This window comes from Microcaecilia unicolor, unplaced genomic scaffold, assembly GCF_901765095.1.
Source record: "Microcaecilia unicolor unplaced genomic scaffold, aMicUni1.1, whole genome shotgun sequence".
Lineage (NCBI taxonomy): Eukaryota > Metazoa > Chordata > Amphibia > Gymnophiona > Siphonopidae > Microcaecilia > Microcaecilia unicolor.
In genome coordinates, this window is record NW_021963284.1 from 9285 (window position 1) to 81373 (window position 72089).

General features: G+C 45.8%; 1 pseudogene; it reads left to right on the forward strand.

The window, feature by feature from the left end:
• The first annotated feature begins 23845 nt into the window (after nt 1–23845).
• Nucleotides 23846–36038, forward strand: LOC115459146 (annotated as a pseudogene).
• Nucleotides 36039–72089: the final 36051 nt, after the last annotated feature.

Below are 72089 nucleotides of genomic sequence, written 5' to 3' on the forward strand. Positions count from 1 at the left end.
AAATTTCATCTATATAACACCACATAGGAGCCAACTTTTGAGAATGATTGGGGGTGCTGGAAAATTTTTTTTTTTTAATAGGTGGTGCATTCCCCCTCCTCCATTGATATCCAGCAATTCTCCTCTCTCCCCTGTGCTCTCTTCCATGTCCAACGATTTCTCCTCCCTCCCCTCTCCTGCATGTCCAGTAACTCGCCCCAAACACCACCAGCCCCTTTTCAGCCCCCCTCCCGTCCTCCGATTTCCAGACCCTCCTCCCTCCCTTCAAGTTCCAGCCCTCCTTCCCTCCGTTCCAGGCCCCCCTCCTTTCTCCCTCTTCTCCGAGTTCCAGGCCCTCTCCCTCTGAGTTCCAGGCCCTCCTCCCTCCCTCCGAGTTCCAGCCCTCCCTCCCTCCATTCCAGGCCCCCCTCTTTCCTCCCTCAGAGTTCTAGGCCCCCTCCCTCTCCCTCGAGTTCCAGGCCCCCCCCCCTCTCCTCTGAGTGCCAGCCCGACCTCTTCTCCCTCAAGTTAACAGTCCTCCGCCCTCGCCTTCCTGCTTGCCGCCCAGAATTTAAAACTCATCTTGCCTCGGGGTTCCGGCCGCAGCAGTGAAAGTCGAGCAGGCTCGGCACTGCAGCCTTCCCTTCTCTCTCGTCTCTGCTCTGGTCCCGTGTTTGCGGAAACAGGAAATGAGGGCGGGAACAGAGCTGAGACGAGAGAGAAGGCTGAAGCGCCGAGCCTGCTCGCCTTTCACTGCTGCCGCTGGGACCCCGAGGTAGGATGAGTTTTAAATTCTGGGTGGCACACAGGAAGGCGAGGGCGGAGGACTGTTAACTTGAGGGAGAAGAGGGCGGCCACCGGGCAGGTCGGGCTGGCTGGTAAGGGAACTTCCAGCTGGTCAAAATATTGGGGGTGCTCGAGCACCCACGGAGTCGGCGCCTATGTAACACCACAATATCTCTCATATAATGACAATACATACTTTCATCAGAGTAAAGTTCTGTGAAGTGCATAGTTTAAATTTTTATTTTTTTGAATTTTTTGAAAAAAAGGGGAGAAAGCCTCTGAAAAGCCCAATCACCAACCCAAAAAGTAATTAATGAACACAAGGGTTGAGGACAATCGAAACATGACTCCAAAGATCCAATAATCTTAGAGCTCTGTCCTCCAGGATAGAAAATTACCCACTGGACAAGAGAAGGAAAAAGAGGAGGAGGCAAAGCAATAATCTATAAATCTCAATTCACAGTCACAACAACAGCAGAATCTATTCTTCCCCAACTCGAAATAGCCTCAGTTAAAATCAACCACCCCAACCTATGTGATCACCTGAATCTAATCCTATTCTACAGACCCCCGGGCAATTGGCAAGATTCACAAACACACTTTATGGATTTCATATTGAATACCTGCGTTTCCACCCAGGACTTTCTTATAGCAGGAGACATCAACCTTCACCTTGAAGATACTAACTCAAGCAATGTACGTGAATGTAAGGACTTCCTCCAACTATGGCAGCTCCACTGGCCAAATATGCAACCTACCCATAACAAAGGACACACACTAGATATCACCCACAAATTCTCATCAGTACCTACTCTCACACTTATAGACACAAAATGGACAGCCACACCATGGTCCGATCACTACAAAGCAAACCTTTCCCTCCGCTGGAGAACAAAAAAGACACAACAAAAGCAAGAGAAAAAAACCTATACTACGAGAGGCAAAATAGACCCACCAACATTCTGGCAGCAATTCTATACCGACGAATGGACAACATCTACAGACTCGCCCCAATTTCTCCAAGATTGGGACAAGAGATGCAAAACAGTACTTGACAACATAGCACCAATTCAAGGACACACACAAACTCTTCTCACTCGTAAACAAACTCCTAAATACTACACCGGTCACCTCTAATAATACAGACACCCCATCTGCAACCACTCTCGCAAACTGCTTCAATGAAAAAATTATAAAGCTACGTCTCAAGATACCTACTATCAGTAATGAGTACACAAACATCCTTGAATGCCTAGACCCAAAACCCGGGGAATGCCCAGCAGATCGTTCATGGACCAACGTTAGTACATTATCGTCAGATGAAATCTCACAATGGCTCGGAAAATACGCCAAGTCACAATGCAAATTAGACATTTGCCCCACAAGCCTAATAAGATCAGCCCCCAAACAATTCAAAAAAGAACTCACGAATCATGTAAACAAGGGCTTCAGTATGGTCTCTTTCCCACGGATAAAGGGAACATCTTACTTCGCTGCCAAAAGATGCTAAGAGGAGCACAATGGACCTAACCAATTATCGCCCAGTAGCTTCGATTCTGCTCATAACCAAACTCATGGAGGGCATAGTGACAAAACAATTCACTGAATACCTAAATAAACAATTCTACATGAGTCTCAATCAGGATTTCGGTCAAATCACAGCACCGAAACTGTACTAGTGTCCGCAATGAACTCATTCAAACAAGCAATTGCAACTGGTAATAACATACTCCTCCTACAATTTGACATGTCCAGCGCCTTCGACATGGTTAGTCATGAAATACTATTACATATACTAGAATACTTCAGAATAGGAGGCACAGTTTTCAAATGGCTCAAAGGATTCCTGACCACAAGATCATACCAAGTTACAACGAATGCTGACATATCACCCCCATGGTTACCTGTATGTGGAGTTCCCCAAGGATCTCCCAAGGAGGGAGTGCTGCATGGTCGGCCACGCACGGGATCGCGGGCCCGAGACAGACGGAAAGACGAGAACTCGAGAGAAGTGCCCGGGGAGTTGTGTTGCTATCGAGCTGCTTGCGACCTGCTGCTTGTGTGCAATCACAATGCATACCATTCTATTCCCTCGCTTTGGGTGCTCTGGGATGAGGGCTACGCGGGGACCTGAAGGAAACAATCGCTGCTAGGCTACCGACGAAGTTTGCCGCTGATGAGACCCTGCATGGGCACTGCTCCAGCGACCCAGAACACACTTGCACTTTGTCTGTTCTGTCTATTTACCTGTTTGGTATGCTTGCTCTACCTGAATGCCATGTCAGATCACAGTGATAGATTGCTGCTGATAAGTGATAGATTACTGCTGCTGCTGCTGAAGATTGCTGATGATGAGACCCTGCTTGGGCACTGCTTTAGCGACTCAGAGCACACTGCAGTTTGTCTGCTATGTCTATTTACCTATTTGCATGCTTGCTCTGCTTGAATGCCATATAAGATCACAGTGATAGGTGAAGTCCATATTCTTATTTATCCAATCTTTGACCTAGTTATTACTTATCACTGCTCTGCCCTCTAACTATAGGACACTGCTTTATTTGTGGGGCACTACCTCAGCGACCCAGAGCACATTTGCAATCTATTTGTCTATATAAGTATATAAGTAATGCCATACTGGGAAAAGACCAAGGGTCCATCGAGCCCAGCATCTTGTCCACGACAGCGGCCAATCCAGGCCAAGGGCACCTGGCAAGCTTCCCAAACGTACAAACATTCTATACATGTTATTCCTGGGATTTGGGATTTTTCCAAGTCCGTTTAGTAGCGTTTTATGGACTTGTCCTTTAGGAAACCGTCCAACCCCTTTTTAAACTCTGCTAAGCTAACCGCCTTCACCACATTTTCCGGCAATGAAATCCAGAGTTTAATTACACGTTGGGTGAAGAAAAATTTTCTCCGATTTGTTTTAAATTTACTACACTGTAGTTTCATCGCATGCCCCCTAGTCCTAGTATTTTTGGAAAGCGTGAACAGACGCTTCACATCCACCTGTTCCACTCCACTCATTATTTTATATACCTCTATCATGTCTCCCCTCAGCCGTCTCTTCTCCAAGCTGAATAGCCCTAGCCTCCTTAGTCTTTCTTCATAGGGAAGTCGTCCCATCCCCGCTATCATTTTAGTCGCCCTTCGCTGCACCTTTTCCAATTCCACTATATCTTTCTTGAGATGCGGCAACCAGAATTGAACACAATACTCAAGGTGCGGTCGCACCATGGAGCGATACAACGGCATTATAACATCCTCACACCTGTTTTCCATACCTTTCCTAATAATACCCAACATTCTATTCGCTTTCCTAGCCGCAGCAGCACACTGAGCAGAAGGTTTCAGTGTGTTATCGACGACGACACCCAGATCCCTTTCTTGGTCCGTAACTCCTAACGTGGAACCTTGCATGACGTAGCTATAATTCGGGTTCTTTTTTCCCACATGCATCACCTTGTCTATATGCCGTCTAGCATCCCTGCTCTACCTGATCTAATTATCACTATATGCCCATTGCACGCCCATGCTATACTAATTAGTGCTGCAGCAAAACAAGAACTAGCTTGATCTGCCTGAGGACATTAATCACAATACAAAAGACTCTAACTGTCTGCCTAATTGCTAGATCTGCTTGCTACTCTGCCTGAGTGTAAAGTAAAGCTCACATTATTAGTTATTGTTATATTTCTACATGTCTCAACTGCATTGCTTTTAGCGTCTACTTATAATTGTTTCTAAATGTATTGCTTTTAATTCCTGATTATAACTGTCTCTAAGTGCATTGCATTATAAATATGAACACTAACAAATTACTGATAATAATCTACCTCATTCCTATAATCTACCACGCATGGACCACCCCCAGCATCAACGACAACCCAACCACAACTCACCAACTCTGTACAACCTAACAACAACTCACCAACTCTATGTACAACCTAACAACAACTCACCAGACCAAAAACACAATAACCAACCTAAAGGAAAATCCCCCGCATACGAATACCACCAACAGAGAGAGGAAAAAAAAAACAAGAACAACGACAAATTCAACCGCCGAGAAAACAGACAACTAATAAAGATAAACACATCTAACCTCCCTACAGAACCATACCGCTCAATCCGAATAGGATACATCAACGCGAGATCAGCAGTAAGCAACTCAGTAGACATACTAGACTGGATCACCACAGATAATCTAGACCTTTTATTCATCACGGAAACATGGTTCCACAGCCCTACAGACCCCGCCATCATAGAGACATGCCCACCAGAATACAAAATCACCCACTGGACAAGAAATGGAAAAAGAGGTGGCGGAATAGCCATAATTTATAAATCCGAGTTCACCATCACAACCACTGGCGAATCCACCTCACCACAACTCGAAATCGCCTGGACAAAAATCACTCATCTGAATCTACAAGGACACCTCAGCGCAATCCTATTCTACAGACTGCCAGGAAAATGGAAAGACTCCCAAACACAACTCATGGACTTCATCTCGAATACATGTGTCTCTGCCTCAAACATCCTCATAATAGGAGATATCAACTTACACCTCGAAGACGACACCTCAACAGGCACACAAGAATGCAAAGAATTCTTAAAACTCTGGGATTTACACGCACCTAATACTCAACCAACGCACGTTAAGGGACACACATTAGACATCATCACACACAAATTCGACTCAGACTCAACTCTCCAACTTACAGACACAAGATGGACACCCGCACTGTGGACAGACCACCATAAAGCATATGTCCCCCTCCACTGGCGAAAAATACACAAAAACGCAATCAACAAACATGAACAAACAATATACACCACAAGAGGAAACATAGACCCCACAACATTCTGGCAACAGGTCTACCAAAATGAATGGTCAACAAATACAGACACCATCCAATTCCTCCAAGAATGGGATGACATATGCAAAACAACATTGGACACAATTGCCCCAATCCAAACCAGAACATCACGTAGGAAAAAATCAAATCCATGGTTCACCGAAGAGCTGAAAAAACACAAGTCAGAAAGCTAGAACGCGCATGGAACAAAAAGAAAGATGAACACACACTAAATGCCTGGAAATCACTTCGGAGGAAATACAAATATACCATAAAACAGACTAAAAGACTACACTACAAAACAATAATCGGACCAAACTATAAAGACACACACAAGCTCTTCTACCTTGTAAATAAATTGCTAGACACTGCACCGGTTACAAACAATAGCAAAGATACACCAGGGGTCGACGACCTTGCGAAATACTTCAAGGAAACAAATTATACAAATACGACTTAAAATACCCACCAGCCCTACTGAATACGCCACACTCCTAGACTGTCTAGACCCAGAAGATGGAATATACCCAGGAGACAGGATCTGGACCGAATTCGAACTACTGTCAGAGGACCTCATCTCTAAAACGCTCAAAAGATTCGCCAAATCCCATTGCAAACTAGATATCTGCCCAAACAACATCATGAAATCAGCTCCTCAACAATTCATAATAGACCTAATGAACCACGTGAATTTCATGCTACAAAACGGACTTTTCCCAAAGGAAAAAGGAAAAAATTTTCTTTCCCCAATATCCAAAGACACAAAGAAAAACGCAAGCGAAATAACTACAGACCAGTAGCATCTATTCCACTAATAACCAAAATAACTGAAGGGATGGTAACCAAACAACTCACAAATTATCTCAACAAGTTCTCAATACTGCATGATGCGCAATCAGGATTCCAGTCAAATCACAGCACAGAAACAGTACTAATCACTCTTATGACCAAATTCAAACAAATGATTGCTACAGGCACCAACATACTCCTCCTACAATTTGACATGTCAAGTGCCTTTGATATGGTTGACCACGGAATTCTATTACACATACTTGAATATTTTGGCATCGGAGGCAATGTCCTAAACTGGTTCAAGGGATTCCTAACCTTGCGCTCATATCAAGTCACATCAAATTCAACTATGTCTGCTGCATGGACACATGAATGTGGAGTACCGCAAGGATCCCCCCTCTCACCAACTATTTTCAACCTAATGATGATTCCCTTGGCAAAACTTCTATCAAATCACAACCTTCACCCTTACATATACGCAGCTGATGTAACGATATATATTCCTTTCAAACAAGACATCAACGAAATCTCCAACAAAATCAACCAGAGTTTACACATCATGAATACCTGGGCAGATGAATTCCGATTGAAACTAAATGCAGAAAAAACTCAATGCCTCATACTTACCTCCCAATACAACACGAATAAATATACCGAAATCAACACACCTAAACTACAACTGCCAATCTCTGAAACTTTAAAAATCCTAGGAGTCACAATCGACCGCCACCTAACACTTGAGACTCACGCAAACAACACAACCAAAAAGATGTTCTACTCCATGTGGAAACTGAAAAGAATAAGACCATTCTTTCCGAGATCCATCTTCCGCAGCCTAGTGCAATCACTCGTACTCAGTCATCTGGACTACTGTAACTCATTATACGGAGGCTGCAAAGAACAAATACTGAGAAAACTTCAAACAGCCCAGAATACAGCAGCCAGACTCATCTTCGGAAAACCAAAATACGAAAGTGCAAAACCCTTACGTGAGAAGCTGCACTGGCTCCCACTCAAGGAACGTATCACCTTTAAAGTATGCACCTTAGTCCACAAAGTCATCCACGGTGAAGCCCCTGCATACATGTCTGATTTAATAGACCTACCACCCAGAAACGCTAAAAGATCATCCCGAACTTTCCTCAATCTCCACTTCCCTAACTGCAAAGGCATAAAATACAAAGTACTACATGCATCAACCTTCTCTTATATGAGCACGCAACTCTGGAACACACTACCACGCAACCTGAAAACGATCTACGAACTAACCGACTTCCGCAAACGATTAAAGACTTATCTCTTTGAGAAAATTTATTGCAAGGATCAAAACACATGAAGTCCATACACACTAACAGAAATGCACCAATACACTTTCTTCTAAATTCTCTTACCCTGAACACTCCACCCACATATAAAGTTGTTATACCTTAAGGTTTTCGTGCTATTGTTCTATCGCCCTATCTTTTCCCCATTGTAACATTCCATATTTTCTACGCTCCAAATGTTATTTTGACTTGACTTTGTCTTCCCACAACTCCTCATAATGTAACCCATAATTGTACTTTAACACATTGTATTTCCATCATTCACAATGTATTGTAAGCCACACTGAGCCCGCAAATAGGTGGGAAAATGTGGGATACAAATGCAATAAAATAAATAAATAAAATCCCCTCTCTCACCAACTCTCTTCAACCTAATGATGATACCTTTAGCCAAACTCCTAGCCAATCAAAACCTCAACCCCTACATATACGCAGATGATGTCATGATTTACATACCGTTCAAACAAGATCTAAACGAAATCAACTATAGCCTGCAAATCATGCACTCCTGGGCGGATGCATTCCAGTTAAAACTCAACACAGAAAAAAAACACAATGTCTTGTACACACCTCACAACACAAACAAATACTCCACCATAACCACACCATACTGCTCTCTTCCCATCTCACAAAATCTAAAAATTCTTGGAGTTACCATTGATCGAAACCTCACACTCGATACCCACATGAAGAATACAATGAAAAAGATGTTCTACTCCAAGTGGAAACTCAAAAGAGTAAAACCTTTCTTCTCGAGACACATCTCGAGAAGAATCAATGGTAATAAGTCACCTGGACTATTGCAACGCACTATACACGGGCTGCAAAGAACAGACTATCAAAAAGCTCCAAACAGCCCAGAACACCGCCGCCAGACTTATATTTGGAAAAATTAAATATGAAAGTGCAAAACCCCTAAGAGAGAAACTTCACTGGCTCCCACTCAAGGAACGTATTGCTTTCAAGATCTGCACATTGGTACACAAAATCATTCAGGCAGATGCCCCAATCTACATGCTAAATCTTGTGGACCTACCTCCCAGAAACGCCATAAGATCATCTGGCAAATTTCTCAATCTGCACTTCCCCAGCTGTAAAGGACTAAAATACAAGCTGATACACTCTACCACCTCTTACATGAGCACACAGTTGTGGAATGCACTACCCACAACCCTGAAAACTACCGACGAAATAACTGACTTTCACAAATCTTTAAAGACACATCTCTTCAACAAAGCCTACAAAGAGAACCCATAGCCTTACAAAACTACCCCATTAACCTACCCAGCTATGGCAATTCCCTGTATGTTTAAATTTTTTTTTATTCAAAAGATCAACACGTATAATGCAAGACAACAGAAGGTATTTTCTAACATAAACAGCTAACTTTATCAAACCCCCTCCCCCCCACTCACTCCCTTAACAGCCTCTCCCCCCCCTCCCTCTACAAACCTCCCCCCTCCCGCCCCGCACAGGATTTTCAGCTGCATGTGTGAGCAATGACAAAGTCCAGTGATCCATTAATTTAAAATTCTGCTCCTAGCTGTGGGTTGCAGTGTGTCCCAAAAGTTCGCCCATGTCTTTTGAAGATGCTTCCCTTCCCTAGAGGACATGTCTGAAATTCCCTGTCTTTCCAGTTTCAGTAACTCGATCATCTGAGTTCTCCATGCTCCCACCGAAGGGCACTTAGTATCCCGCAAATGCAACAATATAGTTCTCTTTCCCATCAGCGTGGCTCTCTGTACGAATGCGCAAAAACCAGGCAGAGCCGGTCGTATATAATTGTATTCCCCAAATAACATTAATGGCCGTTGTTTAATTGTGCAGCCCCAGTACCGCTGTAATTCACCCAGAACCTGGGCCCAAAATAGTCCAATGCGTGAGCAGGACCAAAACATATGTCCTAATGTAGCTGGGGCTTGGTCGCACCACGGGCAAGCATCTGAGTCACCAAAGCCTCCTTATATGCTCGTGCTGGTGAGATGTATAACCTGAGAGTAAATTTATATTGCATCTTCCAATATTGGGTGAAGATGGACCGCTGCTGTATCGAGGTCATAAATTTGCACAGAATCTCAGCTGTTATCTCTGGCGTCAGGTCTTTAGCCCAACGTTCTGCTCCGGTGCAAAAATCAATATTTTCCGTTGAGTCTTGTAAATATCTAACATAGTAACATAGTAGATGACGGCAGAAAAAGACCTGCACGGTCCATCCAGTCTGTCCAACAAGACAACTCATGTGTGCTACTTTTTGTGTATACCCTACTTTGATTTGTACCTATGCTCTTTAGGGCCCAGACCGTATAAGTCTGCCCAGCACTATCCCCTCCTCCCACCACCGGCTCTGGCACAGACTGTATAAGTCTGCCCAGCACTATCCCTGCCTCCCAACCTCCAGTCCCACCTCCCACCACTGGCTCTGGCACAGACCGTATAAGTCTGCCCCGCCTCCCAACCTCCAGCCCCGCCTCCCACTACCGGCTCTGCTATCCAATCTCGGTTAAGCTCCTGAGGATCCATTTCTGCTGAACAGGATTCCTTTATGTTTATCCCACGCATGTTTGAATTCCGTTACCGTTTTCATCCCCACCACCTCCCGATTCCAAGCATCCACCACTCTCTCCGTGAAGAAATACTTCCTGACATTTTTCTTGAGTCTGCCCCCCTTTAATCTCATTTCATGTCCTCTCGTTCTACCACCTTCGTATCTCCAGAAAAGGTTCGTTTGCGGATTAATACCTTTCAAATATTTGAACGTCTGTATCATATCACCCCTGTTTCTCCTTTCCTCCAGGGTATACATGTTCAGGTCAGCAAGTCTCTCCTCATACATCTTGTTACGCAAATCCCATACCATTCTCGTAGCTTTTCTTTGCACCGCTTCGATTCTTTTTACATCCTTAGCAAGATACGGCCTCCAAAACTGAACACAATACTCCAGATGGGGCCTCACCAATGACTTATACAGGGGCATCAACACTCCCTTTCTTCTGCTGGTCACACCTCTCTCTATACAGCCCAACAACCTTCTAGATACAGCCACCGCCTTGTCACACTGTTTCATCGCCTTCAAATTTTCAGATACTATCACCCCAAGATCCCTCTCCCCGTCCGTACCTATCAGACTCTCGCCACCTAACACATACTTCTCCCGTGGATTTCTATTCCCTAAGTGCATCACTTTGCATTTCTTCGCATTGAATTTTAATTGCCAGACCTTAGACCACATCTGTGATGGAATTTGAGAGGTATCGAATTCTGTGCACCCAATGTCAGTGCCATATTTAAAGTATCTTGAACATCTTCACTCAGGTTAATCCAGCCCAATGCTGAGACATAATGACTTATCTGGAGATATGCAAAACGGTCCCTCTCTGTGAGTCCAAACTCCTGCTGCAAGTCTGTAAAGGGCCTCACTCTGCCTCCATCTGACACCAGCTGATAGACGTATTGTATTCCAAGCTTCCTCCAACGTTGGAAAGCCACCGAAGATGATCCATCAGGAAAATCTGGGTTATGAAGCAGCGGTAAAAAGGGGGTAGCTTTCCAGCAAATCTGTGCCGCTTGCAAAGCCACTTCCATGCCGCCCTTGCTGATGCAACTAAGGGGTTCCCGTTCTCTCCCAGTTCCTAGCCTTCCTCCCAGTGCATGCAACCTCCACCCTAGGTGTATAGCGGGAACCAATGCCCTCTCTAGGTCTATTACTGAAAAATCACCTGTCCCCACCAACCAATCCCTGATGTGTCTCATGGAGCATGCTATCGTGAGGCCTGCCTATCCGTCATTGCCGCCTGGATGTCCAACCGCCACCTGAAGCTGAACATGTCCAAGACCGAGCTCCTCGTCTTTCCACCTAAGCCCACTTCTCCTCTTCCCCCACTCTCTATCTAAGTTGATGGCACCCTCATCCTCCCCGTCTCATCTGCCCGCAACCTCGTGGTCATCTTCGACTCCTCCCTCTCCTTCTCTGCGCATATCCAGCAGACTGCCAAAACCTGTCGCTTCTTCCTTTTCAACATCAACAAAATTCGCCCTTTCCTCTCTGAGCACACCACCCGAACTCTCGTCTCGACTACTGCAACTTGCTCCTCACTGGCCTCCCACTCAGCCATCTATCCCCCCTTCAATCCATTCAGAATTCTGCCGCACGTCTCATATTCTGCCAGAACCGATATACTCATATCACCCCTCTCCTCAAGTCGCTTCACTGGCTTCCGATCAAATACTGCATCCAATTCAAGCTTCTCCTCCTTACTTACAAATGCACTCACTCTGCTGCTCCACCCTACCTCTCTACCCTCATCTCCCCCTACGTTCCTGCCCGTAACCTCCGCTCACATGACAAATCCCTCCTCTCAGTACCCTTCTCCACCATTGCCAATTCCAGGCTCCGCTCATTTTCCCTTGCCTCACCCTATGCCTGGAACAGTCTTCCTGAATCCCTATGCCAAGCCCCCTCCCTACCCATCTTCAAATCCCTGCTTAAAGCTCACCTCTTCAATGCTGCATTCGGAACCTAACCTTTCGAACATATAGGTTGCCCTAATCTGTCTGACCTATCTGATTAACTGTACATTTGTCTTTTTTAGATTGTAAGCTCTTCGAGCAGGGACTGTCCTTCCATGTTAAATTGTACAGCGCTGCATAACCCTAGTAGCGCTTTAGAAATGTTAAGTAGTAGTAGTAGTATCGTATGTTGAGCAGCCCCATCCCTCCCTGCTGTCTTGGTTTCTGTATAACCTGGATTGGAAGTCTAGGCCTCTTCCCGTTCCACAAGAAATTCTGTATTAGACAATGTTGCGTCCGTTCCTCCCCCCCTCCTCAGATATAATGGCAGCATCTGGAACAGATACAGCCACTTAGGGGCTATCATCATGTTGAACAGACCTATGCGGCTCGAAAGAGGTAGAGGGCATGCCCCCCACAACTTTAGTAACCGCCTCGTGGTGGCCAATAAGGGTTTTACATTTATCTCATATAGTGTCTCCATGGCCTTTGGGATGGTGACCCCTAAATATCGAAACTGACAATCTGCCCACTGTAAAGGAAATTGGCCTCTCCATTCTGATTTCAAGGGTTCATCTAGGGCCATTGCCAGTGATTTTGATTTGTTGAGTTTGTAACCCGAAAGGTTCCCATAGTCAGTAATAGCGTGTAGTAGGCCTTCCAAAGAGGGCTGTGGGTCGCTCAGGAGCACCATCACATCGTCTGCATAAGCAAGTACCTTAAGCTCTCTCCCCCCAACCTCAATCCTTTTATGCTCTCCTGTGCCCGAATCTTTACTAGCAAGGGTTCCAGCGTCAACAGAAAAAGAAGTGGGGATAAAGGGCAACCCTGTCGTGTGCCTCTACCAATGTCGAACTCTGCCGTTCTGACTCCTTTAACCCGAATCATAGCTTGTGGGTGTGTGTAAAGCGTTTCTATAGCATTAAGGAGCCACCCACTTAGCCCTATTTCTCTCAAGGTACCAAACAAAAAAGGCAACCCCACTTGGTCAAATGCGCGTTCCGCGTCTAAACTCACCACCAACCTCTGGGCACTTGGGTGCGGGGTAGACAGCATGGCCAGGATCAGCTTGCAGGTATTCAATACCGATTGGCGGCCCCGGACGAATCCCACTTGGTCTTCTTTAACAAGACTCGGCATCAGGGGTGCCAATCTCTCTGCCAATATGCGGGATAATAGTTTAACTTCCACGTTGATCAGTGAGATGGGTCTATAAGAGTTAGGTTGTAATGGGTCCCTGTCTTTTTTGGGGATCAAACTGATTAACGCTGTGTTGGCATGTGGGGGGAAATGACCCATCTCTACCATTGTGTTAAGGTATTCGGTTAGTGGCCCTAGGATCTTTGTATTGAGCATTTTATAAAATTCTCCTGAAAGACCGTCAGGTCCCGGTGCTGAATATAACCTCAGCGCTCCAATAGCCTTTTGTACTTCTTTTCCGGACACTGGAGCGTTGAGGGAGGTTAATTGGGCCGCGGGTATTTTCTCTAATCCTGCCTGCTTTAGATACTTCCGTATAGCCTCTTGGAGTCTCGAATTCTCTCGCTCCCCTCTATATAAGGTGGCAAAATGCTGGTGGAATGTCTGCGCTATCTCATGAAGATCAGTTGTTATCCCCCCCGCCGATGTGCGAAGCGCCATAATGAAGTGTGTCTTCCGTGTGCCTTTCACAAGCCTGGCTACTAGCCCTCTCGCTTTGTCTCCATATTTATGCAATTTGAACTTTTTGAATAGGAGGGATCTCGTAACTCGTTCATGCAGTAGGGTGTTGAGGGCAACTCTGGTGGACATAAGTGTTTCGTAGTTTGCCTGAGTCGGAGCTGTGGCATAGGTTCTCCTTGACGCTCTCAGCTGCCGTTCCAGGGCTACTATCCCTTGAGAGATTTGCCAATTCCGTTTGCTGGTGTAGGCTATTATCTCACCCCGGAGCACAGCCTTGGCCGTGGACCAGAACAAGACTACATCCTCGGAATGCTCCTGGTTATGTGTGGCAAACTCCTCCCACTTCTTTTGTAAATATGTTGTAAAATCTTTAGAGGCAAACAAGTAAGCAGGGAACCTCCACCCCGGTGACTGCTGGAAGTAGGATGTAGGTTCAAGATCCACCCAGATTAAAGAATGGTCCGAGATCTCCTCTGGACCTATGGTGGCATCTACAACTCTGGAGAATATAATCTGCTATGTGAAAATGTAATCTATTCTTGACTGTGTCCGGTGGACTCTGGATGTGTGGGTATAATCCCTCTCCTCTCCATGGAGTATTCTCCATGGGTCCACCAAACCCATTTCCTGGCAGAATGTTTCTAAGACGGAAGGGGTTGGTGATGAACCTGAGTGTGATTGCCCAGAGTGATCTAGGTCCGCATCGAGTGCCTGGTTCATGTCTCCCGCCAAGATCAGAGGAAGCGGTTGATGCCCTCGGTATCGGGCCAGAAGTTGGGCAAAGAAACCCGCTGGCGCCATATTAGGGCCATAGGCTGACACGAGTAGCATCTCCCGGCCTGCAGATTAATCTGTATCCCTACTATCCTCCCCTCATCATCTTTAAACTCCAGTTTGGTCTTGCACATAAGTGATTTGTGGATTAATATCGCTACTCCCCCTTTTCGCCCTTTGGCTGGTGAGCAGAACACCTCCCTTACCCAAGAACGTTTCAATTTTTCGTGTTCCTCCCGGGAAAGTCTCGTCTCCTGTAAGCAGGCGATCCCCCACCCCGTGTCTTTTTAAAGCTGCTAGTATTTTAGTCCTCTTGACTGGGGAGGAGATGCCACCCACATTCCAGGAGATCAATCGTACCTTACTCGATACAGGACTGAATCTTAAAATATGTGTGTCTCAAGATGTATTATGGAACAAAGTCTCCTGGGCTCCCAGCCCTACCCCGAAGACTAACCAGGGTCTTTGCCCTCCTGCCCACTAAGTGTCCCCTGTGCCTGCCTGTGTTAACCCCATCTCTACCGTGCATCCTAATTTGGGTACTTGTATCCTGTGTGTCCCCCATCCCTATCCAACCCCCCTCCCAAACCCCTACCCTCTCCCTTTCCCCCCCCCATTAAACCCGTCTACGTCCCTTCCCCTAATTATCAACTGCTACTGAAGTGTGAGAAGCCCCTTCCATGCCTGAGGCCTCCCCGCCCTCAAGGGAAACAGATCTGTCAAACCTCATCTCATGTTGAATTAGATTACTGCGGCAAGCTCCAGGCCATTTGATCACTCTCCCCCCAGCTGTCCATTCGTGTCTGCCGGGCATTGCTCCAGCTCCGTGATGAATTCTTTCGCCGCAGTTTCAGATTCAGACGATTTCCAGCGGCCCTCATGGCGAATTTTTAGCACTGCCAGATAGACAAACATGAATCGTGCATGCAGTTCTTGAAGTCGACGACACAGAGGTGTGAATTTTTTCCGACGCTCTTGAAATGATGCTGAGTAGTCCTGAAAAATTCTAATCAGGTATCCGTCATATTTTGTTTCCTCTTGTTTCATACGGTAACCTCTCAGAATCTCCTGTTTGTGTAAGTAATTATGAACTTTCAGGATAACGGCGCGCGGAGCCTGGCGGCCATCTTGAGCGCAGCCTATGCGATGCACCCTTTCCAGGCACAGGACCCCCGCATGACCCGGCAAGGCAAACTCTGCTTTCAGCCAGTTCACCACTGTGGCAAGCGCCGAGTCACTGATCGATTCGGGCATGCCGATCAATCGTAAATTGCTGCGCCGGCCTCTATTTTCCAATTCATCTACCTTGTCTGTCAACGCTGTCACCATATTCTGCAGTTGACGGAATTGTTGTTGCATCGGGGGTCCTGCATCTTCTAATTCAGATACTCTGCGCTCCAGCTCCCCAGTCCACTGTGATGTTTCTACCAGCCGTGCGTCAAGATTCTCGATCTGTGTCGAGATGCGTTCCAGCCACGGTTCCAGAGCTTGTACCACTGCCGCGGTCAGTTGGGAGAGCTGCGCCTCCGAAAAGGCTAGCCCGCCTGTCTGCAATTGCTGGCCCGCGCCGGGATCCGCCACTCGCGGTGTGTCTTTTTCTTTCTTCACACTACGTGCCGGCATTACTTTTGAAGGCTTTTCGACAAATTTGTCCATCGATGATATAGCTGCCAGGAAATGCTCTCTGACTGGTCTGAGGTGAGGTTTAAGGTTCGTTTTTTATCGATTTTGGGCGGTGGGCCTCGGAGAGCAGGGACACACATCCTACTCTCTCAACGCATCACGTGACTCCTCCGGCAATTCCCTTTATATACTATCCTCCCTAACACCTCTGTCACTCTTCCATTACTTAATCTCTGTACATTACCAATTGTATCTGATATCCTGTAATATCCATGTCATAACAAAACTCTGTAAGCCACATTGAGCCTGCAAATAGGTGGGATAATGTGGGATACAAATGCAATACAATAAAATTAATTAATGAACACAAGGGTTGAGGACAATCGAAAGGGCTATAATATCTTCACTGGCATTAAAAAACCCTTGTTTGTATTATTTAAATATAGCAATGCTAACTTCACAGAACTGACTTCAGGTGGATCCTCAAAAAAGTGAAAAAGAGAAGTTAACTTAAATCTCAAATGCAAAAAGCAACGTGCAAATGGTCGGTCCGTCACACCGACTTTGGCCAGAGTTTCACTGTGTGCTGTCTCAAGGCGTGGGAGACCTTAATAATATGTGAAACAAAAACTAAATCATTAAAGAGAAACTTATATATGAAATGCTTAAAACAAATGTGTGCAAAAACAAACGCTAATCCAACAAGTCAAAAATTCAAGATATGTAGTTCAAAAAAGTACTTGCCAGCAGTATCCGGCACGTTCAACTTTGTAGCAATGGGATCCCCGCTAAGATGGCCGCGGCGTTGTTCCTTTACAGATTTTAAATTAAGTGACATCATATCCTGTGGGATTGCTATGATGTCACATCCTGTGGTATTGCTGTTAATAGACCTACCTACTAGATCCCATCCTATTCTGTCTGTGGAGAGATAAACATTGAAAGTTTGCAAAACGTTGGCATCAAAAATTTGCAAAACATTAGAATCTAAAATGTGTTGTCTAGAAAAACTGTCATCGTGTCACATGGGCCAAACCCGATATAATTACAGAAGCTTAAAGGCTAGTACTAAATTGTGTCACAAGAAACTGCTCCATTCTAATCTCAGGTTTGGTCCTTGAAGTTCTTCCATCTTGAGAGCAAATATCCAAAATTGTTCCCGCTGTAGAAACTTCCTCAGTCTGCCAGGGGAATCCGATGAAATCTGGTCAACAGCACAAATCTTTAAGGAAGAAAAGCTGTGTCCCATTGTGAGGCAGTGTGCCATAATCGGAGCCTCCGTTCTCAGTCTTTTAAGGCAGCTTTTATGTTCAGACATACGTTTATGTAGGGAACGTGTCGTTTCCCCCATGTAAATCTTAGGACGGGGCACATAATCAGATATACTACATACTCAGATGAACGTAGTAGTAGAGTTCAGAGTGAATAAAATTCTCATGTACTTCCAAGGTGTTATCACATTTTATTTATTTAGATTTTTCAGTAGTAGCTCAAGGTGAGTTACATTCAAGTACACTGGATATTTCTCTGTCCCAGGAGGGCTCACAATCTAAGTTTGTACCTGAAGCAATGGAAGGTTAAGTGACTTGCCCAAGATCACAAGGAGCAGCAGTGGGATTTGAACTGGCCACCTCTGGATTATAAGACCAGTGCTGTAACCACTAGGCCACTCCATGGAAAGCATTGTGAGCATCTAGTGGTTAGGGTGGTGGACTTTTGTCCTGGGGAACTGAGGAACTGAGTTCAATTCCCACTTCAGGCTCCTTGTGACTCTGGGCAAGTCACTTAACCCTCCATTGCCCCATGTAAGCCACATTGAGCCTGCCATGAGTGGGAAAGCTTGGGGTACAAATGTAACAAACAAACAACATGTCTACCTTTGGGTGTCACATCCCACTTAGTCTTGGAGATGTCTGTTGGACTCACCAATTCCTTTAAATTTGAATTTCTTGTGAAAGCAAAATGGAGGTGTGTTTGAGAAAAAGTAGATGATATATTCAAAACACGGTTCCCCACAGGAGGCTCTTAAATAAACTGGAGGGGCTGAAGATAGGACCTGAAGTGGTGAACTGGATTAGGAACTGGTTGACGGACAGACGCCAGAGGGTGGTGGTGAATGGAATTCGCTCGGAGGAGGGAAAGGTGAGTAGTGGAGTGCCTCAGGGATCGGTGCTGAGGCCGATTCTGTTCAATATATTTGTGAGTGACATTGCCGAAGGATTAGAAGGTAAAGTTTGCCTATTTGCGGATGATACTAAGATCAGTGGACACCCCGGAGGAAGTGGAAAACATGAAAAAGGATCTGAGGAAGCCAGAAGAATGGTCTAAGGTTTGGCAATTAAAATTCAATGCGAAGAAATGCAAAGTGATGCACTTAGGGAATAGAAATCCACGGGAGACATATGTGTTAGGCGGGGAGAGTCTGATAGGTACGGGCGGAGAGAGGGATCTTGGGGTGATAGTATCTGAGGATTTGAAGGCGACGAAACAGTGTGAGAAGGCGGTGGCCGTAGCTAGAAGGTTGTTAGGCTGTATAGAGAGAGGTGTGACCAGCAGAAGAAAGGGGGTGTTGATGCCCCTGTATAAGTCGTTGGTGAGGCCCCACCTGGAGTATTGTGTTCAGTTTTGGAGGCCGTATCTTGTTAAGGATGTAAAAAGAATTGAAGCGGTGCAAAGAAAAGCTACGAGAATGGTATGGTATTTGCGTTACAAGACGTATGAGGAGAGACTTGCTGAACTAAACATGTACACTCTGTCGGAAAGGAGAAACAGGGGTGATATGATACAGACGTTCAAATATTTGAAAGGTATTAATCCGCAAACGAACCTTTTCCGGAGATGGGAAGATGGTAGAACGAGAGGGCATGAAATGAGATTGAAGGGGGCAGACTCAAGAAAAATGTCAGGAAGTATTTTTTCACGGAGAGAGTAGTGGATGCTTGGAATGCCCTCCCACGGGAGGTGGTGGAAATGAAAACGGTAACGGAATTCAAACATGCGTCGGATAAGCATAAAGGAATCCTGTGCCGAAGGAATGGATCCTCAGGAGCTTAGTCAAGATCGGGAGGCGGGGCTGGTGGTTAGGAGGCGGGGATAGTGCTGGGTAGACTTATACGGTCTGTGCCAGAGCCGGTGGTGGGAAGCGGGACTGGTGGTTGGGAGGCAGGGATAGTGCTGGACAGACTTGTACGGTCTGTGCCAGAGCCGGTGGTTGGGAGGCAGGGCTAGTGGTTGGGAGGTGAGGATAGTGCTGGGCAGACTTATACGGTCTGTGCCCTGAAGAGCACAGGTACAAATCAAAGTAGGGTATACACAAAAAGCAGCAAATATGAGTTATCTTGTTGGGTAGACTGGATGGACCGTGCAGGTCTTTTTCTGCCGTCATGTACTATTCCAATGTTTCTTGATAATTCTGGAGACTTTTTCAATACCCGAGGTATATTTTAAAATACAAGTCATGGAATGCACACATTTGTTTTAAGCATTTCATATACAAGTTTCTTTTAATGATTTAGTTTTGTTTCACATATTATTAAGGTCTCCCACGAGACAGCACACAGCGAAACTCTGGCCAAAGTCGGTGTGACGGACTGACCATTTGCACATTGCTTTTTGCATTTGAGATTTAAGTTCACTTCTCTTTTTCACTTTTTTGAGGATCCACCTGAAGTCAGTTCTGTGAAGTTAGCATTGCTATATTTAAATAATGCAAACAAGGGTTTTTTTTTGATGCCAGTGAAGATTTTATAGCCCTTTCGATTGTCCTCAACCCTTGTCTTCATTAATGACTTTTTGGGTTGGTGGTTGGGTTTTCAGAGGCTTTTTCCCCTTTTTTTCAAAAAATTCAAAAAATAAAAATGTAAACTATGCACTTCAGAGAACTTTAGTCTGATGAAAGTACTTATTGTCATTATATGAGAGATATTGTGGTGTTATATAGTAGTAAGACTCTCAACCTTCCTGTTTGTGATATATACATTAAATTTCAGCTGCCATTTGGATGCCCAGCCTTCCAGTTTCCTAAGGTCTTCCTGCAGATTTCACAATCCATGTGTTTTGACAACTTTGAATAGTTTTGTGTCATCTGCAGATTTAATTACCTCACTTGTCTTTTCGATTTCCAGATTATTTATAAATACGTTAAATAGCACCTGTCCCAGTACAGATCCCTGTGGCACTCCACTATTCACCCTCCTCCATTGAGAGAAATGACCTGACCATTTAACCCTACCCTCTGTTTTCTGTCCGATAACCAATTCCTAATCCACACCAGAACTTTGCCTTCTATCCCATGACTCTTTAATTTTCTCAGGAGTCTCACATGCGGAACTTTATCAAAAGGTTTCTGAAAATCTAGATACACTGCATCAACCGGCTCATTTTTATCCATGTTTATTCACACCTTCACAGAAATGATGCAAATTGTTGAAGCAGGACTTCTCTCAGCTGAACCCAAGCTGATTCTGTCCCATTAAACCATGTTTATCTATATGTTCCATAATTTTATTCTTTATAATAGTTTCCACTGTTTTGCCCAGCACTGAAGTCAAGCTTACTGGTCTGTAATTTCCTGAATCACCCCTGGATCCCTTTTTAAAAATCGGCATTACAATGACTACCCTCCAATCTTCATGTACTACGGACGATTTTAACAGGTTACCAGTACATCATCAGTTTCATGTTTGAGTTAGAGAATGACACGGGGCTGGGGATCTGCAGTAAACCACAGTAATCTGTGGCAAATCCACAGTAAAAGAAAAAACTGGCTGTTTACTGTTCTGGCGTCTCCGTGTCTGCCTTCCTCCCTCCCTCCTTCCCTCCCTCTACCTTATGCAGCCAGGCAGTGGTGTGCTGGAGCTGGCTCGCACGAGCCGTTTGTTAATTTTTTAAGCATTTTGGGAGCCGGTTGTTAAACGTTTAACAACCAAGTTCAAAATTTGGGCTCAGGTCTCTTCTCAGATTGTTGTCCTCCTCTTCCTCCCCTGTGGCTTGTTCTAGTGGTGTAGATACATGGGCCCCAACAATAGTGGCCAGCAGGGCGTTTTTTTTTGCTTCCTCAGGCTCCCTGTGCCCAAAGTTAGGCAGCTGAGCTCTCCCTCCCTTCCTTCACGTCCGGCCAGCTATCCTCCCTGTTTCCAGCAGTGAGCCGCGGCATGGGCAGCGTTGAAGACAGCTGCTTCCGGCTGCCCCGGTCCTGTCACTGCTTCATCCTGCCTTTTCAACTTACTGTGAGTGGGATGAAGCAGCGAGACGGACCGAGGCAGCCAGAAGCAGCTGTCTTCAGCGCTGCCCGCGCAGTGGCTCACTGCTGCAAACAGGAGAGATAGTCGGGCAGACCCGAAGGAAGGGAGGGAAAGCTCAGATGAGCCTCAGAGCCCAAAACAGTCAAGTTTCAAATAAAAACTGTTTACATCACTACAGGCACTTCCTATTATCTGTGTGCTGACTAAAAGAAAGTGAAGTCAGTTCTCTGTAACAGCTTTAAGCATGAACATGCACCATCTGCTGGCCGAACAGGAGAAATACACTTCAGACATATTTAAGACAGGAAAATATCCAATACATTTTACAGGCTTAAAACACACAAGTGTAAAGAAATTTGTGCTGCTTTGGTTGAAAGTAATCTCTGACATACCAGACAAACAGATAGTTAGCATTTAGATGTAATTCACGAAAGGATGACAGAGGGAATGTGATAGACTTCTGTAAAATGAAGGGTGTGGTCGAACAGTTTATTAACTTTTCAAATAATACAAAAGCAAGAGGACTCTCCGTGCAATTAAAGAGCAGCAGGTTGAGAATTCCGGTTGTCCTGATTTTGCCGCGTCTAATTCAAACAGACGTTTTAGCCATCAAGAAAAAAGTCACAGTATAATAAATGAAACATCTATTACGTTTACTCAGACACATTACGCCCGCCACAGAAGCCTAAGAGAACGTAGAAAGGTTATTTTACCTGCAGCGCATAATTAAGCTGTGGACTGTACCAGAGGATGTGGTCAAAGTGATTAAAATAGAGGGGTTGAAAAGAGGAAAATCCATAAAAATATTTTTAGTCAGGTAGACTTGGGAGAGATATTGCTCAGCACTGGAAAATGAACCATGAGGAATAGATGTACTTTTTGGGATCTGCCAGGCGCTTGTGACCAGACTGGCCACTGTTGGAGACAGGATCAAGACTCCGATGGCTGTTATACCGATGAGGAAAGGCCAACAAGGAGCTTTTAAATAGCAACTTGAGTGAGATCATGTATTCTATCTGTAACATAGTAACATAGTAGATGACGGCAGAAAAAGACCTGCACGGTCCATCCATCTGCATCTCTGGTAATCATCAGCATGGATATGTTGTATTTTTTGCTTCGAGGGAATGTAAAGGGGTCTGTGTATTACATTTGTACCCCGCGCTTTCCCACTCATGGCAGGCACAATGCGGCTTCCATGGGGCAATGGAGGGTTAAGTGACTTGCCCAGAGTCACAAGGAGCTGCCTGTGCCGGGAATCGAACTCAGTTCCTCAGGACCAAAGTCCACCACCCTAACCACAAGGCCACTCCTCCGCACATGTAAGTGGCACTTGGTAGTGTGGGCGTGTGGAATTGCCTATGTTTTAAATGGAGGCCTAAATAGCCGTCTGCTAAAACAGAAATCAGCAAGCGGCCATTTACTGCCTGAGCGGGTTCACATTTTAACGCAGCGGTAATCGGTCAGTGCGCAATTACCGCCGCACACGCCTACACCACAGGCCCACGTTACAAAGTAGAAAAATGTTTTCTGACATGGAAAATGGCACATGGCAAACTCTGCCAGGCGGTAGTGCTGATTTCCCACATGGCAACCCTACGGCCCTTAAACTTGTTAAATTGTTCTTCTACGATAGCAAAGTGGAGTGGAAAGGGTAGATGTGAAGCATCTGTTTACTTTTTCCAAAAAATACTAGGACTAGGGGGCATTCAATGAAGATACAAAGTAGTAAATTTTTAAAACACATTGGAGAAAAAGTTTCTTCACTCAACGTGTAATTAAACTCTGGAATTCATTGCCAGAGAATGTGGTAATAGTGGTTAGCTTAGGGGGGTTTAAAAAAGGTTTGGACGGCTTCGTAAAGGAACAATCCATAGACCATTATTAAAATGGACTTGGGGGTGACAGGAGGGCGTGTCAAGATGGCTGCCTAACCGGTTGAACGGTAGAGAGCTCTGAGCGTTTGGGGAGGAAATTTATTCTTCTTTTTCTAAAAATGCCTCATTCTAAAAGAAAGGGGAAGCTAAGGTTAGATCCTCAGCCTACCTTGACGTCTTCCCCGGCCCAAGCGTCTCTTGAGCGGTACTTCGCCGGTTTTTCCAGGCTTCAGAGGGAGGAGGATCCCATAGCGGGAGTTCCCGGAGAAGCGCGATCCCCGCTGGGAGAGGAAACCTCCCTTTCACCACCATCAACGCTGTTGATTCTTCCGTGTCCAGCGTCGACGGCGTCCCTGGAGGGAAACCCCGCCGATCCCGGAAGTGTATCGGCAGGGGTAACCAGCGAGGACCCGGGCATGCAAAAGTCGACTCTGAAGCCTGAAGGAGCTTGGTTTCCTTCAGTGAAAAATCCGGAGGTGACACTGGAAACGATTGGGGTGATGTTGGACCTGATGAATACTACACTACAAAAAACCTCAGGTGATGTGCTAAATTTAAACGCCAAGTTTGAAGAGCTAAAAGTAACTTGAATCTGTTAAAGAGAACTTAACAAAGCAAGTGGCTAATCTTGGTAAAGAAGTAGAATCATTTAAGGAGTTTAAGACTATGTTTGTTAAAGATAACATGGATATAAGAAGAAAAATTGAACAATTAGAGAACTATAACAGACGGCTTAATCTCCGTCTGTTAAATTTTCCTAAGCTATCGGGGGCAACTCCGATAGATACATTTAGAAGATATCTGAATGAGATTCTCAAAATTCCCCTGGACGCTATTCCTCCGGTGAACAAAATTTATTTTATTCCTAAACCAAAAGGGGAACTGCGAGGAACGGAAAACATTACTCCGGATCTGCAAAACATCTCTGACATTTTGGAACAATCCTCAGAAATAATACTTGATAGAGCTACATTGTTGATTTCTTTTGTATTTGAACAGGACTATAATAATATATTAAGACTGTATTTTCGCAATATTAAGGCTCAATTTTGTGGTTCTAAGGTCTGGATTTATCCAGACGTAACTAAACAAACACAACAAAAAAGAAAAGCATTTCTTGCTCTGAAACAGAAGACAATTGATATTGGTGGTTCTTTTTTCTTGGCATATCCATCTAAATGTGTAGTTAAGTTAGGTCAGAACAAATATACTTTCTTTTCACCGGAACAACTGAAATCGTTTCTAGATTTGAAACAGTTGAAGTAATATAATAACCTGGAGCATAAAACAGCTTTTACTTAATAATATTGTTTATTTCTCTTTTTGAAACTTCTCTGACTCTATCACTCCCCCCTCAATTTTGGGGTCTAAGAAAGGCTAAACTATTTTCTTCTCTAATGTATAGTTATTTCCTAATCTTCTTGTCCATTGTAAGATTTTTCTTTTTGAAGTTTCTTCTTTTCTTATTTACTGGTAAAACACTGGATGAGAATGTTACGATGTATATTATTTGCCTGTGTTTCTAGCAAGGATTACCTTGTTAAATGTATAACAAAATTATAAATAAAGTTTTAAAAAAAAAATGGACTTGGGGAAAATCCATTGCTTATTAAGCAGCATAAAATGTTTTGTACTTTTTTGGGATCTTGCCAGGTATTTGTAACCTGGATTGGCCACTGTTGGAAACAGGATGCTGGGTTTAATGGACCTTTGGTCTGTCCCAGTATTGCAATACTTATGTACTTCTCCGAGGACAAGCAGGCTGCTTGTTCTCACTGATGGGTGACGTCCACGGCAGCCCCTCCAATCGGAAACTTCTCTAGCAAAGTCCTTTGCTAGTCCTCGCGCGGCCGTCTTCCCGGCCGAAACCGGCTCGAGCCGGCCAGTCTTCTTTTGTCCGCACTCGGTACGGTCGTGTTTTCGCCGTGTCAAGCCCCGGGAAGTCGACCTTGCGCGTCCAATTTATTTTGACGTGTTATTTTTCTTCGGAAAAGTTCTTTTCAGTCGGGAAGTGCTCCGGAAACCCTCTCCCGGGTTTCGTGTTAATCCTCCCCGTACTTCCAGCTTTTTGCCCCGATAAGTTTTCTTTCGTCGTCGGGGTAGGCCTCTTTTCGGCCTCGGTCGAGATTTTCTCCCTTACAAATTTTTTGGTGCTCTTTTTTCGTCATTTCGGACTTTGATTTCGCCGGCGCGATTTTTCCGCCCATGACATCGAAGCCTTCCAGCGGCTTCAAGAAGTGCACCCAGTGCGCCCGGGTTATCTCGCTCACTGATCGACACTCGTCGTGTCTTCAGTGTCTGGGGGCCGAGCACCGCCCTCAGAACTGCAGTCTGTGTTCCCTGCTTCAAAGGCGGACTCAGGTAGCGAGACTAGCCCAGTGGAACGTGTTGTTCTCGGGCTCTTCGTCGGCATCGGCACCGGGATCTTCGAGTGCATCGACGTCGTCAGCGTCCAGACCATCTTCCTCGGCCGCCCCTGCATCGAGTGCATCGAGGCATCGGGCCTCTGCATCGGTGCCGAGACATCGGATAGCTGCATCGACGTCGGTGGTACCGGGACCTCGTCTGCTGATGTCGTCGGACGGTGGTGCATCGTCAGGAGTGCAGGTGAGGGCTGTCCATTCCCCTGCTGGTGGCGGTAAGCCTTCGGGTGGGTCTCCTCCTACCCTGAGGGCTCCTGCGGTACAGCCCCCCCCGAGACCGACCTCCTTCGGCCTCGGCCCCGAGGAAGCGACGGCTGGATTCTACGTCCTCCTCGTCGGTGCCGGGGAGCTCCGGTGACATGCTTCGGAAGAAATCGAAGAAGCATCGACACCGGTCACCTCCCCGCGTCGGCACCGAGAGCTCTGGGTCGCCGAGGGAGTCGGCACCCAGCAGGCATCGGCACCGAGAGGACCGCTCACCCTCTGTTCAAGAGGTGTCGATGCGCTCCACTCTGGACAGTCCGGAACAGCCTCCTCGCCCGGAACAGGTTCTGACGTCGACGCCTGCATCGACCTCCATTCCTTTCTCTGCAGCCGCTCTGAACGAGAGCCTCCGGGCCGTTCTCCCAGAGATCCTGGGAGAGCTGTTGCGCCCTACCCCTCCGGTACCGGCGGTGCTTGCGCCTCCGGTACCGTCGAGCGTGGCGCCGGCTGGCCCATCGCCCGGGGTGAGGTCCCCGACGTCGGTACCGCGTGCGGTGCCGACTGCGGCCACCTCCCAGGAGGGCTCCCCGACTACGTCGGCGGAGGGAGCTTCGCCGATGCGGGCCAGGGAGTCTACCTCTCGACGCCCCCATCGTGGACGTGGTTCCACAGAGTCGAGCCGGGCGAGGTTGCAGACACAGGTTCGTGAACTTGTGTCTGACACCGAGGGTGAGGCCTCGTGGGAGGAAGAAGACCCCAGATATTTCTCTGACGAGGAGTCTGAGGGTCTTCCTTCTGATCCCACTCCCTCTCCTGAAAGACAGCTTTCTCCTCCTGAGAGTCTGTCTTTCGCTTCCTTTGTCCGGGAGATGTCTACGGCCATCCCCTTCCCGGTGGTTGTGGAGGACGAGCCCAGGGCTGAAATGTTTGAGCTCCTGGACTATCCTTCTCCACCTAAGGAAGCGTCCACTGTTCCCTTGCACCATGTCCTCAAAAAGACATTGCTTGCGAACTGGACAAAACCATTAACTAATCCCCACATCCCCAAGAAGATCGAGTCCCAGTACCGGATCCATGGGGACCCAGAGCTGATGCGCACTCAGTTGCCTCATGATTCTGGAGTTGTGGATCTGGCCCTAAAGAAGGCTAAGAGTTCTAGGGAGCATGCTTCGGCGCCCCCGGGCAAGGACTCTAGAACCTTAGACTCCTTTGGGAGGAAGGCCTACCATTCTTCTATGCTCGTGGCCAAAATCCAGTCTTACCAACTCTACACGAGCATACACATGCGGAACAATGTGCGGCAGTTGGCGGGCTTGGTGGATGCTCTCCCCCCCGAGCAGGCCAAGCCTTTTCAGGAGGTGGTCAGGCAGCTGAAGGCGTGCAGAAAATTCCTGGCCAGAGGGGTGTATGACACCTTTGATGTTGCGTCCAGGGCCGCTGCTCAAGGTGTGGTGATGCGCAGGCTCTCATGGCTGCGTGCCGCCGACCTGGAGAATAGACTCCAGCAGCGGATTGCGGACTCGCCTTGCCGTGCGGATAACATTTTTGGAGAGAAAGTCGAACAGGTGGTAGAGTCTCTCCACCAGCGGGACACCGCATTCGACAAGTTCTCCCGCCGGCAGCCTTCAGCTTCTACCTCTACAGGTAGATGATTTTTCGGGGGAAGGAAGACTGTTCCCTATACTTCTGGTAAGCGTAGGTACAATCCTCCTTCCCGACAGCCTGCGGCCCAGGCTAAGCCCCAGCGCGCTCGCTCTCGTCAGCAGCGTGCGCCTCAGCAAGGCCCCGCGGCTCCCCAGCAAAAGCAAGGGGCGAGCTTTTGACTGGCTCCAGCAGAGCATAGCCGACATCCAAGTGTCAGTGCCGGGCGACCTGCCAGTCGGAGGGAAGTTGAAAGCTTTTCACCAAAGGTGGCCTCTCATAACCTCCGATCAGTGGGTTCTGCAAATAGTCCGGCAAGGATACACCCTCAATTTGGCCTCAAAACCTCCAAATTGTCCACCGGGAGCTCAGTCTTACAGCTTCCAGCACAAGCAGGTACTTGCAGAGGAACTCTCCGCCCTTCTCAGCGCCAATGCGGTCGAGCCCGTGCCATCCGGGCAAGAAGGGCTGGGATTCTATTCCAGGTACTTCCTTGTGGAAAAGAAAACAGGGGGGATGCGTCCCATCCTAGACCTAAGGGCCCTGAACAAATATCTCGTAAAAGAAAAGTTCAGGATGCTTTCCCTGGGCACCCTTCTCCCCATGATTCAGCAAAACGATTGGCTATGCTCTCTGGACTTGAAGGATGCCTACACACACATCCCGATACTGCCAGCTCACAGACAGTATCTGCGATTTCAGTTGGGCACACGCCACTTCCAGTACTGTGTGCTACCCTTTGGGCTCGCCTCTGCGCCCAGGGTGTTCACAAAGTGCCTAGCTGTGGTAGCAGCGGCACTTCGCAGGCTGGGGGTGCACGTGTTCCCATATCTCGACGATTGGCTGGTGAAGAACACATCCGAGGCAGGAGCCCTGCAGTCCATGCAGATGACTATTCGCCTCCTGGAGCTACTGGGGTTTGTGATAAATTACCCAAAGTCCCATCTTCTACCAGTGCAGAAACTCGAATTCATAGGAGCTCTGCTGGATTCTCGGACGGCTCGTGCCTATCTCCCAGAGGCGAGAGCCAACAACTTGTTGTCCCTCGTCTCGCGGGTGCGAGCGTCCCAGCAGATCACAGCTCGGCAGATGTTGAGATTGCTGGGCCACATGGCCTCCACAGTTCATGTGACTCCCATGGCCCGTCTTCACATGAGATCTGCTCAATGGACCCTAGCCTCCCAGTGGTATCAGGCTGCTGGGGGTCTAGAAGACGTGATCCACCTGTCCACGAGTTTTCTCGAAACCCTGTATTGGTGGACAATCTGGTCCAATTTGACTCTGGGACGTCCTTTCCAAATTCCTCAGCCACAAAAAGTGCTGACAACGGATGCGTCTCTCCTGGGATGGGGAGCTCATGTCGATGGGCTTCACACCCAAGGAAGCTGGTCCCTCCAGGAACGCGGTCTACAGATCAATCTCCTGGAGTTGCGAGCGATCTGGAACGCTCTGAAGGCTTTCAGAGATCGGCTGTCCCATCAAATTATCCAAATTCAGACAGACAACCAGGTTGCCATGTACTATGTCAACAAGCAGGGGGGCACCGGATCTCGCCCCCTGTGTCAGGAAGCCGTCAGCATGTGGCTTTGGGCTCGCCGTCTCGGCATGGTACTCCAAGCCACATATCTGGCAGGCGTAAACAACAGTCTGGCCGACAGACTGAGCCGGATTATGCAACCTCACGAGTGGTCGCTCAACTCCAGAGTGGTGCGCCAGATCTTCCAAGCGTGGGGCACCCCCTTGGTGGATCTCTTCGCATCTCGAGTGAACCACAAAGTCCCTCAGTTCTGTTCCAGGCTTCAGGCCCCCGGCAGACTAGCATCGGATGCCTTCCTCCTGGATTGGGGGGAGGGCCTGCTGTATGCTTATCCTCCCATTCCTCTGGTGGGAAAGACTTTGTTGAAACTCAAGCAAGACCGAGGCACCATGATTCTGATTGCTCCTTTTTGGCCGCGTCAGATCTGGTTCCCTCTTCTTCTGGAGTTATCCTCCGAAGAACCATGGAGATTGGAGTGTTTTCCGACCCTCATCACGCAGGACGAAGGGGCTCTTCTGCATCCCAGCCTCCGGTCCCTGGCTCTCACGGCCTGGATGTTGAGAGCGTAGACTTTGCCTCTTTGGGTCTGTCAGAGGGTGTCTCCCGCGTCTTGCTTGCTTCCAGGAAAGATTCCACTAAGAGGAGTTACTTCTTTCTGTGGAGGAGGTTTGTCGTCTGGTGTGACAGCAAGGCCCTAGCTCCTCGCTCTTGTCCTACACAGACCCTGCTTGAATACCTTCTGCACTTGTCTGAGTCTGGTCTTAAGACCAACTCTGTAAGAGTTCACCTTAGCGCAATCAGTGCATACCATTACCATGTGGAAGGTAAGCCGATCTCAGGACAGCCTTTAGTTGTTCGCTTCATGAGAGGTTTGCTTTTGTCAAAGCCCCCTGTCAAGCCTCCTACAGTGTCATGGGATCTCAATGTCGTTCTCACCCAGCTGATGAAACCTCCTTTTGAGCCACTGAATTCCTGCCATCTGAAGTACTTGACCTGGAAGGTCATTTTCTTGGTGGCAGTTACTTCAGCTCATAGAGTCAGTGAGCTTCAGGCCCTGGTAGCCCAGGCCCCTTACACTAAATTTCATCATAACAGAGTAGTCCTCCGCACTCACCCTAAGTTCTTGCCAAAGGTCGTGTCGGAGTTCCATCTGAACCAGTCAATTGTCTTGCCAACATTCTTTCCCCGTCCTCATTCCTGCCCTGCTGAACGTCAGCTGCACACATTGGACTGCAAGAGAGCATTGGCCTTCTACCTGGAGCGGACACAGCCCCACAGACAGTCCGCCCAATTGTTTGTTTCTTTTGATCCCAATAGGAGGGGAGTGGCTGTAGGGAAACGCACCATATCCAATTGGCTAGCAGATTGCATTTCCTTCACTTACGCCCAGGCGGGGCTGGCTCTTGAGGGTCATGTCACGGCTCATAATGTTAGAGCCATGGCTGCGTCGGTAGCCCACTTGAAGTCAGCCTCCATTGAAGAAATTTGCAAAGCTGCGACGTGGTCATCTGTCCACACATTCACATCTCATTACTGCCTGCAGCAGGATACCCGACGCGACAGTCGGTTCGGGCAGTCAGTTCTTCAGAACCTGTTTGGGCTTTAGGATCCAACTCCACCCCCCGAGGGCCCTGTTTGTTCCAGGCTGCACTCTCAGTTAGTTGGTAAATTTTTTAGGTCAATCTCAGTTATGTCCTCGCCGTTGCGAGGCCCAATTGACCTTGGTTGTTGTTTTGAGTGAGCCTGGGGGCTAGGGATACCCCATCAGTGAGAACAAGCAGCCTGCTTGTCCTCGGAGAAAGCGAATGCTACATACCTGTAGAAGGTATTCTCCGAGGACAGCAGGCTGATTGTTCTCACAAACCCGCCCGCCTCCCCTTTGGAGTTGTGTCTTCCCTTGAAGTGTATTGTCTTGCTACATACTGGACTGGCCGGCTCGAGCCGGTTTCGGGCGGGAAGACAGCCGCGCATGCGCGGTGCGCGCGGGCGCGCGAGGACTAGCAAAGGACTTTGCTAGAGAAGTTTCCGATTGGAGGGGCTGCCGTGGACGTCACCCATCAGTGAGAACAATCAGCCTGCTGTCCTCGGAGAATACCTTCTACAGGTATGTAGCATTCGCTTTATGCAACAATGACGAGCCAGTAATTGTTTCTTAAAATCCTTTAAGGAATCCAAACAGCCTTATAATACTTTTTCTATAAGTTCGTCAGCCCAACATGTGTCGGCATTCAGGGGTAAAATTATAAATTGTAAAATGGACAAACAATCGCCTTAAAGATAAACACAGATAAAGGGGGTATAAGAATCTTCTTATAATACCCTATGCACCTAACTAAGAACAAAAAACACATAGCACCCCATAAACTCCTCCCTTAAAAATATATAAAAAATGTTTAGGTGGATTGTTTGTCCATGTTACAATTTAATCATTACTGGCTCATCATTGCTGCTTTTGTGCCTGTGATACGTTTGGATTGTAGCTTTGTTTTTTAGGTCTTTTCCTATAATAATACACAATGCTCTTTTTTTTATATTTAGAAAAAGAGGAGCTTAAAAATAGTAATACAGACACACATAACTGGAAGCTCAGTGAGAAGCCTGAAGGGGAAAAGGTGTTACCAGAAAGAGAGATAGAGGAGACTCCTTCCTGTTCTGACTGGGGAGAAAAGGGAAACAATCAAAATAAACAAAAACCTTCACCAGGAGACTCAGCTCTGTGTGAAAACAGTACCAGTAATCTCAAACAGACAGGGGAAGAGGAGAGAAACCAGACGAGAGATCAAAGCTGTTCCTGTGATATTTGTGAGATATTCCTTAGCAATCATTTCGTTCTAAAATCACATCACAGATCTGATACTGACGAGAGACCGTCTTCATGTACGGACAGTGGGGAAAATGTCAGTCAAAAGAGAGAACTACAGGGACAACAGAAAACAGTCATAAAAGAGAAACATTTTACAGGCTCTGAATGTGGGAAAGGTTTCAGTAGAAAGAAAAAGCTAATGCAACATGAAAAAACTAATAAAGAAACTAGAACGTGTACAAGTACAGAACATGGGAAAAGCTTTATCAATAAAACAGACATTACAAAATATAAGAAAAACATCACTGATGAGAGAATATCTTCATGTCCTGGATGTGAGAAAAGCTCCAACAAGGAAGAACATTTCCACCAAGAACAGAGCTCAGTTTCCAGTGCTGAATGTCAGAAAAGCTTTAGTCAAGAGGAAGCAGTCACAGATCATCAAAAAACTCAAACGGATGAGGAATCGGACACTTCCACTAAATCTGAAATAATATTTTGTAGTAAGGCAAATCTCTCAAAATACCAGGAGATCAAGAAAAATGAGAGATTATATACTTCTGCTGACAGTGGTAAAAGTGCTTATTGGGAAGGAAACCTCACAATGCTCAAGAGACTTCATTCAGTAGTGAAACCATTTACATCTACTGATTGTGGTAAAAGCTTCAGTCAGAAGGGAGCATGCGCTGGACACGGGATAATCCGCACAGGAATGAAACTATTTACCTGCACTGAATGTAATAAGAATTTCAGGCATAAGATAGAGCTCACAGAACATCAGAGACTCCACACAAGAGGGAAACCATTTACTTGTACTGAGTGTGGTAAAAGCTTTACTGCAAAGGCAACACTGACCATACACCAGAGAATCCACACAGGTGAGAAGCCATTTACTTGTAGTGAGTGTGGTGAAAGCTTTAGTGGAAAGGGAAAATTGACCAGACACCAGCAAATCCATACAGGAGAGAAGCCATTTATGTGTAGTGAGTGTGGTAAAAGCTTTAGTGTAAAGGCAACCCTGATCACACACCAGAAAATCCATACAGGAGAGAAGCCATTTATATGTAGTCAGTGTGGTAAAAGCTTTAGCTTAATGGGATATCTGACCATACACCAGAGAAGACACACAGGCGAGAAACCATTTACATGTAGTGAGTGTGGTAAAAGCTTTAGTGTAAAGGCAACCCTGATCACACACCAGAAAACCCATACAGGAGAGAAGCCATTTATATGTAGTCAGTGTGGTAAAAGCTTTAGCTTAATGGGATATCTGACCATACACCAGAGAAGACACACAGGTGAGAAGCCGTTTACATGTAGTGAGTGTGGTAAAAGCTTTAGTAGGAAGAGAACACTGACCATACATCAGAGAATCCATACAGGAGAGAAGCCATTTATATGTAGTGAGTGTGGTAAAAGCTTTACTGTGAAGGAACCACTGACCATACACCAGAGAATCCACACAGGAGAGAAGCCATTTACATGTACTGAGTGTGGTAAAAGCTTTAACGTAATGGGAAATCTGATCGTACACCAGAGAAGACACATAGGTGAAAAGCTGTTTACATGTAGTGAGTGTGGTAAAAGCTTTAGTTGGAAGAGAACACTGACCATACATCAGAGAATCCACACAGGAGAGAAGCCATTTATATGTAGTGAGTGTGGTAAAAGCTTTACTGTGAAGGAACCACTGACCAGACACCAGAGAATCCACACAGGAGAGAAGCCATTTACATGTACTGAGTGTGGTAAAAGCTTTATTGAGAAGCAAACACTGACCAGACACCAGAAAATCCATACAAGACAGAAGCTATTTATATGTAATCAGTGTGGTAAAAGCTTTAGCGTAATGGGAAGTCTGATCATACACCAGAGAATCCACACAGGGGAGAATCTGTTTATATGTAACGACTGTGGTAAAAGTTTTAGTGAGAAGAGAACACTTATCATACACCAGAGAATCCACACAGGGGAGAAACCGTTTACCTGTAGTGAGTGTGGTAAAAGCTTTCGTGAGAAGAGAACACTGACCAGACACCAGAGAATCCACACAGGGGAGAATCTGTTTACATGTAATGAGTGTGGTAAAAGCTTTCGTGAGAAGAGAACATTGACCATACACCAGAGAATCCACACAGGGGAGAAGCCGTTTACATGTAATGAGTGTGGTAAAAGCTTTAGTGTGAAGAGAACACTGACCATACATCAGAGAATCCACACAGGCGAGAAGCCATTTACATGTAGTGAGTGTGGTAAAAGCTTTAGTGTAAAGGGAAAACTGACCATACACCAGAGAAGACATACAGGTGAGAAGCCGTTCACATGTAGTGAGTGTGGTAAAAGCTTTAGTGTAAAGGGAAAACTGACCATACACCAGAAAATCCATACAGGAGAAAAGCCATTTATATGTAGTCAGTGTGGTAAAAGCTTTAGCTTAATGGGATATCTGATCATACACCAGAGAATCCACACAGGCTAGAAGCCATTTACATGTAGTGAGTGTCGTAAAAGCTTAGAGTAAAGGGAAAACTGACCGTACACCAGAGAAGACATACAGGGGAGAAACGTTTACATGTAGTGAGTGTGGTATGTGCTTCATTCAGAAGGAAACACTCACACCAGACAATCCATTCAGGAGTGAAACGATTTACATACAGTGAGTGTGGTTAATGGTTTAATGAGAAGAGAACATTGACCATACATCAGAGAATCCACACAGGTGAGAAGCCATTTACATGTAGTGAGTGTGGTGAAAGCTTCATTCAGAAAGCAAAACTTATAAGTACATAAGTATTGCCATACTGGGAAAGACCAACAGTGGCCTATCCAGGTCACAAAAATACCTGGCAAGATTCCCAAAAAGTACAAAACATTTTATATTTTTTATCCCAGAAATAGTGGATTTTCCCCAAGTCTATTTAATAATGGTCTATGGACTGTTCCTTTAGGAAGCCGTCTAAACCTTTTTAAAACTCCGCTAAGCTAACCGCCTTGACCATATTCTCTGGCAATGAATTCCAGACACCAAAACAACCATGGGGGGTCACGTGGTGCCATGCTGGGGAGGGGTCACTGAAAAGTGGAGCTCCTGCACTTCCCCTTAATCTAATGCTATAATCCAGCTTTACAGCGCGCTTACCGACATTACAACCTTGGTGCAGTTACCCTTAAGGAGCAGGCAAATGTTGAAAATAATATCGCTAGTGCCTGGCCTCGGAATGGCAGCTAAAGTACAACAGAAAGATAAGGAGAGAGGAAAAACAAAGCAAAATGGCAGACGCGCAGGTTCCGTTGGACGGCACTTTTTGCTCAGCATGGACGGCGGAGGTTACTGCAGCAGTTGGACAAGAAGTTACAAGCTTTGTATGATCGGGCGAAGGCAGCTCATGAAAGATTAGACGGATTTTATTTAGATCTGGACCAGATGCAACAAAGAATCAGTGATTTGGAGGATCGGTTGATGGAGTCTGCAGAGCCTGCAGGAGCAACACAGAAAAAGTTGCTGGAGCTGGAAATGAAGTTGGATGACTTGGAAAATTGCAAAAGGAATAATAATTTGAGACTGTTTGGCCTCCCAGAACAATTAAAGGACTCAGAACTGGTGAGCTTCCTTGAAAATTGGTTACCTAAAACTTCAAATCTTAATAATCTGTCGGGGCCCCTGAGGGTTGAGTGAGCACACAGGGTAGGCCCATGCAGGCAACACCCGGCTAAGCAGCGTGCTGTGATTATGAGGATACTGCATTATGGACACAAACAAGCAATATTACAAGCCTTGCAAGCTGGCTCTTTTCTTTCATATTATGCTTTCAAGATTACTCGGCAAGGGTAGCCACAGTGAGAAGAGCATTTACGCCAATCTGCACGGCTTTGTACGAGCGGAAGCTGAAGTTTTCCCTGCTAAGCTGAGAGTATTTCATGAAGGTTCAGACAAGGTATTTGAATCAGCAGAAGCTGCAAAGACGTTCCTGGAGACCCTGTATGATGTTCCTTCGAGGTGACTACAAACTGGACTGATCTGTTGAGCGGAGGGGCTGCAATTTCGGATTTTGAATTTTGGCCATTTCCACACATACTTGGGTATCATCCATTGTTTTTTTTTTTTATGACAACATCTCAGACTGGTACGCATTGGACATAAGGGAATGCCTGTTAAGTTGTGATGGTCTGAAGAGAGGAATTCTTCCTATGTCTGCTCTGAAGCGGCATTGGTAATGTCTGTTGACATTGCAACTATTCCACAAGTTCCTTTTTTTTTAGGGGGGGGGGGTAGATGGGGGTTTTATGTTTACTCTTCAACTGGTTGCTGCTTGCTTGATGGGTCTTGACTTGTTGTTAGAACCATAATGTGTTTTGGAACTGTGACTGAATGAACTGAAGTGATTAGATATGATGTTGCTGTGTTTACCAACTCCTCTTGTTCTCCCTCCCCCTCTTTTCTTTTCCCTCTCATATACTAATTAGTTCAGGTGAAGAGCCAATCCCGACACTGTTCATTGGGATGATTGTTGGAATAGAGATACTTGATAATGTAATGAGAATGCCTGGGGGTGGGTGGGTGTATATAACAGGGGCTGCGGTAGCTATAGGGCCGTAGTATTAACAGTTTGGGCAGGGGAAGCAATAGGATTTCTTCTACCCTGAATAGAGGCATGTTCCCTTTAGATTATTAATTATTCTAGTATTTGTTCAGACTGTTTCACACCGTCTGTGCACTAATAAGCTCCGTAATCAGAAAGACACCCGGTAGTCAGCAGATATAATAATATGGTTTATTAGCATCAGTATTTTACCCAAAGGCAGTACAGGCAAGTAGGCATTCATATCTGGAACATGGTGGACCAGCGCTTCACGACACACAGCAGGTGCAGTCTGTCCTCTCTCTTCAGCCTTCTGCTCTGATACTCCTGCAGACTGCCCCTTTTATACCTTCCTTGTTACATTCATTCCAATGGACCCTAACTTTCTCACCAGAACTCTTTGGCCCTTATCAGTTGATAAGAATGACTTCACATGTCCCCCAAGCAAAATGGTACAAGTAGGATGTTCTCATCCTACTTGTACCTGACCTACTGCTATCTTCCACTAGCCAAAACATCTTTGCTCATGACTTCTTGCAGGTGCCAGTTCCACCATTGTTGATAGAGCAGATTCCCCCTCCCTCTATCTGCTCTCAATTACCTCATTTCAGCATTTGCTGCAGTGAAATGTATCTGTGTCAGAGATGATCTTTGATTTTTAGAGGCCTAGCTCTTAGCCTGAGCCCTTGGCCTATATTTCACTGCGAGCAAGTGACAGCATATTTCTACAGGTGCTATTGAAATTGTTTGAAGGAAGGGTTTGGGGGGGGGATGGGATACAATACTGCACCAACATTATTGCTCGATTAAGTGCAAATAGACCTATTGTATGAGGGGGGGAGGAGGGCACCAATACATGCAGAGTCTTCATTAGGCTCGGAGATGGGGGGGTTTGGGGGTAAATAAGAGTTTTCTTTGGGATATGGGATGGGGTGGGGGGAAGTTACGGTGGGGGTGTGGGACAGCTCCAGAATTTGAGAAGGGGGGTCATGGAGGATAAGTCTGTAAGTAACGTAAGAATGAGTTGGTGTAAAGGAGGGTGTAGGCTGGGACACTCTTCCTTTGGTCTTAGGAAAGGACCTCTGATGTTTTCTCTCAAGCTAAGCATAAGATCTGGGAGGCAGGGCCACCGAGAGACTGGGCAGGGCCCGGGGCAAGGCCGCCCCCAGGGCCCCGCCCCTGCCACCCTTGCAGTCCCGCCCCCCCCCGAGGTCGCCGCCACTCCCCCCTCCACTCACCCCTGAGGTCGTCACTGCTTCCCCCTCCACCCCCCCCCCCCGAGGTTGCCGCCGCTCCCCCCCTCCGTCCACCACCGGGCTGGACCCCTGCATTGAAATCGCAGTCTCACCTCCGTGAAAGCAGCACTGCAGGCAGCAGAACGCTTCCCTTCGGCCCTCCTTCCCACCTTGTGTCCTGCCCTCGTGGAAGTTACGTCAGACGAGGGCAGGACACGGAGGGCAGGAGGCCCGAAGGGAGGCATCCTGCCTGCAGAGCTTCTTTCACGGAGGTGAGACTGCGATTTCAATGCAGGGGGCAGACGGTCGACGACGGAGGGTGGGTGGGACTGCGGCGCCGGGCCCCCCTTGGAGGCCTGGGCCCGGGGAATTTTGTCCCCCCTGCCCCCCCCCCTCTCGGCGGCTATGCTGGGAGGCCCATGGTTAAATTGGCATCTTGGAATGTAGGCGGTATCTCCTCCCCTATTAAACGTAGTAAGATCTTACAGGTCTTGAATAGACAAAACACACACATTGCAATGCTCCAAGAAATGCATTTGACTTATTTAGAACACAAAAAATTGTGCCGTTGGTGGGTTGGAGACTACATAGAGAGCCCAACAAAACAAAGGAAAGCAGGGGTAATTATATTTTTTCGTAAAGGACTCCAGGTTGAAAAGCAGCGATCAATAGTGGACCCCATGGGAAGATATATCATTGTGAAGGTGCTTCTGAATAAGAAGCCTCTGTTGTTAGTGAATGTGTATGCGCCCAACCGATATGACAAAAGCTTTTATCAGAATATTTTTAAACATATACAATCCTTTGATCAGATTCCAGTTGTTATGGAAGGAGATTTTAACTCGGTCTTTGACCCTTTGGCGGACAGCTCTGGATCCTCGCGGGTGGGCCCTGTGAACTACAGTCGAGGTGTGCCTTGGTTGTGTAATTCTTTGGATTTAATAGACTCATGGCATTTGTTTCAACCCGGGTGAGCGGGACTATATGCATCTTTCTAGAGCACATAGATTATTTTTTAATTTCAGTGTGCTGTTCTGGGGACCTTCTTCAGGTGGAGATAGGGCCTACCCAGGTGTCTGATCATGCACTGATCTGGATCTCCATGTCTTGGAATATAGAACCAAGGGACTTGTACTATGACTCTCAGTTTTATACTTACTTATGCTTGCATTGGAAGGAATGTGCAGAGTTAAATAGAGAAAGCTTTCACACAGATCCTATACATTTTTGGGAGGCTGCAAAGGCAGTACTGAGGGGGTACATTATATCTTACTATGCACACAAACGTAGAGCGAGAGATGCGGAGTTACTCCATTTGGAAGCGCAGATTAGACGGGATAGGCAACGATTTGGGGAGTTACCGTCTTTGGCTAATAAAGCTAGTCGTTTGGCAACACAAGCGGCCTTAAATCAAGTGATTCATTCTAAAACACAAAAGTCCTATTCCTACTATCGGTATCAATTGTACAAACTTGCTAATAAACGTGGGAAGTTACTTGCATGTCTGGTGAAACAGGTAGGTGGCATACGACATGTTACTCAGGTATGAGACACTGCGGGGCTTTACCATCATACGCCGGAGGGAATTAATACTATTTTAAAAATTTTCTATGAACATTTATATTCTCCCCCTGTGGATGTAGGGCTATTAAGTGAGACGTATCTTATTGGGCAGGCTCTCCCTAAGATAACGAGGAAACAACAAGATACACTTAATGGAGATATCACGGAAGACGAGGTAAGATGGAATATTCAGGCTAGCCCCTTACATAAAGCACCAGGTGCGGACGGGTTAACTGCGGAATTTTATAAAATTTTAGTGTCCGACATAAAGCTGTGCTTGACAGTGGCTTTCAATGAATTTGTTACTTGGGGAGTGTTGCCGGATTCTTTGAAAAAAGCACAGATTATAGTGCTGTTAAAACCAGGGAGAGATCCCCTCAAGGCAGAATCGTACAGACCTATCTCTTTACTCCGTTACGAAACTAAGCTCTTTGCCAAGATTCTAGCGAATTGCTTGGCTAGAGTCTTGCCTAGTTTGGTGGCCGAGCCGCAGGTGGGTTTCATGAGGGAAAGGTCCATAGCACGAAACATGAGAAAAATAATATCGGCTGTGCCCAGGGATTCACTTGTGGTGGATTTGGTCTCTTAATTTTGAGAGCTTTTTCAGATGGAGTCCAACGACTCTCATTGTTACACAAGAGATTAGTGAAGTACTATCCCGGGAGGGATCTCACCACTGTTGCTCAGACGACTTACACATCTTGGTTACTTCGCAAGATTTACTGCGGTGTCTGTGTAATATTCCTAGATGGACTTGTAGTGCAGAGCTTAGAGAATGTCAGGCTAGGGTGATCTTTAGAGCTTATACTTCACAGTCGTGGCTATTTCAGATTGGAGTGGTAGATTCTACTCAATGTAATAAATATGGACGTTTTCCACAATAGCACAGTGAGAGTGACAGAGATGGGATTAGAGCTCATGAATGTGAGGAGAGATCTCAATGATGCAGTGAGAGTGGCAGAGAGGGGATTAGACCTCATGTATGTGAGGATGGGTCTGAGTGACACAGTCAGTGGCAGAGATGGGATTAGAGCTCATTAATGCAAGGAGAGATCTCAGTGGCATAGTGAGAGTGACAGAAGTGACACAGTCAGAGTGGCAGAGATGGGATTAGAGCTCATAAATGCAATGAGAAATCTCAATGGCACATAGAGAGGGGAGTAGACCTCATGTATGTGAGGAGGGGTCTCATGACACAGTGAGAGTGACAGAGATGGGATTAGAGCTCATGAATACAAGAAGTTCTCATTCACACACTGAGAGTGACAGAGATGTGATTAGAGCTCATGAATGTGAGGAGAGATCTCAATGACAGTGAGAGTGGCAGAGATGGGATTAGAGCTCATGAATGTGAGGAGAGATCTCAATGACACAGTGAGAGTGGCAGAGATGGGATTAGAGCTCATGAATGACAGAGATGGGATTAGAGCTCATGAATACAAGCAGTTCTCATTCACAGTGAGAGTGACAGAGATGTGATTAGAGCTCATGAATGTGAGGAGAGATCTCAATGACAGTGAGAGTGTCAGAGATGGGATTAGAGCTCATGAATATTAGGAGAGATCTCAATGACACAGAGTGGCAGAGGGGGGATTAGAGCTCTTAAATGTGATGAGAGATCTCAATGGTGATAATTCATGCTCAAATATTACAACCATACCATAAACACTTTACCATCATAACTACCATAAGATGTTCGGGAAAAAAAAGTATATTCTTGGGGGCAAAATTCAAAGTCTATTCAGTATAAAGCTACGGGCTTTGGATGATAGCGATTGTATATATAATTCCCAAATTTCCAAAAAAGCTTTCCTTCTCTTTGGGGAGGATCCCACCACCCTTCGTTGTTGCAGTAGCAGCTCATACAGTCGACTTCTCCAATGCCAGTAATCCGGCAACTCTGTACTCATCCAGTTGTTCAGGATAAGTTTCTTCCCTACTATACTAACCTTGCGAACAAACTGCTGGGCCCCTTTATGTGGAAGTGCAAATGCTTCATATTGATCAAGCAAGACACCCAGGGGAGAAAACTGAATCTTATGTTGCACCACTGTTTGTAAATACTGAGCTATTTGACCCCAGAAGGGAATGAAACAGCGTGCTCTCCCCCTGCTGACATCTGGAACACAACGGGTCCAGAACTCCTCCCATTCAAAACACTTGGTGCTTGGCCATATACGCCCTATATAAAATTCTATATTGACATTCTCTCAGATTGGCGTTTCCTGACAGAGAGGGTATTCGTGAGACCAGCTTCCTAAAGTCTATTTGTTAAAATCTATTTAAGGCTGTTGCAAGTCTTGAGCCCACCTTAGTCGAATATTCCCCACGTCCTTACCACTTCCTAATTCCCACAGAGCCTTCTGCAATCCTGAGACCGATAAACGCTCCCCAGTTATGGATCCATAAAATTCTCTAATCCTATGCCTGTGCCCGCCACCCAACTTTCCTGAATCCAGGGATCGAACATAAGGAGCCAACTGACAATGTGCAAATGAGTGACTAAGATCTATGCCCACCCCCAGTGCTCCCAAACCCAACAGCTGTCCCTGGAAACCAAGAACATGCTCTAACCTTGTGATGCCCAGCTCCGCCCATCTATGAAACACTTTATTCTCCGACTCTGGGACAAATTGGGGGTTACCCTGTAATGGTAAAAGATCTGAGGTGTCCGCCGCCAGCCCCCAATCCATATTTAAATCCCTCCAGATATCTTTGATAGGTCCCAACAACACACTACCTCCTACATGAACAGGCAAGGCACCCCCTGAGCACTGCAATAAATAATACAGATGATAGGGTTTAAAGTATTCTTGTTCCATACTACGAGGTGTAAAATCCTGTCTACCTAGTAGCCAGTCCCCCAAATGCCTCAATAAGCAAGCTTGATTGTAAAGACGGAGATCTGGAAGACCCATCCCTCCTTCCTTCCAGGAGCCCCTCAATAGTTTCAAAGGAGGTTTAGGCTTTGAGTCTCTCCAAATAAACTTCCTCACATGTTTGTATATCTGATTTAAGTCCTTACTCTTTAACCGCAAGGGCAGCACTTGAAAGGTGTCGAGCCACCTCGGAAACTCTACCATTCTAAATATATGTATCCTTCAATCTGTTCAGAACTCTGCTGCACGTCTCATATTCCGCCAGAACCGATATACTCATATCACCCCTCTCCTCAGGTCACTTCACTGGCTTCCGATTAGATACCGCATTCAATTCAAGCTGCTTCTTCTTACCTACAAATGCACTCAGTCTGCTGCCCCTCACTATCTTTCTACCCTCATCTCCCCTTACGCTCCCGCCTGTAACCTCCGTTCACAGGATAAATCCCTCCTCTCAGTACCCTTCTCCACCACCACTAACGCCAGGCTCCGCTCATTCTGCCTCGCCTCACCCTATGCTTGGAACAACCTTCCTGAGCCCTTACGCCAAGCCCCCTCCCTGCCCGTCTTCAAGTCTTTGCTTAAAGCCCACCTCTTCAATGCTGCGTTCGGCACCTAACCCTTACCGTTCAGTGAATCCAGACTGCCCCAATTTGACTGCCCCTATCGGACCGACCATTCACTTGTCTATTAGATTGTAAGCTCTTTGAGCAGGGACTGTCTCTCTTTGTTAAATTGTACAGCGCTGCGTAACCCTAGTAGCGCTCTAGAAATATTAAGTAGTAGTAGTAGTAGTAGTATCCTCCCATGCAGTGTAAGTGGTAGAGCCTGCCACCTACCCAACTGTCCTTTCATTGCGTCTACCAATCTAGTGATGTTGAGATGATACAAGGCAGAGGTTTTCATAGAAATCTGCACTCCTAAATAATGAAGCGATTCCAAAGCCCATTTTAATGGAAATGCACCGCCCCACATCCTTCACACACTGTCATTAGCTGTCAACGCCAGAGATTTAGAATAGTTAATCCTAAACCCTGCGAAGTCCCCATATTCCTGAAAAAGCTCCATCAACGCTTCTAAGGAACGTTTGGACTGGGTGATATGAACCAAAATGTCGCTGCAAAAGCGGAGACCTTAAATGAAAAGGGTCCCCAAGTTACTCCCATCACTTCTGGGTGTGGCCACTAATTTCTCTAATCAATGGATCCAGTGCAAGGACAAATAACAAGGGGGACAAGGGACACCCCTGCCTCGTACTTCGCCGAATGGGAAACAATGCTGATTGCTCCCCATTAATCCACATAAACACCTGCAGGTTCGAGTAAAGTGCTCCCACCACATCCCTAAAGGCCCCCTCTATCCCCACCTTCTTTAATACTGCGAACATAAATTTCCAAAGTACACGATCAAAGGCCTTCTCTGCGTTGAAACTGACCAGCACAGAAGGCCTTTTCTGCGCTTCCACTGTCTCCAAAGAAGCCAATAGGGCTCTAATATTACTTACCACTGACCTTCCTTTCACAAAACCTACCTGAGGGGACGCAACTAAATCTGGAAGCACCCTAGCCAACCGATTCGCCAATATTTTTGCATAGAGTTTAACGTCACAATTCAACAAGGAAATAGACCTATAGGACCCCAGCTCCATCCCATCCTTACCGGGTTTCAATAGTACTATCACTTTAGCAACATTAAGCGGATCTGACATTGTTCCAGATGCTACCATAACATTAAATAGATTAAGCAAAGGAGGTGTCACCTGCTCCTGTAATAACTTGTAGAAGGCCATGCTAAACCCGTCTGGTCCCGGCGCTTTGTGAATTTTGCTTTGTTGTAGGGCCAACATTAACTCCCCTTCCACTATAGGACTATTTAGAGCCTCCTTTTGCGCCTCTGATATCCTTGGCAATACTTGGTTAATCAGGTACACCTCGCTATCTTGTATTATGTCTGTTGGTTCCTCATATAATGCCTTATAATATTCCCAAAATCATTCTATAATATCACCCATTTCCCGAAGGCGCTGTCCCCCCTTACCCCTCATTTGTAGAATCCTGGAGGGTCCCCCCCTTCCCCTGCACTAACCTACTCATCAATTCTCCCGCTTTATTCCAGTATATAAACAGTTGATGTTTATAATATGCTTGTGACTTCTGCGCCCTCTAATGAAGTAGTTAATTCAATTCTCTTTGAGAAGCTAAGCGGGCCCTTTTCTTTTCTTCCGTTACTACCTCCCCAAAGTGCATCTGCCAAACTCGAATTTCTTTTTCTAAACGGAGGATTTCTTTATCTCTCATTTTCCTAGCTCTAGCTCTATAAGCTATGATCTCCCCCCTCATTACCACCTTAGCCGTTTCCCAGTACAAGCTTGCTTGTTGTTAATGACCACTATTATGTACCTCAAATTCCTTCCATTTATCTCCCATAAAGACCTTGAACTGCGGATCCCAATAAAGCTCAAAGGGGAAACGCCAACTACCCCTCCCTTCCCCAGTCCCAGATACTTGCAACTGCACCCATATTATCGAATGGTCTGAGATCTCACAAGGTCCTATCTCCGCTGTTGGTATTCTGGAGAACAGGCCCCGGGAGACCAGAAAATAATCAATACGCGATTGCGTCAAATGTGCCCTAGACACATACATCAATTAAATCCAATGTCGAGCAGAGGAAAGGCAGGTCTCTCGAGAAATAACTTGACTTTGAAGCTTGGGGTCTACTTTTATCTAACTGAGGATTATATACCAAATTAAAATCGCCCCCAAGAATTGTATTTCCCTCTTGATAAGAACCCAGCAGTTCTATTAAAGTTTTGTAAAATTTATAGTAAAAAACAGGTGCATAAATGTTACAAAAAATGTAGGTAGTATTGCCCCTCTCCACTTCAGCCAACACATATGTACCCTCCGTGCTCCGCTTAACCGACTTTATATGCAACTGCGGCAGAAAAATCCTGAAAACAGAGAATGCTGTGGGCTTCATATAGCACCTTTCCTCTTAGCCTCCATTCCCGCAAAATTTCTTGCTTGTGAGCATAATTTAGCACTTTACATATTACAACTCTCGCTCTCTCCGTGTTCTGCCCAGCCTGACCTAGCCGATGTGCACGTTCTATTTTCAGCACATTCTCCAGCCACAATTCCAGGAATTCTCCCAACTCCACTTCGTGCAAAGACTCTGGCAGCCCAATCAGCCTGAGGTTGTTCCGGCATGATCTGTTTTCCAGATCTTCAACCTTCGCTTCTAGCTTGTCCAATTTTTCCTGCATTTCTTTTTGTTTGCTTTCATATTGCTGACACTGATCCTCGACATCGGACATCCGCTGCTGAAACCCCGACAAGTCTGTACGCAAACTTTCCAACTTTCCATCCGTCTGTTCTATTTGGTCGGAGATTTTCTGCAACTTTTTGTCCACAGATGTTTCCAACAAGGTCGAGACCTCAGCATCTATTTCTGCCGCCCAGGTGGAACTCACCGATTCACTCGAGGCGCCGACCTCCGCCATCTTGCCATCGCCCATGCGGCTCCGGGCTCCCTCCTTCCGATTTGTTTTAGAGGCCATACTGACCCTGTTCCAGGTTCATGAACCAGGTGCTCACTGCGGAGGTATTCCTACCTCTTTCTCTTGTACTTTGTGGGTTTTCAGGCTAGATTTGTTGATGCTGGGGGTAGATGTTATCCGAGGGGCCCCGAAGCTCTAACGAGCGGCATCCTTCCCTCAGCCTAGCATCACGTGACCCCCATGTTTTAGATTTAATGGGAGATGGGTCGTTAGCATCAAACAAAATAACTGACAGCATCTCCTAACAGAAAAAATTAAGATCAAGTGTACATTTTTTACATAACGAACTGCCACCCCCAATACTGACTTGAGTGTTGGTCCTGCTACGGTCATCCTCATGACATGAGCATGTCATAAATCTCCCTAATGACCTTCTTGTACAGCTCCTTCTGCTGTTCCCCCAGAATGTCCCAGTCCACTTCCAAGAAATAAGTAGCAACATCCTTGAATGTGACCAATGCCTAGAACAGCAAACAGGACACCTGTCATGAAATGCCTCACAGACCCAACACACAAACCACCAGGATTCTTTATTAGTCCAGACAAGCAGAGTCAATAAACAATTGTTCATTGTCTTAAAAATATATTGAACACTACTACTACTACTAATCATTTCTAAAGCGCTACTAGATATACGCAGCGCTGTACACTTGAACATGAAGAGACAGTCCCTGCTCAACAGAGCTTACAATCTAATTAGGATGGACAAACAGGACAAACAAACTTTCATATTCCCTTATATGAAAGTGAGGATGATAAAATAAGGGTTCTGAACAAGTGAATAAGGGTTAGGCGTTAAAAGCTGCATCAAAAAGTTGGGCTTTTAGCTTAGATTTGAAGACGGCCAGAGATGGAGCTTGACGTACCGGCTCAGGAAGTCTATTCCAGGCATGTGGTGCAGCAAGATAAAAGGAACGGAGTCTGGAGTTAGCAGTGGAGGAGAATGGTGCAGATAAGAGAGATTTACCCAGTGAACGGAGTTCCTGGGGAGGAATGTAGGGAGAGATGAGAGTGGAGAGGTACTGAGGAGCTGCAGAGTGAATGCACTTATAGGTCAATAAGAGGAGTTTGAACTGTATGCGGAAACGGATAGGAAGCCAGTGAAGTGACTTGAGGAGAGGGCTAATATGAGCATAACGACACTGGCGGAATATTAGTCGTGCAGCAGAATTTTGAACAGATTGAAGAGGAGAGAGATGGGTAAGTGGGAGACCTGTGAGAAGCAAGTTGCAATAGTCTAAGCGAGAGGTGTTAAGAGTGTGGATGAGGGTTCTGGTAGTGTGCTCAGAAAGGAAAGGGCAAATTTTGCTGATTTTATAGAGAAAGAAATGACAGGACTAGGGGGCATGCGATGAAACAACAGTGTAGTAAATTTAAAACAAATCGGAGAAAAGTTTTCTTCACCCAACGCGTAATTAAACTCTGGAATTAGTTGCCGGAGAACGTGGTGAAGGCGGTTAGCTTGGCAGAGTTTAAAAAGGGGTTAGATGGTTTCCTAAAGGACAAGTCCATAAACCGCTACTAAATGGACTTGGGAAAAATCCACAATTCCAGGAATAACATGTATAGAATGTTTGTACGTTTGGGAAGCTTGCCAGGTGCCCTTGGCCTGGATTGGCCGCTGTCGTGGACAGGATGCTGGGCTCGATGGACCCTTGGTCTTTTCCCAGTGTGGCATTACTTATGTACTTACATAGTCTGCTGAATATGTGCAGAGAAGGAGAGGGAGGAGTCAAAAATGACCCCAAGGTTACGAGCTGATGAGACAGGAAGGATGAGAGTGTTATCCACAGAAATAGAGAATGGGGGAGGAGGAGAGATTGGTTTAGGGGGAAAGATGAGAAGCTTAGTCTTGGTCATTGTTAGTTTCAGATGGCGCTGAGACATCCAGGCAGCAATGTCAGACAGGCAGGCTGATACTTTGGCCTGGATTTCAGCTGAGATTTCTGGTGTGGAGTGGTAGATCTGGGAGTCATCAGCGTAAAGATGATACTGAAAACCATGGGATAAGATCAGAGTACCAAGGGAAGAAGTATAGATGGAGAAAAGAAGAGTTCCCAGGACAGATCCCTGAGGTACACCAACTGACAGTGGGATAGAAGTAGAGGAGGATCCACTAGAGTATACACTAAAGGCACGCTGGGAGAGATAAGAAGAAAACCAGGAAAGAACAGAGCCCTGAAATCTAAGTGAGGACAGCATATCAAGGAGCAGGCTGTGATCAACAGTGTCAAAAGCAGCAGATAGATCGAGAAGGATGAGGATAGAATAGAGACCTTTGGATCTGGCCAGAAACAGATCATTGGAGACTTTAGCAAGTGCTGTTTCAGTTGAATGAAGGGGGCGAAAGCCAGATTAAGGTGGATCAAGAATAGGTTGAGATGAAAGAAAGTCAAGGCAACGGCAGTACAATGAACAAAACATGTTCAATCAGCAAACAATAACAGGCAACTGAAATATGGATCAATTATAACAGAAACTAAACATTTGTTTACTTTCTAAAAAGTACCTGGGGAGATCAGGACATATAGCTGCTCACCAGTTGTCAAATATAACTATTTTTTACAGGGCTTCAACAAAGAGCTTTCTCTCTCTCTTCTCCCAGGCTGAAACTGAAGCAACAGCCAGCAACTGCTGGGTAATTTCAAACTCCAGGACAATCAGAACTAAGAACAATAACATTTAAAAAAAAGTTGGTTTCATCCCTGCAAGGCATTTCCAATTTTATGTGTTAACTAAAAACGGAGTCATTCCTTTATCTGTAACAGCTTAAAACATAACATTCACCACCTGCTGGCCAAACTAGAGAAATGCACTTCAAAATTTAATAAAGTGATGGAGGCAGATAGGCTCCCCTGATCAAAGCAGCAGGAGGTGGAAAGGGAAGGTGACCACCAGTATCCATATTAGGAGAGACAAAAGTTGAGTAGCCACCCACTGGCATTAGGAGGGGCAAGGGAGTCAGGAAGATCCACATTGGTGGCACCAGGTTGCAGAAAGGTGGGATTCTGTAACAAAGACCATATTTGCAGCAGTTTTCATTACCAGAGTATTGTAGGAACCTGTTTGTGGTTCATTTTCAGAGCTACTGAATTCCTTAACTCCTTTCACCAGGATACTTCTATTTTCAGAGCTCATAAAATTCCCTTCATCTCAGCATAAGTGAAATACTAGTTTTCTTAGGTCCTAAGCTTTTCTTTAAAACCAGGTCTGTTCAGAACCCCAAACCAAAGTGGACATTAATGTAGATAAATCTCATACATAGATAGTAACATTTATTTATTTAGATTTTGCTCACACCTTTTTCAGTAGTAGCTCAAGGTGAGTTACATTCAGGTACTCTGGATACTTCTCTGTCCCAGGAGGGCTCACAATCTAAGTTTGTACATGAGGCAATGGAGGGTTAAGTGACTTGCCCAAGATCACAAGGAGCAGCAGTGGGATTTGAACCGGCCACCTCAGGATTGCAAGACCAGTGCTGTAACCACTAGGCCACTCGTCCACATAGTAGATGACGGCAGATAAAGTCCATCCAGTCTGCCCAACAAGATAAACTCATTTTACTTGATATGCGATACTTTATAAATATACTTGAGTTTGATTTGTCCTTGCCATTCTCAGGGCACAGACCGTAGAAGTCTCCCAGCACTGTTCTTGTACTAAAAGTTCTGAAGCTAACGTTGAAGCCTCTTAAAAGTTAGCCCATCCATATCTATTTAGTCACAATCAAGGTGTAGACCATAGAAGTGTGCTCAGAACTGATTTTGCATCCCAATTACCGGCGTTGCCACCCAATCTCCGCTAAGATTCTGTGGATCCATTCCTTCTAAACAGGATTCCTTATCCCACGCATGCTTGAATTCCATTACCATTTTCATCTCCACCACCTCCCGTGGGAGGACATTCCACATATCCACCACCCTCTCCATGAATAAAATACTTCCTGACATTAGTCCTGAGTCTGCCCCCCCTTCAACCTCAATTCATGTCCTCTAGTTCTACCACCTTCCCATCTCCGAAAAAGGTTCGTTTGCGGATTAATACCTTTGAATGTCTGTATCATGTCACCCCTGTTTCTCCTTTCCTCCAAGGTATACATGTTCAGGTCAGCAAGTCTCTCCTCGCATAGTTTGCAATGCAAATCCCATACCATGTTTTTTTTAGCTTTTCTTTGCATCGCTTCCAGTCTTTTTACATTTTTAGCATGATACAGCCTCCAAAACAGATTTATCCGGGCTCGCTGAATACCCCTTATTTTCTCATCACAGGCTTCCCAATTGTAACATCTGTGTTCTTGCTGAGCATTAAACAAGAGGAAGATCTGTCCGTCATGGATCATCCTGAATCAGACAAAATAAATAATAACACTATACTACTTTTTCCACTCAACAAAATGATACAAAAAATCAGTATATTCTTCAAGTATAGTAACCGTCTATTGGAGCTAAAACGGATCTTATTCTGATCCTCTGTTCATCATTGGCTCTAAAAAAAACCCTCCAAAATGTCATATTATTCATTGCTCACTAACAAATATGAATAATTTATGAAAATAGCTGTAGTGACAAAATGTATAGTTCCATAAAATTGTTGCTTCGCAATATATTAGAACTTGATGCAAAATGAGCACTTATCTTTTACACTAGAGGACTTCAAACACAATTCTTCAGAACCAGTACAGCTCAAAAGAAAAAATGAGCTCCTAGGCCAATCAGAGCCCAGTCAACAAGTTTTCAAAGTATACTGCTTACAGTACTGTAGATTCACTTCTTCACTGAGTGAAACGGCATTCACTTTTCTATAACAGCTTTAACATAAAACATGCACCACCTACTGGCCAGTAGAAGAAATACACTTCAGGAATTATTAAAGGCAGTTTTACAGGCTTAAAACATATTGGGGCCCTTTTACTAAGCTGCGGTAGGCGGTACGCACATGCAGCTCGTATCCAAATGAAACTACCGCCAGGCCAGTGCACCCTCCTGGTGGTAATTTCAGATTTGGTGTTTGCCCATAATACCTGGATGAATAATTTATTTCCTCCCAGTGGCAGCGGTAATCGGCACTTTGTGCGTGCTGACCATTCTCCGTGCGTGTAGCGCATGATCCCTTACCGCTAGATCAATGGGTGGCATTAAGGGGTCAGGCTGGTTTTGGGCGGATGCTGGTTTTAGTTTTACTGCAGCCCCTTTTCCCATCCCCTTAAAAAAAAAGCCCTCTTGTAGATACGGTAAAAACTGGCTCGGCTCGCACCCAATACACACGCCTACACTTCCGCAGGCCTCTTTTTACCACGGCTTAGTAAAGGGGCCCCACTGTTTCTTCAGAAGTGGAATCACAGCGTTGCCTAATGGAGGCTGAATTGCAAGACAGAGCAGGCTGTGCGGAGAGAATATTATGGAGACTTTCCCATTGAATCTCCCTGGTAAGGCATGTGCTTTTATATTAGACTTGTGGAGTCGGTCTCACTGTTTGCAGTCTTTGACACTTTGGTTTGTGTGCAGAATTTGGGGATTGTTTTTGGTATTATTGTTTTATGTATGTTACTGGTGTCAGTTTTCGATTTGAGTGCTAAGCTCTTTTGCATACGTTCCTATTTCTTTTATTTGTGCCTATTTTATGACTTCTTAATTTCTTTATGGACCACAAAAGTCATGTCTTGTATACGTTCTTTTTATTTTTATACCCATATGCTTGTAATTGTTTTTAGTTATTTATTTTTCTTGTTTTGGTTTTATTTATCTTTTATTATTTAATGATGGTTACCCCTGCTGCAGTCTTTTTGGCAAAACTTGACCACATCAGGATTTGCTTAATAAAGACTGGTTTTGGACCTTTTACATAGTAACATAGGGCCTCTGAGCACCCTCCCACCCTCCTGACCAAGATCCCTCCTTTCCTTCCCTTCCCCCCTCCTCCCGGGTCTACCTCTGTCCCAGGTGCTCCAGTGGTTTTTCTGGGGGCCCGGAGCACAGCCTTCTCGCTTTTGCTCCTTGAGACTACCTACTTTCTAAGTATATGATTTTCCATAGCTGTAAAATTAAGGGTTGTACTCATTTTTTTTTTAATCCAACAGATGATAGATTCAGGAATGATAATGAAAGGGTGAGAACGTGCGGTGAGCAGCAGAAAGAGGAATGGAAACATGAAGACCCCTCAAGGGACAGCACAGATCCTTCAGCTGACTGTGAGGGAAGTAGCAGTAGCATAATACCAACCAGTGTGAAAGCAGCAGCCCAGGAAGGAGAAAGATTAAACAGACCAAAGAAAAACCTGAAACCTGAATGCAGTCATATGGGGGACAAACTATGTAACTGTCCAGAATCTGAGAAAAGTTTCAAAAGCAGCACCGAGCTCAAACAACACAAAAATATTAATTTCTCAGTGAAACCATTTCACTGTTCAGAATGTGTGAAATGTTTCAAAAGGAAAAGTGTACTGAAATTGGATGAAAGGAGACATACTGGAGAGAAACTGTTCAGAATGTGAAAAATGTTTCAGAAGTAAATCTTACCTGAAATTACATGAAAGGACACATACAGGAGAGAAACCATTTAACTGGAATATGAGAAAAGTTTCAAAAGCAAGGTCGAGCTAAAACAGCACAAAAGGATTCATTTATTAGAGAAACCATATAACTGTTCAGAATGTGAAAAATGTTTCACACGTAAAACTTCCCTGAAACGGCATGAAAAGAGTCATATGTGAGAGAAACTATTTAACTGTTCAGAATGTGAGAAATGTTTCAGAAGCAAAGGCGAGTTGAAAATACATGAAAGGACACATACGGGTGAGAAACCATTTAACTGTTTGGAATGTGAGAAAAGTTTCCAAAGCAAAAGTGAGCTGAAAATGCATGAAAAGACACATACTGGAGAGAAACCAGAATGTGAAAAATGTTTCAGAAGTAAAGCTGACCTGAAATTACATAAAAGGACACATAGAGGACAGAAGCCATTTAACTGTTCAGAATGTGATGTTTCAAAAGCAATGCTAAACTGAAACGGCACGAAAAGAGTTATACGGGAGAGAAACCATTTAATTGTTTGGAATGTGAGAAAAGTTTTAAAAGCAAGGCCGAGTTAAAAAGCACAAAAGGAGGATTCATTCGTTAGAGAAACTATTTAACTGTTCAGAATGTGAAAAATGTTTCAGAAGTAAAGCTTACCTGAAATTACTTAAAAGGACACATACAAAAGTAATGGTGAGCTGAAATGGCCCGAAAAGAGTCATACGGGAGAGAAAACATTTAATTGTTTAGAATGTGATAAATGTTTCACAAGGGCAAATGAGCTGAACCAGCACAAAAAGATTCATACAGGAGAAAAACCATTTAATTTATTTATTTATCACATTTATACCTCACATTTTCCCACATATTTGCAGGCTCAATGTGGCTTACATCAAATTGTTCAGAATATGAGAAATGTTTTTCATAACCAAGTACCAGTTGAAACGGCACAAAAGGAGTCAAGTTTGATTTGAAATTACACGGAAATTCTTATGGGAGAGAAACCATGTCACTGTTCAGAATGTGAAAATGTTGGACTCATACAGGAGAAAAACCATTTAGAATGTGATGTTTCACAAGCATTGGTGAGCAGAATGGGCATGCGTGGACTCATATGGGAGAGAAGCCATTTAACTGTTCAGACTGTTTTATATCAAAGCCCAGCTGAAACAGCCAGAAAGGATTCATACAGGAGAGAAACTATTTAAATGTTCCTGAATGCTATAAATATTTTACAAGCAAGGTTATGCTGCAATGACATGAAATGACTCATACAGTAAATAAGTTAAATGTTCTAAACATAATGTTTTAGAAGTGAAGCTCAGCTGCAATGGTATATAGTGACTCACATGAAAGAAAAACCAATCTGAAAAAGAAAGAAGGTCATTTTCAACAACAAGAACAACAACAACAAAAAGGTCTATCTTGCATCCAAACCAAAGTTTCAGCGTGCTTGTCTGACATTGCTGCCTGAATGTCTCAACGCCACCTGAAATTAAATATGACCAAAACCGAGCTTCTCATTTTCCCCCCCAATCCCACCTCCCCGCTCCCCCCGTTTTCTATTTCTGTTGATGGCTCTCTCATTCTCCCTGTCTCCTCAGCTCGAAACCTTGGGGTCATCTTTGACTCTTCTCTCTCCTTCTCTGCTCATATCCAGCAGACCGCCAAGACCTGTCGTTTCTTTCTTTACAACATCCGTAAAATCCGCCCCTTTCTTTCCGAGCACTCTACCAAAACCCTCATCCACACCCTTGTCACCTCTCGTTTAGACTACTGCAATCTGCTTCTTGCTGGCCTCCCACTTAGTCACCTCTCCCCTCTCCAGTCAGTTCAAAACTCTGCTGCCCGTCTCATCTTCCGCCAGGGTCGCTTTACTCATACTACCCCTCTCCTCAAGACCCTTCACTGGCTCCCTATCCGTTTTCGCATCCTGTTCAAACTTCTTCTACTAACCTATAAATGTACTCACTCTGCTGCTCCCCAGTATCTCTCCACACTCGTCCTTCCCTACACCCCTTCCCGTGCACTCCGCTCCATGGATAAATCCTTCTTATCTGTTCCCTTCTCCACTACTGCCAACTCCAGACTTCGCGCCTTCTGTCTCGCTGCACCCTACGCCTGGAATAAACTTCCTGAGCCCCTACGTCTTGCCCCATCCTTGGCCACCTTTAAATCTAGACTGAAAACCCACCTCTTTAACATTGCTTTTGACTCGTAACCACTTGTAACCACTCGCCTCCACCTACCCTCCTCTCTTCCTTCCCGTTCACATTAATTGATTTGATTTGCTTACTTTATTTATTTTTTTTGTCTATTAGATTGTAAGCTCTTTGAGCAGGGACTGTCTTTCTTCTATGTTTGTACAGCGCTGCGTATGCCTTGTAGCGCTATAGAAATGCTAAATAGTAGTAGTAGTAGTAGTACTTTTCCTTTTGAAAATACTTTTTGTAAAAACATTTTGTGATTTCTACGTTTTATTTTTGGTCCATTTTCAAACAAAAAAAACGTCCAAATGTAAAACATACAAAATACACAAGAAAATCCCATTCACATGTTCTAAGTGTGGAAAATGCTTTGGTTATAATGTAAATCTCAAAGTGCATCAGACAGTCCACACAGGAGAGAAACCATTTGCATGTATAGAATGTGGTAAAATCTTTGGTCAGAATATAAACCTCACAATGCACCAGAGAACACACCACAGCGTCAGAGAATCCACACAGGGATGAAATCATTTACATGCACTGAGGAGGTAAAAGCTTCAGTTGTATTGGGACAGATAATTAGGGAATGTACACTCTTATTATGAAGTGTGGAAAAATAGCACTCTGGTATTTAGACCTCCTTTATATCTATACATCTGAATTCAAAGCCGATATCTACTGATAAACAATAGACACAAGGCTCAGATGTTATAAAAAAATAGAAATCTTGGCATCAGGTAGAATAGTGGAAAAGTGACATCCCAGGAAAGCAATAGGGCATCCTTGGGGGCACTGCAGTGGACTTTATAAAATGCTACCAGGTATACATCTCACCATTGCTCCCTTACCTTGTCTGCTGAGTCCCCCCAAAATCCATTACCCCCAACTGTACACCACTACCATAGCCCTTACAGGTGAAGGGAGCACCAATATGTGGGTACAGTGGGTTTGGTGGGCTCACAGTTTCCTCCACAAGTGTAACAGGTATTGGGAGGTAGAGGCCTGGGTCCACCTGTCTGCAGTGCACTGCACCACTACTAAACTACTCTATACTGTAATGGATCTGAGGCTGGCAAGTAATATTTATAATCACATATTTGTTGGGTGGGAGGGGGTTAGTGACCACTGGGGGTGATTCACGCCAGTGGTCATTTGGGGCACCTTTTTGTCTAGGGTTGAGGAGTAGCCTAGTGCTTAGTGCAGCAGACTTTGATCCTGGGGAAGTGGGTTCAATTCCCACCGCAGCTACTTTTTATAAAACCAGGTCTAGCTCAAAACGGGAAAACGTCTTAAGTCTTAGGAACGCCCAAGTTCTGCCCTGAACAATGTTAGGACAGCTGTTGTAGTTGGTGATTCAATCATTAGGCATATAGATAGCTGGGTGGCTGGTGGAGGTGAGGATCGCCTGGTGACTTGCCTGCCTGGTGCGAAGGTGGCGGACCTCATGTGTCACCTAGATAGGATTCTAGATAGTGCTGGGGAGGAGTCCGCTGTCTTGGTACATGTGGGTGCCAATGACATAGGAAAATGTGGGAGAGAGGTTCTGGAAGTCAAATTTAGGCTCTTAGGTAGAAAGCTCAAATCCAGATCCTCTAGGGTAGCATTTTCTGAAATGCTACCTGTTCCACGCGCAGGGCCAAAGAGACAGTTAGAGCTCCGGAGTCGCATTGCGTGGATGAGACAATGGTGCAGGGAGGACGGTTTTAGATTTGTTAGGAACTGGGCAACATTCTGGGGAAGGGGGAGCCTATTCCGAAAGGATGGGCTCCACCTTAACCAGGGTGGGACCAGGCTGCTGGCGTTGGCATTTAAAAAGGAGATAGAGCAGCTTTTAAACTAGAAATGGGGGGGAAGGCCGACAGTCGCTCAAAAGCGCATGGTTCGGGATAAGATATCTTGCAAAGATACCTCACAAACAGGGAAGATAGGGTTTCTGGATAGTGAGGTTGCACAACAGACGGTGGTAGGCCAGGTGCCCTTAAATACAACTAAAGATCAGACAAGAGATGGCAAATCAATAGTGTCAGGTACTAAGCATCATGCAAATAAGAACAACAAACATACTCTGAAATGTCTATATGTAAATGCTAGGAGTCTAAGAAATAAGATGGGAGAGTTGGAATATATTGCACTAAATGAAAAATTGGATATAATAGGCATTACTGAGACCTGGTGGAAGGAGGATAACCAGTGGGACACTGTCATACCGGGGTACAAAGTATATCGTAATGATAGGGTAGACCGGACTGGTGGAGGGGTAGCATTGTATATTAAAGAGAGCCTTGATTCAGATACATTACAAATTCAACAGGACACAAATCACACCTTTGAATCATTGTGGGTTGAAATTCCATGTATAAAAGGGAAAAAAACGGTGATAGGAGTGTTCAACAGGACACAAATCACACCTTTGAATCATTGTGGGTTGAAATTCCATGTATAAAAGGGAAAAAAACGGTGATAGGAGTGTACTACCGTCCGCCTCGCCAGGATGAGCAGGTAGACACAGAAATGATAAAAGAAATCAGAGACGCAAACAAAATGGGCAATGTGCTGGACAGACATACGGTCTGTGCCAGAGCCGGTGGTGGGAGGCGGGACTGGTGGTTGGGAGGCAGGGATAGTGCTGGGCAGACTTATACAGTCTGTGCCGGAGGCGGTGCTGGGAGGCAGGGATAGTGCTGGGCAGACTTATACGGTCTGTGCCAGAGCCGGTGGTGGGAGGCGGGGCTGGTGGTTGGGAGGCGGGGATAGTGCTGGGCAGACTTATACGGTCTGTGCCCTGAAGAGCACAGGTACAAATCAAAGTAGGTTATACACAAAAAGTAGCACATATGAGTTGTCTTGTTGGGCACACTGGATGGACCGTGCAGGTCTTTTTCTGCCGTCATCTACTATGTTACTATGGATGTGGCTGGAGTTTCCTCTCTCTGTGCTTAACATTTGCTAAAATATTCCAGGAAGTGACACAAAGACGTTATTACTAAAACCAGGTATAGCTTTCAGCGATAATCAGTTCTCTGTTCCTTCCCTGATTCACTTCTCCATCTGCCACCATTTACAGAGAAGCCAAGTCTTGGATCCGACTTAAAGCTGCCCCAGAAGTGTAGAGAGGACCAAGGGGGCCAGTACTGGAGATTGAGCTCTGGAGAAGGGCAGGAGAATGGCTCTTGGGGTTTCTGCTGAGCAGGTAGGAGACTGGCAGGAGGTGGGCAGCAGGGGATGCAGTGCCAGGCAATGCCACAGCAGGAGGTGGGCAGCTGGGGATGCAGTGCCAGGCAATGCCACAGCAGGAGGTGGGCAGCTGGGGATGCAGTGCCAGGCAATGCCACACACACACAAGAAGAAATGAGCCTGGCACTGCTCAATCCATTCCCTGCTGTAGCCCCTCAGGCTCTTCTTCCTGATTCTCCTGCAGCTGCTGCTCCTGTTTTACCAGACTCTCACTTTCTGCTTCCTGGATCTTTTTACATTCTCCTTCCTCTCTCCCTCTCCCCTTCCTTTCTGGAGCTGTGGAGAAGGGCAGGAGAATGGCTCTTGGGGTTTGTGCTGAGCAGGTAGGAGGTAGGCAGCAGGGGATGCAGTGCCTGGCGATGCCACACACACACAAGAAGAAATGAGCCTGGCAATGCTTATCTTATGTTATTAATAAAAGACAAAAAAGCAGATCGTAGAGGTTAAAAATAAAACTATCCAAATGTATTCACTACCCATAAAATAATAAATACATAAATAGTGGAGGAGTGGCCTAGTGGTTAGTTACATAGTAGATGACGGCAGAAAAAGACCTGCACGGTCCATCCAGTCTGCCCAACAAGATAAACTCATATGTGCTACTTTTTGTGTATACCTTACCTTGATTTGTACCTGTCCTTTTCAGGGCACAGACCGTGTAAGTCTGCCCAGCACTATCCCCACCTCCCAACCACCAGCCCTGCCTCCCACCACCGGACTTTGGTCCTGGGGAACTGGGTTCGATTCCCACTGCAGGCACAGGCAGCTCCTTATGACTCTGGGCAAGTCACTTAACCCTCCATTGCCCCATGTAAGCCACATTGAACCTGCTATGAGTGGGAAAGCGCGGGGTACAAATGTAAGAAAAAAAAAAGCTTGACAGGGACATGTTTCACACTACCAGGGTTTTCGTCAAGGGCTACAAAAGTGTCAATGAATACAGAAAAATGTTTAATAAAAATCATAAATATATAAATTGTACTAACACAGCTACAAATGGTGATGCAAATCATTAAAAAATATGTGCTAAAAAAATCCCCTGGCAATTATAAACCACAGAGCTCAGCCACAAAACAGGCATATAAAGGTCTCCATCAAATCCATGCAAAAAACACACCTAACAGTATTGAAGAATAGCCATAGCCATAGCCATTTAAAACAGATGCCAATGGTGACTCTGCAGAACTCGTACACTGAGCCCTTCTCCCCCCACCCCCAAGTATGCACCTGCCCTCCTGTGGCACTGCTCTCCTTGTTCCATTTCATTTCTTGCCCCTACCTCCCTGATGCTCATGACAAACAGGATAAGGAGGTGAGTGGCTGCATGTTGGGCTGTGTCCTGTTCCTTTGCCTCATTGGCTCTATTACTACTACTATTTAGCATTTCTATAGCGCTACAAGGCGTACGCAGCGCTGCACAAACATAGAAGAAGGACAGTCCCTGCTCAAAGAGCTTACAATCTAATAGACAAAAAAATAAATAAAGTAAGCAAATCAAATCAATTAATGTGAACGGGAAGGAAGAGAGGAGGGTAGGTGGAGGTGAGTGGTTACGAGTCAAAAGCAATGTTAAAGAGGTGGGCTTTCAGTCTAGATTTAAAGGTGGCCAAGGATGGGGCAAGACGTAGGGGCTCAGGAAGTTTATTCCAGGCGTAGGGTGCAGCGAGACAGAAGGCGCGAAGTCTGGAGTTGGCAGTAGTGGAGAAGGGAACAGATAAGAAGGATTTATCCATGGAGCGGAGTGCACGGGAAGGGGTGTAGGGAAGGATGAGTGTGGAGAGATACTGGGGAACAGCAGAGTGAGTACATTTATAGGTTAGTAGAAGAAGTTTTAACAGGATTCGAAAACGGATAGGGAGCCAGTGAAGGGTCTTGAGGAGAGGGGTAGTATGAGTAAAGCGACCCTGGCGGAAGACGAGACGGGCAGCAGAGTTTTGAACCGACTGGAGAGGGGAGAAGTGACTAAGTGGGAGGCCAGCAAGAAGCAGACTGAGGTAGTCTAAGCAAGAGGTGACAAGGGTGTGGATGAAGGTTTTGGTAGAGTGCTCAGAAAGAAAGGGGCAGATTTTACGGATGTTGTAAAGAAAGAAACGACAGGTCTTGGCAATCTGCTGGATATGAGCAGAGAAGGAGAGAGAAGAGTCAAAGATGACCCCAAGGTTTCGAACTGAGGAGACAGGGAGAATGAGAGAGCCATCAACAGAAATAGAAAACGGGGGGGAGCGGGGAGGTGGGTTTGGGGGGGAAATGAGAAGCTCGGTTTTGGTCATATTTAATTTCAGGTGGCGTTGAGACATCCAGACAGCAATGTCAGACAAGCACGCTGAAACTTTGGTTTGGATGCAAGGTGAGATATCAGGGGTAGAAAGGTAGATTTGGGAGTCATCAGCTCTGACGGCTGAATATGAGCCTTGGGGGACACCGTAGAACCTCATGGTTCAAATTCAGCAGTCAAAGTCATTGTGGCAAAGCAGCAGGATGTGGTCGGCATCTATCCTCTTGCTCCTCCACCTGTGTAGAGCATTGAGGAAGGAGGTAAGTGAGAGGTAATGAACGGGACAAGTTAGGTGGGGCAACGAGAGGGCAGGTGCATACTAGGGGTGGAGGGAGAGCTTGGGGAGTGAGGAGATGAAAAGGGTAAGCTGAGGAGGGGGTGCCACAGGAGGGGTGGAGACACAAAGTAGGGACGAGGGAGAAGGAGGAAAAGCTGGGGGTGAATTTTGGGGATTCCATAGGACTAGAGGAGTTCCATGTTGGAAGGAGGGAGACAGACAGCTGGGGATATGTATTGATGATATTCAGAAGGAGCTGTGGGGAGAGTGTATGTCCATTGGGGTGGGGTGGGGGTGGAGTTGGGATGGCTATGATGCGTGCTGGGGAGGGGGCTGTGTGTGTGTGTGTGTGGGGGGGGGGGGTATTCTGAGAAGGCTGTGGAATTATGTGCTGGGGGCAAGAGGGATTTCAGAAAGAGAAATAATGTATGCAATAGGGTACATATGAAAGACCGCTGTGGGTATCTTTATTGGGGGAGGAAAGATTGACTGAGGTATGGGATGTGTGTGCACTGGGAGGAATGGAGAAAGAGCTGGAGGGGGAGGCAAAAGACAGGAGGGAATTTCAGGCTTTAGGATGGGGGTCATTCTTTGCAAAAACACTACAATATGCACACTCACAGGCAGGTACAGACACATGCAATGGCAGACTAAACACACACACACTCATTTCTGTTACTGTCCTCTTGGTGCAGCCCTGGAAGCTGTTTTCTCTGCAGCATCTGAGTGAAACATCCGGCCACAGGTGGCAGCAGCTGATGTGTCTCAAGATAAAGAGGGACTTGGTGCTGCAGCCCAGGAACTGACTCTATGATGTCACTCACAAGGAGGGTAGATTGAGAACAAGAAGGTTAGATTGAGAACACAGCATGAGAGGGAGACTACGCCCCTTCCATTAATTGGTCACAAGGCAGGGGAGAGGAGGCTAAGATCCCGCCCCTCTGACACTGTGATTTGTCAGATTCCACCTAGGGCGGTCCTAATGGTCCAGGGGTTCCTTCCTGCTTCTCTCTGATTCCCATTTCCCAGATGATCTGCCCCCAGGGATGAAGGGCAGGAGGATGGCTCTTGGGGTTTGTGCTGAGCAGGTAGGAGACTGGCAGGAGGGGATGCAGTGCCAGGCAATGCCACACACACAGAAGGCTCTTCTTCCTGATTCTCCTCCCCTCACACAGCAGCTGCTGCTCTTCTTCCTGATTCTCCTCCCCTCACTGGCAGGAGGTGGGCAGCAGGGGATGCAGTGCCAGGCAATGCCACACACACACAGAAGAAATGAGCCTGACACTGCTCAGTCCATTCCCTGCTGTAGCCCCTCAGGCTCTTCTTCCTCATTCTCCTCCCCTCACTGGCAGGAGGTGGGCAGCAGGGGATGCAGTGCCAGGCAATGCCACACACACACAAGAAGAAATGAGCCTGGCTCTGCTCAATCCATTCCCTGCTGTAGCCCCTCAGACTCTTCTTCCTCATTCTCCTCCCCTCACTGGCAGGAGGTGGGCAGCAGGGGATGCAGTGCCAGGCAATGCCACACACACACAAGAAGAAATGAGCCTGGCACTGCTCAGTCCATTCCCTGCTGTAGCCCCTCAGGCTCTTCTTCCTCATTCTCCTCCCCTCACTGGCAGGAGGTGGGCAGCAGGGGATGCAGTGCCAGGCAATGCCACACACACACAAGAAGAAATGAGCCTGGCACTGCTCAATCCATTCCCTGCTGTAGCCCCTCAGGCTCCTCTTCCTGGTTCTCCTCCCCTCACTGGCAGGAGGTGGGCAGCAGGGGATGCAGTGCCAGGCAATGCCACACACACAGAAGAAATGAGCCTGACACTGCTCAGTCCATTCCCTGCTGTAGCCCCTCAGGCTCTTCTTCCTCATTCTCCTCCCCTCACTGGCAGGAGGTGGGCAGCAGGGGATGCAGTGCCAGGCAATGCCACACACACACAAGAAGAAATGAGCCTGGCTCTGCTCAATCCATTCCCTGCTGTAGCCCCTCAGACTCTTCTTCCTCATTCTCCTCCCCTCACTGGCAGGAGGTGGGCAGCAGGGGATGCAGTGCCAGGCAATGCCACACACACACAAGAAGAAATGAGCCTGGCACTGCTCAGTCCATTCCCTGCTGTAGCCCCTCAGGCTCTTCTTCCTCATTCTCCTCCCCTCACTGGCAGGAGGTGGGCAGCAGGGGATGCAGTGCCAGGCAATGCCACACACACACAAGAAGAAATGAGCCTGGCACTGCTCAATCCATTCCTGGGGCTCTTTATTCCCTGCAGCTTTTCTTCCTGATTCCCTTCTCACACAGCAGCTGCTCCTCCTTTATTTAATATGTAAAGTGCTTTGATTGTAACCATAGAAAGGTCGTATATGAAATCCTGTCCCTTTCCCCTTTATGCAATTTGTTTTCTTGTGGAACAGAAATGAATCGCTTGTTTATTCTTTCCAAAAATGCAAGGACTTTGGGGCATCATTCTGTTTTACTGTCTTGGGATCTTGCCAGGTACCTATGACCTGGATTGGCCACTGTTGGAGACAGGATACTGGGCTTGATGGACCTCTGATCTGTTGCAGCATGGCAATGCTTATCGTACAGTATGTTATAAATAAAAGACAAGACAGCAGATCATAGAGGTTAAAAATAAAACTATCCAAAATGTATTCACTACCCATAAAATAATAAATACATAAATCTTTAGCATGCTGGTCGCTGATCATTGGGGATGAATAGATTTTACTTATGCTAAGAGCCCTTTTTTGCATGCATTTGCATGCTAGTTGCGTCCAGAGCCTGCAAGCGCGTTGTTTCACATGCCCGAGCATCGTGGGATGGTAGCAAACACAGGCACTAGTATGGCGCTAACAGCCTCTAGCGCCTGCGTTTGCTTCTGATCATCGGCCCAGAAGAGCTGTGGGGAGAGTGTATATGCAGTGGGGGGGGGGGGGGGGGGGGGGTTGGGATGGCTATGATACTGTGAGTGCTGAGGATGTTGAGAGAACAGTGGAGGGTGTGAGCTGGGGGCTATGTGGGTTGGGGGATATTCTGAGAGAGCTGTGGAAGTATATGTGCTGGGGCAAGAGGGATTTCAGAAAGAGAAGCAGTGTGTGCAGTGTGAGAGAGAGCTCTGGGTGTTTTTACTGCTTGGGGGGGGGGCTGCAGATTGACAGAGGTATTGGATTTGTGTGCTCTGGGAGGAATGGGGAGATGGGATTCTTGGAATGAGTAAAAAAAAGAAGTAGAGGTCGGGGCAGAGAAAACTGCTGAGTGGAAAGGGGGGGTCAGCCTTCTTAGGGAGGGGTTCATACTAGTTGGAGACTGAGATTACTGAGGGGATGGGGTAATCAAGCCTGAGCTGGGAGACGGCTTAGGCGGAGTCAGTCCTGGAGAACAGAAGAGCTGGGTGTTAATGCCAGGGGAATTCTACACAAAAAGACAGATAAAGCTGAATTTTTAAAAAATCTGCAGTTACAACCCCCAAAACAAAGGCAGGAGCTGAAATCTAATGCATTCTGAGTACCTCCCGTGTCCCTGACTGTGTTTCTGGTTTGTGTTTCAGATGCGGGTGACATTTGAGGACGTCTCTGTCTCTTTCTCCCAGGAGGAGTGGGAGTATTTAGATGAGGAGCAGAAGGAGCTTTGGAGGGAGGTGATGAAGGAGAACTTTGAGATCCTGATGTCTCTAGGTAAGGGTTTCCCGTTATTCTTAAAATCTCTTCTCAGGAGTGACTGGCAGTGGGTGAGTCTCACTACAGGAAGCCGGGGTGACTGATAGTGAGGGATGGCGAAATGATATTAGTACCTGGGGTGGGTCTGTTTCTAAGATTCTTCTGTTTTTATTGGCGTATTGTTTAGACTCCTGTCTGTAAAACTTTCAATAACTATGACTCTGGCATTCTTAGGGTATCCTATACAGCGAAAGCTACATACCTGTAGAAGGTATTCTCCAAGGACAGAAGGCTGATTGTTCTCACATGTGGGTGACGTCCACGGCAGCCGCCCCTTCGATCGGAGATCTTCACTAGCAACAGCGTTTGCTAGCCCTCACGTGCGCATGCACAGTGTGCATGCGCGACCATCTTCCCGCCCGAACGCGAGCGTGCTCATCAGTCCAGTAGGAAGACACAACTCCAAAGGGAAGGCGGGCAGGTTGGTGAGAACAATTAGCCTGCTGTCCTCGGAGAATAACTTCTACAGGTATGTAGCTTTCGCTTTCTCTGAGGACAAGCAGGCTGCTTGTTCTCACATATGGAGTATCCCTAGCCCCCAGGCTCACTCAAAACAATAAACATTGGTCAATTGGGCCTTGCAACGGCGAGGACATAACTGAGATTGACCTAAACTTTTCCAACTAACTGAGAGTGCAGCCTGGAACAGAATAAAAATTGGGCCTAGGGGGGTGGAGTTGGATTCTAGACCCCGAACAGATTCTGTAGCACCGACTGCCCGAACCAACTGTCGCGTCGGGTATCTTGTTGAAGGCAGTAATGAGATGTGAATGTGTGGACAGATGACCACGTCGCAGCCTTGCAAATCTCTTCGATAGTGGCTGACTTCAAGTGGGCCACTGACGCTGCCATGGCTCGAACACTATGAGCCATGACTTGACCCTCAAGAGTCAACCCAGCCTGGGCATAAGCGAAGGAGATGCAATCCGCTAGCCAATTGGATATGGTGCGTTTCCCGACAGCCACTCCCCTTCTGTTGGGATCAAAAGAAACAAACATTTGGGCGGACTGTCTGTGGGGCTGTGTCCGCTCCAGATAGAAGGCCAATGCTCGCTTGCAGTCCAATGTGTGCAGCTGACGTTCAGCAGGGCGGGTATGAGGACGGGGAAAGAATGTTGGCAAGACAATTGACTGGTTCAGATGGAACTCTGACACCACCTTCGGCAAGAACTTAGGGTGAGTGCGGAGGACTACTCTGTTATGATGAAATTTGGTATAAGGAGCATGAGCTACCAAGGCCTGAAGCTCACTGACTCTACGAGCTGAAGTAACTGCCACCAAGAAAATGACCTTCCAAGTCAAGTACTTCAGATAGCAGGTGTTCAGTGGCTCAAAAGGAGGTTTCATCAGCTGGGTGAGAACAACATTGAGATCCCATGACACTGTAGGAGGTTTGATGGGGGGCTTTGACAAAAGCAAATCTGTCATGAAGCGAACAACTAAAGGCTGTCCCGAGATCGGCTTACCTTCCACACTGTAATGGTATGCACTAATCGCACTAAGATGAACTCTTACAGAGTTGGTCTTAAGACCAGACTCAGACAAGTGCAGAAGGTATTCAAGCAGGGTCTGAGTAGGACACGAGCGAGGGTCTAGGGCCTTGCTGTCACACCAGACGGCAAACCTCCGCCAAAGAAAGAAGTAACTCTTCTTAGTAGAATTTTTTCTGGAAGCAAGCAAGACTCGGGAGACACCCTTGGAGAGACCCAAGGAGGCAAAATCTATGCTCTCAACATCCAGGCCGTGAGAGCCAGGGACCAGAGGTTGGGATGCAGAAGCGCCCCCTCATTCTGAGTAATGAGGGTGGGAAAACACTCCAATCTCCACGGTTCTTCGGAGGACAATTCCAGAAGAAGAGGGAACCAGATCTGACGCGGCCAAAAGGGAGCGATCAGAATCATAGTGCCTTGATCTTGCTTGAGTTTCACCAAAGTCTTCCCCACCAAAGGTATGGGAGGATAAGCATACAGGAGGCCTTCCCCCGAGTCCAGGAGAAAGGCATCCGACGCTAGTCTGCCGTGGGCCTGAAGCCTGGAACAGAACTGAGGGACCTTGTGGTTGGCTCGAATAGCAAAGAGATCCACCAGGGGGTTGCCCCATGCTTGGAAGCTCTCGCGTACCACTTTGGAATTGAGCGACCACTCGTGAGGTTGCATGGTCCTGCTGAACCTGTCGGCCAGACTGTTGTTTACGCCTGTCAGATATGTGGCTTGAAGAAACATGCCGTACCGGCGAGCCCAAAGCCACATTCTGACGGCCTCCTAACACAGGGGACGAGATCCGGTGCCCCCCTGCATGTTGATGTAATACATGGCAACCTGATTGTCTGTCTGAATTTGAATAATTTGCTGGGACAGCCGATCCCTGAAAGCCTTTAGAGCGTTCCAGACCGCTCGCAACTCCAAGAGATTGATCTGTAGACCTTGTTCCTGGAGGGACCAACTCCTTTGGGTGTGAAGCCCATCGACATGAGCTCCCCACCCAGGAGAGACGCATCCGTAGTCAGCACCTTTTGTGGCTGAAGAATTTGGAAGGGACGTCCCAGAGTCGAATTTGACCGAATTGTCCACCAATGCAGGGATTGGAGAAAACTCGTGGACAGCAGGACTACGTCTTCTAGGTCCCCAGCAGCTTGGTACCACTGAGAAGCTAGGGTCCATTGAGCCGATCTCATGTGCAGACGGGCCATGGGAATCAAATGAACTGTGGAGGCAAAATTGATGCAAAATGGCCGACAGGTTGTAACAAGGAATAATTTATACTTGGGGATAGCTAGAGCACTCACTAATATTTATAATTTTTAAGCAATAATAAAAGGACAGATAGTTCTAATACAGAAACAAGAATGGTAATATGGAACTGCTATACTACTGTTATCATTAGAAATAAGAAAGGCATATGTATGCAATTATCATAATAATTTCCTAGCTTACTATTACACACAAAAAAAAATAATTATTCCTATCAATCCTATACCACAATATCTACTTAATCATTTACCAAATAAGCAAAAACAGAGTCATGGTATAGTACCATGAAATACTTCTCAGAGAGAAACTTTTTTTTTCCAGAGAGAAACTATTTATGGGTAATGAGTGTGGTAAAAGGTTACCGTATTTATCTGCTTTAGCAGTGTTCAAAGTAGTAATTTAATAGACAATACTCATGTGTTTAATGTTGTAAAGAATTTAGAAAAAGATATGTTAATTGTGCTTTGCACACAGCCAATATTTCATTCCACAGAGAGACATTGTGTAATGTACTGGCTGTGATATAGAATAAACTAAAAAGGTCAGAAACATTCCCTGTACTGATTGTATCTGATAGGTCATGTAAAGAGAAACCTTTGTTCGTAATTTTAAATATACACATATGAATACATAACCTTAGATAGCAATTAGTAGAACTTATTATATGTGAGCCATAGCTTGAATAATAATGAACATGTTTTTCCTTTCTATAGCTTGCCTGCCAGTGAGAATGTTTTGGAAAGGGACATGGCACAATTTAGACTAATGGAAGGACTGTTAGTAGGGAGGGTCTATAAATGTAGTTTCTTGGGTACCCCATAACATAAAACAAACATATAAACATGGAGACCACATGGCAAACAAACAAAGAGCTCAATTAGGCCTTTAGGTCTCCGATCGTCCATTCCAGATCCAGGATTGAGCTTAACCTGCAAGTAGAACACAAGAACACAAAAGCAGCGTATGCGGAATCCAACCTGGATTCCCAAAGCAGTTTCATTCCTTTAGAAGTACTTCTTATGCGCAAAACTTAGCAAAATTATACATGATACTATCTCATAAGTAGAAACTCGAACTCTGAAAAGAAAGAAAAAGACACTTTCACATTAATTTACAAGGCCACATGGCTCTTCACGGTCCTGGTGGTGGTGGTGGTGGGGAGGGGGGGAATTCCCTCTCTTGCTTCACAGTTCCTTGTCAGGGTCTTAGATCATGGCATACAAGCTGGATATAGCTTAGGCTTTAGTTTCTTCTACAAAAATAAGCATATCTTGAGTTTCAGCTCAAGTGGGAGTTACTTATTAGAAAGAGGCAATTTTAAAACTTCACGGTATTCGGTTTCAGCTCCAGTGGGAGTTTACTTATCAGAAAAAGATATTTTTAAATCTTACTTATTGCAGAGAGACATAATTAATCTTACACATTCAAAAGAACAATAGAAGTTACATTATAAATCCTTACAAACTATTTACAAAAGGTTCTCTACTGTAAAAACATTTTACAATTTCAGTCACAACAGAAGCCCACATGAGCACTCGGGACACCTAGAGGCTACTTGGAAAAACAATCAGGTGTACTTCTTTAGCTGAGATATGTGTACCCATTTTGTCTTTCCCTGTGGAAAGCTGATCTGATATACCACTGGGGATAGATATACGGTTGGATACTGTATAAGGGCCATTTCAACCTGCAGAGAGGGCATGGTCTCGTTTTCCCTTAAAGAGCTTACAGTACATTACCTGAGAACCTACTTCAAAGAGGGGGCTGATAGCAGAATGTAGACTTTTAGATTGAGCTGCTTTCTCAAGAGCTTGAGTGACTCTGGCTTGTAGAGTGGTTTTATCCTCTACTAGTTGTTTGATATAGTGTACAAAAGTAGGGTCTGTCTCATCATCATTTGGATCCTGATTGATATAGTCACTAGAAATTAGGAGTGGCATAGTGTGTCCAAATAGTATCTGATAAGGGGTTACATGTGAATTCAGGCGGGATAAGTACATAAGTAATGCCATACTGGGAAAAGACCAAGGGTCTATCGAGCCCAGCATCCTGTCCATGACAGCGGCCAATCCAGGCCAAGGGCACCTGGTGAGCTTCCCAAACATACAAACATTCTATACATGTTATTCCTGGAATTGTGGATTTTTCCCAAGTCCATTTAGTAGCGGTTTATGGACTTGTCCTTTAGGAAACCGTGCAACCCCTTTTTAAACTCTGCTAAGCTAACCGCCTTCACTTTTTTCTCCGGCAACGAATTCCAGAGTTTAATTACACGTTGGGTGAAGAAAAATTTTCTCCGATTTGTTTTAAATTTACTACACTGTAGTTTCATCGCATGCCCCCTAGTCCTAGTATTTTTGGAAAGCGTGAACAGACACTTCACATCCACCTGTTCCACTCCATTCATTATTTTATATACCTCTATCATGTCTCCCCTCAGCCGTCTCTTCTCCAAGCTGAATAGCCCTAGCCTCCTTAATCTTTCTTCATAGGGAAGCCATCCCATCCCCGCTATAATTTTAGTCGCCCTTCTCTGCACCTTTTCCAATTCTACTATATCTTTCTTGAGATGCGGCGACCAGAATTGAACACAATACTCAAGGTGCGGTCGCACCATGGAGCACTACAACGGCATTATAACATCCTCACACCTGTTTTCCATGCCTTTCCTAATAATACCCAACATTCTATTCGCTTTCCTAGCCGCAGCAGCACACTGAGCAGAAGGTTTCAGTGTATTATCGACGACGACACCCAGATCCCTTTCTTGGTCCGTAACTCCTAACGTGGAACCTTGCATGACGTAGCTATAATTCAGGTTCTTTTTTCCCACATGCATCACCTTGCACTTGCTCACATTAAACGTCATCTGCCATTTAGCCGCCCAGTCTCCCAGTCTCGTAAGGTCCTCTTGTAATTTTTCACAATCCTGTTGCGCTTTAACAACTTTGAATAACTTTGTGTCATCAGCAAATTTAATTACCTCGCTAGTTACTCCCATCTCTAAATCATTTATAAATATATTAAAAAGCAGCGGTCCTAGCACGGACCCCTGAGGAACCCCACTAACTACCCTTCTCCATTGTGGATACTGCCCATTTAACCCCACTCTCTGTTTCCTATCCTTCAACCAGTTTTTAATCCACAATAGGACATTTCCTCCTATCCCATGACCCTCCAATTTCCTCTGTAGCCTTTCATGAGGTACTTTGTCAAACGCCTTTTGGAAATCCAGATACACAATATCAACCGGTTCCCCTATTAGTATGGATGCTAATATCAAAGGCAATTTCTGAGCCCAATCTTTGCCTGTTGAATTTACAACCTTTCTGAGGGCCTCTTTTATGATCCTGTTCATCCTCTCTACCTGCCCAGAACTCTGTGGGTGATATGGAACATGAAGCTTGTGTTTTATATTTAGGGCTTGTAATAGGAGGACTGTGAAAATCTCACCCACAAATGCTGGTCCACAGTCTGAGTCGATGATTTGAGGAGTGCCAAACCTGCAAATTACCTCAGAGAACAGTTTATTAGCAGCAGTTTATTACAAGGAAATGCTTCCACCCAGCCACTAAAAGCATCAACAATAACTAGAAGGCATTTGTATCCCTCTCTGGTCACTGGTAAATTGTCTATGAAATCAGTTTGTAACCGGTGCCAGGGTCCTACCCTTCTCTGGTGTAAAAGTGGTGTTGGTTTGGTCTGTCCTGCTTTAACTTGGGCACATTGTAGGCAGCCGCCTACCCAGTCCTCCACTTCCTTTCTCATTCCTGGCCGTGATGCCATGGCTTTAAGGCGACTGAGGGTTCCTTCTACTCCCTCATACAGATATGAGTGGGCTAAACAGATCAGCTCTTGTCTAAATATTTGATCTGGTATATGCTCAGAAGTATCTTTACCAGATCTAGTGACAGCAGAAATCTGAGAAGCTAACACATCTACCTGATGGTTAAAAGAGGCTTCCAGGGAATGGTGGGGGTCCTGGTGTGCTTTAACATGACGTATCATTAATTTACCTGGATGACACTGTAACCAATTCCCAATCCATTTCCACAATTGTCCTTGCTGCAAGGGCTTACCATCAGCAGTGCAGAAACCATTGCGAGACCACTGAATCAGCCACCCTAAACAGGCTTGTACTACATAATCACTGTCGCTGTATATCATTAAAGGATGCGTTATTAGGCACTCATGAGATATATTAGTGTCTGTATGTGGACATCTGTGAGTTAATACAGCCTGGACAGCTAATACTTCCGCGTTCTGAGCTGAGGAATGACTATCAGATTTACCTTTTAGGACTTCCTGGTCTATGCTGAGGGCTGCGTACTGAGTATATCGTAAACCTTTGTCCCAAAAGGAGGACCCATCCGTAAACCAAATGTTTCTAGGTGGTACTAAAGTCTTAGCCTCCTCTACAGGGGGCGCTGAGGGACATTGCAGGGGAGATTGCTGATTCTCTTGATAAGGGTAAGAGTGATTGGGTCTCCTCAGGGCACAGACCAACCGAAAAAAAACAGCCGTCCTGAGCTGCGGAAGAAAGAAGATTGACGAGCACGCTCACGTTCGGGCGGGAAGACGGTCGCGTATGCGCACTGTGCATGCGCACGCGAGGGCTAGCAAACGCTGTTGCTAGTGAAGATCTCTGATCGAAGGGGCGGCTGCCGTGGACGTCACCCACATGTGAGAACAAGCAGCCTGCTTGTCCTCGGAGAATTTGTTTTTCACAATTGCTCACTCGACAGGACTTGGGGGTGATTGTGTCTGATGACCTTAAGGTAACCAAACAGATAGAAAAGGTGATGGTCAGAGCCAGAAGGATGCTTGGGTGCATAAAGAGAAGGATGCAATTCTAGAGACCACGCCTACAGAAGGATATAAACAGGATGGAGTCTGCCCAGAGGGCGGCTACAAAATTGGTAAGCGGTCTCCGTCATAAAACATAGAGAGACAGGCTCATGAACCTCAACATGTATATACACTGGAAGAGAGGCCAGAGAGAGGGGATATGATAGAGATGTTTAAATCCTTCAGTGGAATCGATACACAGGAGGTGGCAAGCTTTTTTCAAATGAAGGCAAACTCTGGAATGAGGGGGCATACAATGAAGTTAAAAGAAATAGGCTTAGGAGGAATCTACGAAAGTATTCCGTCACGGAAAGGGTGGTGGAGGCGTGGAATGGCCTCCTGATGGAGGTCGTGGCAACGAAGACTGTCAATTTGAGAAAGCATGGGACAGGCACGTGGGATCTCTTAGGAAAAGGAGGA